The sequence below is a fragment of the Rutidosis leptorrhynchoides genome, chromosome 2 (assembly GCF_046630445.1).
Source record: "Rutidosis leptorrhynchoides isolate AG116_Rl617_1_P2 chromosome 2, CSIRO_AGI_Rlap_v1, whole genome shotgun sequence".
Lineage (NCBI taxonomy): Eukaryota > Viridiplantae > Streptophyta > Magnoliopsida > Asterales > Asteraceae > Rutidosis > Rutidosis leptorrhynchoides.
Genome location: NC_092334.1, coordinates 564692755 through 564764843, shown reverse-complemented (window position 1 = coordinate 564764843; position 72089 = coordinate 564692755). Strand labels below are relative to the sequence as shown.

At 32.7% G+C, this 72089-nt stretch overlaps 6 protein-coding genes and 1 long non-coding RNA gene across 7 annotated transcripts; 2 read left to right on the top strand and 5 right to left on the bottom strand.

The window, feature by feature from the left end:
- Window positions 1-13282: 13282 nt before the first annotated feature.
- On the bottom strand, window positions 13283-18827 carry LOC139893140 (protein ENHANCED DISEASE RESISTANCE 2-like). Its single transcript, XM_071876286.1, has 19 exons — window positions 18636-18827; window positions 18065-18139; window positions 17908-17961; window positions 17719-17822; window positions 17499-17629; window positions 17375-17421; window positions 17174-17274; window positions 16990-17085; window positions 16830-16894; window positions 16665-16736; window positions 16409-16555; window positions 15959-16233; window positions 15399-15638; window positions 15225-15326; window positions 15091-15141; window positions 14190-14333; window positions 13964-14059; window positions 13632-13733; window positions 13283-13542 (listed from the first exon to the last, which is right to left on the bottom strand). The coding sequence occupies exons 1-19, from the start codon at window positions 18789-18791 to the stop codon at window positions 13441-13443; spliced, it is 2160 nt and encodes a 719-aa protein (XP_071732387.1). The 5' UTR covers window positions 18792-18827; the 3' UTR covers window positions 13283-13440.
- Window positions 18828-24790: 5963 nt separating this feature from the next.
- On the top strand, window positions 24791-25320 carry LOC139889760 (uncharacterized). Its single transcript, XM_071872694.1, has 2 exons — window positions 24791-25158; window positions 25257-25320. Exons 1-2 carry the CDS (start codon window positions 24791-24793, stop codon window positions 25318-25320), a joined length of 432 nt encoding a protein of 143 aa, XP_071728795.1.
- Window positions 25321-25339: 19 nt separating this feature from the next.
- LOC139889759 (uncharacterized) lies at window positions 25340-25768 on the top strand. The gene is made up of 2 exons (XM_071872693.1): window positions 25340-25626; window positions 25744-25768. Exons 1-2 carry the CDS (start codon window positions 25340-25342, stop codon window positions 25766-25768), a joined length of 312 nt encoding a protein of 103 aa, XP_071728794.1.
- Window positions 25769-26808: 1040 nt separating this feature from the next.
- On the bottom strand, window positions 26809-31225 carry LOC139893139 (probable protein S-acyltransferase 15). Its single transcript, XM_071876285.1, has 7 exons — window positions 30796-31225; window positions 29472-29564; window positions 29166-29267; window positions 29020-29091; window positions 28487-28585; window positions 27230-27325; window positions 26809-27130 (listed from the first exon to the last, which is right to left on the bottom strand). Exons 1-7 carry the CDS (start codon window positions 31066-31068, stop codon window positions 27035-27037), a joined length of 831 nt encoding a protein of 276 aa, XP_071732386.1. The 5' UTR covers window positions 31069-31225; the 3' UTR covers window positions 26809-27034.
- A 6947-nt stretch (window positions 31226-38172) lies between these two features.
- Window positions 38173-42130, bottom strand: LOC139894575 (aspartyl protease family protein At5g10770-like). Its single transcript, XM_071877932.1, has 2 exons — window positions 41949-42130; window positions 38173-39602 (listed from the first exon to the last, which is right to left on the bottom strand). The coding sequence occupies exons 1-2, from the start codon at window positions 42121-42123 to the stop codon at window positions 38350-38352; spliced, it is 1428 nt and encodes a 475-aa protein (XP_071734033.1). The 5' UTR covers window positions 42124-42130; the 3' UTR covers window positions 38173-38349.
- Window positions 42131-42937: 807 nt separating this feature from the next.
- On the bottom strand, window positions 42938-48860 carry LOC139894574 (serine carboxypeptidase-like). Its single transcript, XM_071877931.1, has 8 exons — window positions 48507-48860; window positions 48001-48169; window positions 47480-47599; window positions 46118-46261; window positions 45785-46024; window positions 45452-45710; window positions 43410-43543; window positions 42938-43239 (listed from the first exon to the last, which is right to left on the bottom strand). The coding sequence occupies exons 1-8, from the start codon at window positions 48821-48823 to the stop codon at window positions 43111-43113; spliced, it is 1512 nt and encodes a 503-aa protein (XP_071734032.1). The 5' UTR covers window positions 48824-48860; the 3' UTR covers window positions 42938-43110.
- A 7791-nt stretch (window positions 48861-56651) lies between these two features.
- On the bottom strand, window positions 56652-58647 carry LOC139893138 (uncharacterized). Its single transcript, XR_011774362.1, has 2 exons — window positions 58522-58647; window positions 56652-57803 (listed from the first exon to the last, which is right to left on the bottom strand). It is a non-coding gene; the product is annotated as an uncharacterized lncRNA (long non-coding RNA).
- Window positions 58648-72089: the final 13442 nt, after the last annotated feature.

Sequence of the window (72089 nt, the reverse complement as noted above, 5' to 3'; positions counted from 1 at the left end):
TAAATTATGTATTAAAGAGTACCAATCTAAATTCTATAATTTATTTCATATCAAAAATTATCTCTCTAATTATACAAGATGGATCCCGTATCTAGTTCAAATTCCTTAAACTCCGACAGCTATTCCGATATGGATATTCTCCTGAATTCTGAAGACAGTGTAACCAGAATGGATCAACCAATCAGCCATCACCTATTCTGGATGAATTGGGGATGGGTTCGTAGCCTACTTAATTTTTGGAGACAAGAAGAAGGCAATCCCTTCCATCCACTACATTGCCCTCTTGGCGAAGAACCTGAAGCACTTACCGGCGAACCAGTTCGAGACACCATTTTCTCTCTCATCTCCAGAGTATCTCGTCACGATAATATACTATCTCAAATTCTGGATCTTATTCATCAGCTCGTCCGAACCGCCAATCATCCCGGTGTAGTAGAAGAAGTCAACGAGCTTCGTGAAATGTCCCGTTCATATTGATTATAAACGTTCCATATTAATTGATTTCGTTGCGAGGTTTTGACCTCTATATGAGACGTTTTTCAAAGACTGCATTCAATTTTAAAACAACCATAACCTTTATTTTATCAATAAAGGTTTCAAAAGCATTATGTAGATTATCAAATAATGATATTCTAAAATATACTGTTTACACACGACCATTACATAATGGTTTACAATAGAAATATATTACATCGACATATGTTTCTTGAATGCAGTTTTTACATAATATCATACAAACATGGACTCCAAATCTTGTCCTTATTTTAGTATGCAACAGCGGAAGCTCTTAATATTCACCTGAGAATAAACATGCTTTAAACGTCAACAAAAATGTTGGTGAGTTATAGGTTTAACCTATATATATCAAATCGTAACAATAGACCACAAGATTTCATATTTCAATACACATCCCATACATAGAGATAAAAATCATTCATATGGTGAACATCTGGTAACCGACATTAACAAGATGCATATATAAGAATATCCCCATCATTCCGGGACACCCTTCGGATATGATATAAATTTCGAAGTACTAAAGCATCCGGTACTTTGGATGGGGTTTGTTAGGCCCAATAGATCTATCTTTAGGATTCGCGTCAATTAGGGTGTCTGTTCCCTAATTCTTAGATTACTAGACTTAATAAAAAGGGGCATATTCGATTTCGATAATTCAACCATAGAATGTAGTTTCACGTACTTGTGTCTATTTTGTAAATCAATTATAAAACCTGCATGTATTCTCATCCCAAAAATATTAGATTTTAAAAGTGGGACTATAACTCACTTTCACAGATTTTTACTTCATCGGGAAGTAAGACTTGGCCACTGGTTGATTCACGAACCTATAACAATATATACATATATATCAAAGTATGTTCAAAATATATTTACAATACTTTTAATACATTTTGATATTTTAAGTTTATTAAGTCAGCTGTCCTCGTTAGTAACCTACAACTAGTTGTCCACAGTTAGATGTACAGAAATAAATCGATAAATATTATCTTGAATCAATCTATGACCCAGTGTATACGTATCTCAGTATTGATCACAACTCAAACTATATATATATATTTTGGAATCAACCTCAACCCTGTATAGCTAACTCCAACATTCACATATAGAGTGTCTATGGTTGTTCCGCAATATATATATAGATGGGTCGACATGATAGGTCGAAACATTGTATACGTGTCTATGGTATCTCAAGATTACATAATATACAATATAAGTTGATTAGGTTATGGTTGGAATAGATTTATTACTAACTTTCACGTAGGTAAAATGAGTAGTTTTTATCAATCTTGTTTTACTCGCCATTTCTTCGTTTCTAATCCGTTTTGAGTGATTCCAGTGGCCACGGTTTCGTATTGAACTTAACTTTATGAATCTAAATAGAAAAAGTATAATTTTATAGTCGGAAATACAAGTTACAAGTAGTTTTTGAAAGAGGTAGTCATTTTCGTCGAAAGAACGACATCTTGATGACCATTTTGAAAAACATACTTTCACTTTGAGTTTAACCATGATTTTTGGATATAGTTTCATGTTCATAAGAAAAATCATTTTCCCAGAAGTATAGCTTTTAAATCAAAGTTCTTCTTAGCTTTTAATTATCCCAACCAAAACAGCCCCCGGTTTTACTACGACGGCGTATATCCAGTTTTATGGTGTTTATCGTGTTTCCGAGTTTTAAATCATTAAGTTAGCATATAATATAGATATAGAACATGTGTTTAGTTGATTTTAAAAGTCTAGTTAGAAGGATTAACTTTATTTGCGAACAAGTTTAGAATTAACTAAACTATGTTCTAGTGATTACAAGTTTATAACGTTGAATAAGACAGCTTTTTATGTATGAATTGAATGATGTTATGAACATCATTACTACCTCAAGTTCCTTGGATAAACCTACTAGAAATGAGAAAAATGGATCTAGCTTCAAAGGATTCTTGGATGGCTTGAAAGTTCTTGAAGCAGAATCATGACACAAAAACAATTTCAAGTAAGATTTCCACTCGAAATAAGATTGTTATAGTTATAGAAATTGAATTAAAGTTTGAATATGATTATTACCTTGTATTAGAAAGATAACCTACTGTAAGTAACAAAGGTTTCTTGATCTTGGATGATTACTTGGAATGGATTTAGAAAACTTGGAAGTAAACTTGCAATCTTGGAAGTATTCTTGATTTTATGAAACTAGAACTTTTGGAATTTATGAAGAACACTTAGAACTTGAAGATAGAACTTGAGAGAGATCAATTAGATGAAGAAAATTGAAGAATGAAAGTGTTTGTAGGTGTTTTTGGTCGTTGTTGTATGGATTAGATATAAAGGATATGTAATTTTGTTTTCATGTAAATTAGTCATGAATGATTACTCATATTTTTGTAATTTTATGAGATATTTCATGCTAGTTGCTAAATGATGGTTCCCACATGTGTTAGGTGACTCACATGGTCTGCTAAGAGCTGATCATTGGAGTGTATATACCAATAGTACATACATCTAAAAGCTGTGTATTGTACGAGTACGAATACGGGTGCATACGAGTAGATTTGTTGATGAAACTGAACGAGGATGTAATTGTAAGCATTTTTGTTAAGTAGAAGTATTTTGATAAGTGTCTTGAAGTCTTTCAAAAGTGTATGAATACATATTAAAACACTACATGTATATACATTTTAACTGAGTCGTTAAGTCATCGTTAGTCGTTACATGTAAATGTTGTTTTGAAACTTTTAGGTTAACGATCTTGTTAAATGTTGTTAACCCAATGTTTATAATATCAAATTAGATTTTAAATTATTATATTATCATGATATTATGATGTACGAATATCTCTTAATATGATCTATATACATTAAATGTCGTTACAACGATAATCGTTACATATATGTCTCGTTTCAAAATCATTAAGTTAGTAGTCTTATTTTTACATATGTAGTTCATTGTTAATACACTTAATGATATATTTACTTATCATTTAACATAATTAACCAAGTGTATCAATATCTTAATATGATTCATATGTACCTAGTAAGACGTTATAACGATAATCGTTATATATATCGTTTTCGAGTTTCTTAATTTAATAGTCTCATTTTTTTGTATATAACTCATTGTTAAAATACCTAATGAGATACATACTTATAATAAAATCATGTTAACTATATATATAACCATATATATGTCATCTTATAGTTTTTACAAGTTTTAACGTTCGTGAATCACCGGTCAACTTGGGTGGTCATTTGTCTATATGAAACCTATTCCAATTAATCAAGTCTTAATAAGTTTGATTGCTTAACATGTTGGAAACACTTAATCATGTAAATATCAATTTCATTTAATATATATAAACATGGAAAAGTTCGGGTCACTACACTTCGCGCTCTGGTACTGGCTTTGGAGAATATGGTGCAAAGGTTACAAGCACCAGCAGTATCACCGGCATCAACAATACCACCATCAGCAACACCAACAGTACCATCACCACCACCAACAACAACATTCGCATCCCACACCTCAACATCACAATCTGTACCTCGAACATCAATGTCATACGCCCCATAGATACCAAGGAATACCAACAACAACAAACGATGAAGTATTGATTCATAACTTCACCGAAGAAATATTCTGCAGAGAATATGTAGTGTCAAAAAGTTTTAGAGATTACTTATTCTAGTTCTATTTGTAAACCAGATGAATGAGCGAATAGAAATGATGAAATAAAACCCTGATCGGAATGGTGCACGATTTACAAGCTAGATCTATTAGCAGCAGCACCGTCAGTACCATCAGCATCGTCAGCATCAGCAGCATCTACAACAACCACAAGCTCCGCCAGATCCATAATCACCGCAAACATCATCACTAATCAACAACGCATATATCGTATCAAAGAGTTATGAAGTATTAACTCATTCCCTCTAAAGAAATTATATGTATATTTTATATGAATTCTGAGATCAAAATAAATCTTTTCGTACTAAGCTATTACGTGTGAATCTTAACTAGTAGGTACTACTCGGTTAATTCATATTACTAATATGCTATGATGTACATCCTTCGTTAACAACTTAACCATTGTTAACTACAATCTCTGTTTCAACTTAATGAAATCCATTTCATAATAAACCAAGTGTATTATTCAATTACATAATTGATTTTACATTTTCATTTTTGATATACTCGAAACTTTCCAGAAAACATCATATGTGCCTTGTAAGGTTCACAAAAATTCCACGAGCATCAACATCCTTCACCGAGGAATAAGAATGAATAATGAAGTATTGATTACATTAGTGAAATACTCTGCGAAGATTATGAAATCTTTAATATTTTAGAGATTATTCATTTCTAATCCAGCCAAAAATCAAATGAGCTTAATATGATATTAATTCATTAAATATGTATTACATCTGAAGAAAATATACATACATATATTTTCATAAAGACTGTAATAAAATTCTCTGGTACAAAATATTACTTGTGAAACTTTTAACGGGTAGGTAATACCCGAAAGATATATAAATTCACAAGTAATATGTTACATTATTCAATTCTGATTCAACAAATCATCAACTATACTCACTACTTTCACAACGATATACATTCTTTTCGAGAAATCAAAACAACCATCCACATCCAAATTTGATTACATATTCTGATTTTGAAAAATCATAATCCAAGCCAAGATTTAACAGAAAACATCACTCTTAGATTCTTACATCTTTCAAAGCTATACTTTGACTTCAAAACTGTGCTAGAACATCACTTCTATTCATAAACCCTAAAAAAAAAAAAAATTTGTATCATTCAAAAATTCTAGAACATCATATGTATCTTGACAATTACAATCTTCATGGAAACCCTTCAAACTTTTGAAAACACCTCGGATTGATAACCGACGATTCGGTTATGATAACTTTGAATGTTGATGAAGCAGCAAAAACTGTAAACGATCTTAACAGCCAAAAGTTTGATGATAAAGAATAGTGTGTTGGCAAAACTCAGAAAAAGAGAAGGTTTAGAACTGGAAAACGGATTGAGAAAAGTATGAAGGAGGCTGTGGATAAATCACAAGGACGAAACCTGCCTTCCAAGAGTCCAAATGATTCAGTATTTGCTGAAGCCATTAACGAATACCTTGCTTCCGAATCTAAACCCTTGCGGACAATATTCTTCATCATCCTCTGATATTAGAAATTCTAAGATATCATCGTATCTTTCATTATAAATATCCTCCATATTTCTGGAGATAATTCCATAATCATTCTTATCGGAAATCAGTTTTCTCCTTATGATATCTGTGTTACATCATAAAAGAAACTATTTTAGTTTCTAAATTCTGAAACCTTCGAGTTTAAAATATGAATATTTTGGAAGTGGTGTTGGGAGCAGAAGCATGAGTTAGTATAATATAATGACACTTGATCAATGTGATTATATTACAGTAAGTCATGCTGAGTTTCTAATGGAACGTGATAAAGGTTCACAGATCATACCCTCATCATGAATCATGTTACATAACTCTTTCATTCTATATAATCTCTAAAAATATCAAGAAAATATTTTCTTAATGATTCGATCTTTTTTGAGGTATTCTGGTAATTTAACAAGTCAGATTGTGCTATTACCATTTCTTTCTTAGAACATTAGTTATGTTCATCTGAAACTTCATACCTACGAATTCTGGACCATTATCCGATTGACTTAAGGTCGGGAAGAGATAATGAAAACATGAAGCTTCAAAATATAATGGAGAATATAAAGCCCGAAAACAGCCCCGAAATTACAAACCGTGTATATCAATGCGTATAGCAATATAAAGACACGGGAGAATGAAAAACACTATAACCCCAAGGTAATAGTAGAAGAAAATAAATTCCTCTGGTGGCAGATGAAAAAGAAGAATGAATGATACGATAGCCAGGAAAATATCAAGAATTAGAACTGGATTAAGCATTTTCACAATCTATTGGGATGTATGAAATAAGAAAGAAGATTATAGGAGTGGTGAAAATAAATGAAAGGAATAGGTCAATTTATAGCGAAATATCAGACATAGCAATCGAGGCAGATTACGCATTTAATCAAAGAAAATCTTAATTTCCGCAATTTTTGAAAAATCAAATCTTATATAGATTATGAAAATTTTCTATTCCTTAAATTCCAGAAATCATTCGTTAATACGTCAAAAGTTAAGATGAATCTCTATTCCCTCATTTCACTTTATTACGATAACTTCTCTCATACGCTTCGAGTAATCGGATTGTTTTATCCGTGTTATTCAATGGTGATAAAACTCTATTTATCGACTCATATTCGTTATGAAAACAATTTTATTGTTAGCCATGACGACCTCACTCAAATTTCGGGACGAAATTTCTTTAACGGGGAGGTATTGTGATAACTCGGAAATTTCTGACCAAATTTAAACTTAATCTTTAACGTTTCCGACACGATAAGCAAAGTCTATGAAGTTGAATCTCAAAATTTTAGAACTGTTTCATGTATTCAATTACATTTGACTGCTCTCGACGATTCATGAACAATTATATGTATGTATATATATATATATATATGTACAAGTAAAAACGACTTTCCTACAGTAAAACACTATTTGCTACAGTAAAAATGACTTTGCGAAAGTAAAATACTATGTGCTACAGTAAAACACTATTTGCTACAGTGAAACCGTACTTTGCTACAATGCTACAGTAAACACTATTTGCTACGGTGCCACTATTTGCTACAGTAAACACTATTTGATGTCGATGAACTAGCAAAAAAAACGGATAAGGCGGCCATGCGATCGCATGGCAAAAACACTGAAAACTCATGCGATCGCATGAGGTACTGTAGCAGGCCACATACTATAAAAGCTCGATCTGGTCTCCACATACTATTATTATTTATTATATTATTATTATTATTATTATTATTATTATTATTATTATTATTATTATTATTAAGATTAATATTATTATTATTAATCTTATTATAATATTATTATTAGTAGTATATATACATAAAATACTACGACGAGGTTATGAGCGTGTCACCTTCAAAATGGGTTTTTGAGCGGGATAGAGCTAAGGAAATTATGGGTTATTGCCAAGGAGGTTATGGTTAATGTTCGAGGGTATATTTGTGAATCAAATCTAGTGTTTATCATCTCTGTTGCATCTACGTACTTTCCTACAATATTGAATCTCAATATTGATACGTAAGCATTCATATCTTATCTTTTATATATTAATTGTGTATCCATGTCTAGTGCTCGAGTATATATGTTTATGCATGCTTGTATGCTAAATTTTGTCGTTAAAAAGTTTATGATGAATCACGAATTTAATATATATATTAATGATAAAAGGTATATGATATGCATGTTTTTGGAAAGCTGACGAAAAATCAATAACTTTTCATTTAGAAATCGCGAAATTTCGATGAACGAATTAAAAGATATGGGCAACTGAATTATGATCAACGTTAATTGAAATTGCTTTTGAATCTGCAATTAAGATTTAAACAACTTGTTTACGAGATTGATAAAATGGATTTTTAAATATTACCAGCCGAGTAAATGAATCCTTATTTAAGGCACGTCTCGTTTTGTTGAACAATTATCAAAATTGACTGTTTTATCATGTTTTAAAGCCTTATAAAAACTATAGACTAATTTTACAAGAATTGGGAAACTATGTGAAATGTTAAAATACGGTATTCAACTATAGTATTAAGTCAGAATGACTCTTTGAAATGACTTTTGATAAACTTTTGTATGTCGATCTCGAGCATTAGGATTGTGATACACTATGACCTGACCTAGCTTGATAGACATTTATTGACCAACATATGTTCTCTAGGTTGAGATATACAGTTATTTGGTAATCCGAGTTTCAGTTACATTTTGGTGAACGACTTTATATGCTGCTAAGGTGAGTTTCATTTGCTCCCTTTTTAATTGCTTTTGCAATATATATTTTTGGGCTGAGAATACATGCACTTTATTTTAAACACAATGGATACAAGTACATACTTAATTCTACACTGAGTTTGAACCGAAAATCCCTTAGCTTTGGTAACTAGTAACTGCCGGTTATAAGAACTGGTGGGCGCGAGTAGTTATATATGGATCCATAGGGCTTGATATCCCCGTCCGAGCTAGAGCACTAGCCTTTTAACGAACGTATACTATTTGAGAAGCGTACACGTTGGTTTGCGTATATTATTAAGATGATTATACAAAGGGTACAAATTATATATACGTTAAGTTTAGTTACCAGGGTGCTCAATTTCGTAGAATATTTTGATAAACATTTCTGGATGAAACAACTGAAATCTTGTGATCCACCTTTATGTACAGATTATGCTAAACATTAAAACTATGAACTCACCAACCTTTGTGTTGACACTTGTTAGCATGTTTATTCTCAGGTTCCCTAGAAGTCTTCCGCTGTTTGCTTATATGTTAGACAAGCTATGTGCATGGAGTCTTACATGGCATATGTTTCAAGGAAACGTTGCATTCACCAAATCATCACCATGTATCTTATTTTGACTGCATTGTCAACGAAAGTACTATTGTAAACTATTATTTACGGTGATTGTCTTTATGTAGAAATCATCAGATGTCGAAAACCTTTGATTTAAATATTCATTTATGGTGTGCCTTTTCAAAAGAATGCAATGTTTACAAAACGTATCATATAGAGGTCAAATACCTCGCAATGAAATCGATGAATGACGTGTTCGTCCATATGGATTTGGAGCGATCGTCACAGTATATAATGACAAAATCCCGTAAATTACGAAGAAATTTTCGGAAGATGGCAGTCAAAGTTTACTGTAATAGATATGCCAAGATATGAATTTTGTCGATACACTATCTGTGCAGTAAATCCAGGAAAACGTGTCTAGATAAGCATGTAATTTCTGACAAGAAATGATAAGCAAAACTCCGTAAAAATAGATACGGTCATAGTCCAGACTCACTAATGCATTCTAACAATTACCAGTTAAACACACTAATGCAAATTCTGGTTACCTATGACCTCAAGCTCTGATACCAACTGTGACGATCGCTCCAAATCCATATGGACGAACACGTCATTCACCGATTTCATTGCGAGGTATTTAACCTCTATATGATACGTTTTGTAAACATTGCATTCTTTTGAAAAGGCACACCATAAATGAATATTTAAATCAAAGGTTTTTGACATCTGATGATTTCTACATATAGACAATCACCGTAAATAATAGTTTACAATAGTACTTCCATTGACAATGCAGTCAAAATAAGATACATGGTGATGATTTGGTGAATGCAACGTTTCCTTGATAAATATGCCAAGTAAGACTCCATGCACATAGCTTGTCTAACATATAAGCAAACAGCGGAAGACTTCTAGGAACCTGATAATAAACATGCTAACAAGTGTCAACACAAAGGTTGGTGAGTTCATAGTTTTAGTGTTTCGCATAATCTGTATATAAAAGTGGATCACAAAATTTCAGTTGTTTCATCCAGAAACGTTTATCAAATATTCTACAAGATTGAGCACCCTGGTAACTAAACTTTAACGTTATAATAAGTACCCCTGTTTTAACATACATGCAACCAACATGTACAATACACGAAAACTAACGTGTACTAAACTCAAATAGTATACGTCTGTTTTATAGTTCAGGCTATGGTTTCTATACCTGGAACAGACGGGGATGTCAAGCCCTATGGATCCATATACAACTACTCGCGTCCACCAGTTCTTATAACTGGCAGTTACTAGTTACCAAAGCTAAGGAATTTTCGGTTCAAACTCAGTGTAGAATTTAGTATGTACTTGTATCTATTGCGTTTAAAATAAAGTGCATGTATTCCCAGCCCAAAAATATAGATTGCAAAAGCAATTAAAAAGGGAGCAAATGAAACTCACGCATATAAATCTAGTATTTTCAGTATTTATAAACAGTCGCATGTATTCTCAGCCCAAAAATATATTGAGTAAATGGGATCATATGAAACTCACCTTAGCAGCATATAAAGTCGTTCACCAAAATGTGATCGAAACTCGAATTACCAAATAACCGTAGATCTCAACCTAGAGAACATATGTTGGTCAATAAATGTCTATCAAGCTAGGTCAGGTCATAGTGTATCACAATTCTAATGCTCGAGATCGACATACAAAAGTTATCCAAAGTCGTTTCAAAAAGTCAATTTTGACAATAGTTTAACAAAACGAGACGTGCCTTATATAAGGATTCATTTGCTCGGTTGATAATATTCAAAAATCCATTATCAATCTTACAAACAAGTTGTTTAAATATTAATTGCATATTCAAAAGCAAATCCAATTAACGTCAATCATAATTCAATTGATCATATCTTTTGATTCGTTCACCGAAATTACGCGATTTCTAAATGAAAAGTTATTGATTTTTCGCCAGCTTTCCAAAAACATGCATATCATATACCTTTTATCAGTAATATATGTATTTAATTTGTGATTCATTATAAACTGTTTAACGACAAAAATTTAGCATACAAGCCTGTATAAATATATATACTCGAGCACTAGATATGGATACACAATTAATATATAAAAGATAAAATATGAGTGCTTACGTATCAATATTGAGATTCAATATTGTAGGAAAGTACGTAGATGTAACGGAGATGATAAACACTAGTTTGACTCACGAGCAAAACCCTCAAATCTTACCCATAATCTCCTTAGTAATAACCCATAATTTCCTTAGCTCTAGCTTGCTCGAAAACTCATTTTGAAAGTGACACGTTCATAATCTCGTCGTAGTATTTTATGTATAATACTAATAATAACGATATCTAAAAATACTTATAATAATAATAAGATTAATAATAATAATATTAATCTTAATAATAATAATAATAATAATAATAATAATAATAATAATAATAATAATAATAATAATAATAATAATAATAATAAATAATAAATATTATATGGAGTAATATAGGTAAATGTGTGTGTGAGAATTAAGCCAGAACTCGATCAATTTATAGAACCTTTTCTGAAAAAGCACCCCATGCGATCGCATGGGATTTGTGCTTCAAGGCCATACGATCGCATGGCACCCTGGGACAGCTCACAATTGTTTAACTTCTAGTTTGTCGACATATTTTTATATTATATATGATATATTTAATTTATATAATTAATTATATATTATATTAAATTCACGTGCATAGTTGACTTGTAATTTTTGTTCCGATAAGTCGTACGTCGTCACTCGACTTATGTCCCGGTTCTGGTTTTTCGAGTGTCCCTTCGTACGCTGAGAAAACTTGTAATTTACATTTTGGGACACGTACCTTTGTCAAAATATAGCCTTAAATTATCCCTAAATTATATCACTCAAAGTGTATCTTAAACTTTCGAGTGTTTTGGTCATTTACTTCTATAAATCATTGTCTCGCTATTTGTTGATATATATATATAATAACAAATCGTTTTATGACCAAGTTAATATATATTTTCAACATTCATAAACACGTTTTAAATATACGTCGCAAGTTATTCATACAATTAATATTTCAACTTATCATATATATTCAAATAAATATTTAAACCAATAAGTTTAATGTACGGTATTAAACAATTAATACATTGTTACGTTTTCAAGTTATAGTATGTATATATGTATCTATATACATATAATTGTTCGCGAATCGTCGAGAACAACCGAAAGGTATTTGAATAGTTCAAAAATTTTGAGATTCAGTTTTACAGACTTTGCTTACCGTGTCGGAAATGTTAATCATACAAAGATTAAGTTTAAATTTGGTCAGAAATTTCCGGATCATCACACAAGTGAACCTCAAACAAAAGGAATTCTATGATGAATTATAATTATAATTATATTATATATTATATTATATTATATACGGAGTATTATATTATATATTATATTATATTATATTATATATTATATAATAAATAAATAAAATAAAATAATATAATATAATATAATATAATATATATATATATATATATATATATATATATATATATATATATATATATATATATATATATATATATATATATATATATATACTAAAAGAGGTGAATTATTTGGTCGTTTCAACATGAAAAAACGACAATAAAATACAAATTTACAAAAACACCCCCTCGAACAGTGTTAAACACGACGAATTTGCAGGGGCTAAACATGTAAAATTATTATCCTTTTTAAAAAACACCACCCACATTTTTAACGGGCCGTATCTTTCCGCTCGCCGCGAGTTAAATTCTTCCGACATCACCGTTTAACTCGAAAAACAATTACGAACACAACGAAACTAAGTACGCGCAAAACGTACGCTTTTTAGAAAACGTTAAATATTTCGGGCTATTTTCCATACATATACACAGACGCAGAATAAACGAGCCAAACTAACTACATCACACCCATGGTTCCGTCTTCCTTTTTTACACGAATTCTCTGGTTCTAAAAACGCGCACGCCTACGCGATTTTCCAGATTCTAAAAACGCGTAGGCCATTAGGAATACAAGGTACTAACCACGTGGATCCAACCACACCCTCATCATCGCGTTTTTGGTTCTGTAAGTATATAACGCTACGTTAAATGTGAATACGCAGCCGGAAAAACCCCGCCGCATCGCGCGGGCCGATCCGAATCTAATTGAACTAAAACAAGGAAACAAAGTTATTTGGTAACAAATAACATGTAATTAAGTTAAACGCTATAGAACTCTAAATAATTCTTGTGTATATTTTTGCAAATGCTTCATTAAATTAATAAATAAATAAATATTACACATTATATACCTTCTACCTGTAATATCATGCATCAATTTAAATTTGGATTAAATCAAAATTCTGCTAATATGTTAGTCAAAATCAAGCTAGATGTTCATGGAGTCAACCGAAATCGATTTGGAGACATCCATGTGGTTCAATCTGCAAGTTCCCAAGAGGGTTTCGGGTAGCTCTTCTTCTGTGTTAGCCTGCAAATGATAGAATAACATTACTCATTATTTTCATTTCAAGTAGTAGTTTATGCATAAATTGTGGTTACAGGTTGTACGATATGCACCTGTATCAAGAATGCCATTTCTATAACCAAATTCTTGAGGTAACCAAGAACAAGACCGACTACACCTCGCGCCACTGTTGATGATCCCACATCAACGCCAAGCTGCAAAAATGCAAACGTTGACTTAGATAGTCAAGTCAAACATAGTACTTGGTATTCCAAATTTCATATTTGTTCATAGTGTATCTTTTGGCGTGTAATATTGTTACTCGAGGCCAATACAAACTCTTTTCGAATTTGAATTGAGTTCACTTTAACACTGAATGTGATAAGAAGGTTGTTTGATTTTTAAAAGTCAACTATTTTTCTTGGACCAAATCAAACTACATTACCTCTATGTAATTCTTCCCACGAAAATAATTCATTTCAAGTGCTTGACCTATTAAACAAGCCTTTTTACCAACACTTTGCTTTACCAACCATGATCCCTATAAGTCAAAGCAACATCAACATGTAAAGTCAACATTTTTGTTTCGATAAATCTAACATTTAAAAAATGAAATAAAAGAAGTTGCACAATTCCATGTTATGATCATGTCGAGTATACTAAGTGCTAACCTCGGATATATATGGTATGAGCTTAAATCTTGAATTTCTGAACGAATCATCACCGTTGACAAAACGTTCTAGTAATGGGCAAGATCCTAAAGGAGTTCTCATCATATAATATAGAGCAAGATTATATGTGGTCTTGCCTGGAACCTGAGTGAGAAAACAATATGAATATTAAAAAAAGAAACAAACAAACATTTAAAGGCCTTCCAAATAAAAGTGGTGAGCTTCATTATCCCGATTTCTTATAATACTCCCTCCGTCTCAATTTAATAGTCCTGGGTTGACTTTTTTTCTTTACTTTGACCGTAATAACTTTTTTTTTGTGTTGTATAATACTTTGATACTTTGATGAAAGTTATACCAAATGAAAGTACATATAAAACTTAATTCATTCATATAAATTTCATCATGCTCTATTGAGTAAACAGCAATCGTCGATTTATTGGCGATTTGACTGACTCTTAGAGCTTAAATTAAATTCCAGACAGTATTTAAAACCCATGAAAATTTGATTCTACCATTTTCATGGCGTCTATTATTATTTTTATATTAGTATTTTTATTTTTTTTTTAACTTTTTCCTTACTTAAAGGCCGGAGGTCCTCTCGGAAGCAATCTCTTTATCCGTCGAATAAAGTGAGGGATGACTTTCTCTACTTTTGAGAGTGTTTCACTCTGGGTGGAGAAATGACTTGTTTTTTATTTTCGGATAAGGAAAGGATTGTCTACATCTCACCTCCCCATACACCACTCATGTGGTATTGGGTTTTGTTGTTGTTGTTGTTGTTAATATAAAAAGTCAACTCCGAACTATTTTATTGATAAGGAGGGAGTACTATTTTTGTAGTTTCTGTAATTACCCGTTATCCTACCCACCCATCTTGACACCTCTAAACAGTATGCACCTGTATGTTGATGACAAAGAAGAATTCAGGGCTACCATGTGCAGCATATTTCTGCAAAATTCCAAATAGATAAAATTATGTTAACTAATTTAATCATTCAGTGAACTTCAAATAATTAATTAAACAAAAAACACCTGAACGATTCCACCAAAACGGCCTGCAAGATCATCTTCACGCTTATCAGATTTTAGCCAATCTGCAGCAACCAACTGCATTAAGGTGCCTTTTGCCTTGTGCTGCATGTCAATCAGTATATAATGATTGGTTCAGTTTCAAATGAAAAAAGAAATATATGGAAAAAATGATACCTTTCGTTGGTCGGTTAGATAACTTTTACTACGAACAAGAAAAGAAGTAGGATCAGAAGATGCCCAACTGCAAGGCATATTACAGTTTGAGTCCTTTGGAAACGTTGACCCGTAGTTATATAATGTATTTATTTCGCACGACACCTGTTGCAAATCGATATAACCCTTCTTTTGAACTGCAAGATCATGCAATTTTCGGATGAATCCGGAAGTCGATGACATTTTAGGATCGCAGTTTTCCTGTTAAAAGAATTTCATAAAAAGTTTAGTTTAATTTCACTAATAATGGAATGGGTCGAAAGGTTTGATCACTTCAAAAGTTGTCTAAAGTGTATTAAGTGCATAAAACCTCCTAAAGAATAAAACAAATAAAATATTGTTAAAATTATATGACAGTAAACGTCTAAACATCTATAAGTTGTTTCAGTTTAACATAGCCTATACAAAATGAGCCTTTTTTACGCATTACTCAACCCACTCATTTTGCCATCACTACAAACCAAAGCTTAAAGTTACTATACTTTGCAATGAAAAATTGAGAAACGAAACTGAACGAGTACCACATAGCAATGTTGCGAGCTTTCGGAAGGCCAATCATGTTCATCGTCTGAAAGTTGAGGGAAGTCGAAAAACTCATCAGAGGCATCATTTAATCCGGTTAGGTTTGATGAGCTTGAAAATGGCGTTTCTTCCACGCTGTCATCAGTTGATTTTATATGACCAGTTTCTTGTATGGCTTGTTGATAATTATCCAAATGAACTGAACCCATTTCTCTAGACAATAGTTCATGACTGCTTAGCTCCCCTGCCCTGGCTCTAAATAGTTCTCTTAATGCTAAACAACGACAAAAAAGTAGAGTTTCAGTCAATTTTACAAATATTTAATGTTTTTTATATGTAACTTAGTAATGTAAAATTATTAGTGTCGTCTCGTTAATTTATAAGTCACGGTTTGAGATATAAAAATGGGCCCTTATAAACGTTAAATTTTTCAATATATATAACTGTACCTGAAACTCTACCAAGCATACGAATGGTCAAAGATTTTGAAGATGTTTTCGGAAGATACGATTTCCATAATTTCCAATCTACAGAAAGCATGTGTTTAACAACCGATTCATTTCCTTGATTCACAGGGCTAACCACAAATCCTCCGCCTGAGTGTTCATAACCATAAAATATTCAGCAACTTTATTAATTTTATTAATTATTATTATACCATAAATAAATAATATCCCCGAAATTGTAAAATATAGATGTATTTACTTTGTAAGTAAGCGCGAACGTATCCCTCTTGTGGTGGACACTTGCTATGGATCACCGAATGATATAGTATAACTATGGCACAAATTGAAATACTTCATTAATCTATATACCTCATAATATCAGATGAAAACTAACATAAGCTTTTGTATTGATATTTATGAATACCATATGTCCCGTCATCTTCTCGTCTCCAGTAACGTCTCAAGAGTAAATCTCTTCGTTTCATTCCCCTAAAACGTATGATTTATCAAAAATCTCATATCGATGCTGACAACTTGCCTTTAAAAAAAAAAAAAAAAAAAAGCTAATGAAAGAGGAGTTAAACCATGGTAGCCAATGTCTATACAATCGCATGTGTATAATGTCGGTATGACCATCAAGATGCTCAACCACAGTGCCACTATCGAAACAGAAGTCCCATCTGCATTATTAGGAGATTTAAAAAAAAAAAAAAAAAAAAAATATTACATAGATTCCAAAATGTGCATAAAAAAGTTAATAAATCTTACTCGGATCTTGATGGACCAAGAGACATTAAGATCCTGAAAATGGCCTCAGATGTTCCCTCAACCACACCAACCGCCATTATAGCCGGGTGACCACCTCGTTGCTGCAAATAACAACACGTCTAAATCAAAACAAGGCTTTCGGGTCATTTGGTATTTTTTAAAACTGCAAAAAAAAAAAAAAAAAAAAAAAAAAAAACATACCCTTTTACTTGATTTGTTATCAACTGCTTCTTTAAATAGCCTAAGCCCTGCAAAATGTAACATCACCTTGAACCGAAGTTTTAAAAATTTGCACGAAATTTTCTGTAGTAATTTGTGTTCGTACCATTTTGACAACCGAAAATTTTCCATGGGGACGGAGCTATCACATCAGGCATCATAGCATTATGCATCGATGCAGACGAGGTCCAGTCCACGGACTGAGTAATACGGTTAGTCCTTTTAGAAACACTTAATCTGTTTCACACAAAACTTGATATCATAACGTGTGCGAATTAATACTACTTTTTTATTTTTTTTTTAAAAACTTATTCATTATGTGTTACCTAAAAGGCTGCCATCTTCTGATTGAGTTCGTCTCTGGTTCCATTGCAGCATCTTGTAACGAACGTATCCACATAGCGGCTTCTTCTGGACTGTTTGCTCCTAACTATCAAATCAAAGTCATACAATATAAAAATCGAATAACACATGTAAATAGTTATTCCAGAAGAAAAAAGACATTGCACGCGTACCTTAAGTCGATCATTGTGATTTGATGTATTATAAACAGTGAAAATGAAAAAGACCTATGAATTGTAAACAAACAAACAAACAAACAACAGAGTAAACGTTAAATATCATATGCGAAATAAAAGTTAAAATCGATGAAATTAGAGATGATACACATACTTTTCTATTAAAACTTTCTCTTCCATTATCTGTGACTCGTATACACGAATCCACAATTGCACTTCTTAAAGGCTCCTAAATTAGAAAAAAAACAAAATTTTCATTACTTTTCATTTTCTATCTGATACAAAAGTTGATGTAATGCCAATGGGGCTTTGCCTCATTGGTCACCATGTTAACATGGTGTTCGAGGAGACCAGGGTTCGAGTCTCGGGGGGGGGGGGATTTTCGTGAATTAACTTCGTGTGCTAACCACTAACATTGCCTTTCAAAAAAAAAAAAAAAAAAAAAAAAAAAAAAAACAAAAGTTGATGTAATTCGAGATTATAAACAATTACACTGCTTTTTATTACATTCAAATTTGCAGATATCCTTTATGAATATTTTTTTAGTTTCTTTTTTAATGCCACTAATGAGCAACAAAAAAGGGTTGATTCAAATTTACTAAAATCCACATGATCATATTTAATATCACAAGAGAATAATGAAAACAAAAAATCAAAAATTAATGATCATAATGAACTAATAAGTTATTAAACAGAACACAAAAGTGATTAAACAAAATTTATACCTGAGTTGGAGATGATGGTATTGATTTAAAGCTCTTGAGACAATGATCATGAAGAACAAAATATCTTCTTCTTGCATATTGTAATCCGAATGGATTAAATCTAATTAAATACAACCATCCCTTCATTTTTTCATCTAACTTTTGTTCTTCTTCCATTATTTATTTATTTTTGTTTCTTCCAAAATTGTATTGATTAAATATGGAAAGATTGTTTAAGAAGCAATTATAAGAAAACTTGAATAAGTATTACTTTGCGTGTACTAAACTTATTATTGAATGCAACACAGAGACTCAAGGGTTGAAACAAACAAATAGGTGTGGTTGTTTTTGGGTTTAAGTGGCAGGGTGAACCTGTTTTTATATATATTTAATTTAATTTTTGTGATTAAATATATATAATTTGCGAGTTTTGTTTCCCTGAATAACAACTGGAATTTAAATGCTTGCTGTTCTGACCTCTGACAGACAGAGACCGTTGTGTTTTAGGAAAATTAAAAAACCAAAAAACTGCTTTTTACTCCGTATCTTTTTATTTAATTAACTCAACTGGCTTTTTAGATGATGATTACAAAAAGGCTTTGTTTATGTTGTTTATGTATATATGTATAAGTTATAACGTGTGACTCCGTGCAATATGATAAAGCGTATTTTACATTTGCATTCAATAATTATTAATCCGATATACAGTAATATTTTTGTTTTTATACACATTATCAATAGATTAATCACAAATTTTGATATATAAAAAATTTGGGTTCATTAGCAAATTATTATGGTAAAATTGATTAATAGTAAAATTTATAATAGGCTATGTCACTGATCATATATTAGCAAATTATTATGGTAAAATTGATTAATATTAAAATTTATAGTTTATGATAATCAATACGCAGTAATATTAAATATTAAATATTAAATTTAAATTTAAATAATTAATTATAGCAACGCAAAGTGCATTGTTGGAATCAGTTTTTCTTGTTTGGAGATGTAAACTCCTAAACAACTAAACTTCTATACATATATAGTTTTTTGTTTCAAAACATGTGTATCGGCAGGGACATGTTAGTCCTGTGTTGACTTTTGTCAACCCATCCAGCGGTCCCCGGTAGCCCACTGGAGCCTGGCGAAACACCATCACCAATTACCCCACTGCATGCCAGGCCCGAGATTCGAACCTGCATTGTCATTGTTTCAATCTTCGCATGCGTGGGACCAATGGATCATTTGGGCCCGGTAAGAATGGTTTTTGATCCAATTAATTGGAAAATCCCCACCTAATGAGAATCGAACCCTCACCTCCCTTAAGGGAGAGTGAGTCATTCACCTACTAGGCTATTGGCCCTTCTTTTCTATACATATATAGTTGCAAGTTAAATTATCAAAATATTAATTACTATGCATCATTGCATTAAAATCTACTTTTTAACGACATTAAAAAAGGCAAATTACATCTATTCTATATAGTTTTTATTAAAATCCCATAATGATTATGTTATTATTAGAGTAATTCATTTATTAAGAAAAAATCAAAAAGAAAAAAATCTAAGCCATCTTGATAATTTCATTAACATTAATTAAATAATTTTTTTATTTATTTAATTTAAGTTAATTGAAATTCACTTAGCTATACTTAATGATTCCGTATATGTAACAATTAATAATATAAATTTATTGTTATCCATAATTTAATTTGATGTTATATTGTTAGTTGACGATTCACGCCTATAAATTTGACAACACTCTAAATATTATAATAAAACGATAGCTTTAAAAAGTATAAAGTGATTCTTACTATAATCAGTTTATGGAATTCACGAGGGCATGAATAATACTAATGATTTTAAAGACATATTTTGTTAAGGTTTCATTTACATATAAATTGATTTTAATAATTATTTAAAGAATCATTATATTTAACTCTTATTCAATTTCTTATTCAATTGTACGTATAAAATCTATTTTATAGTATAATATAAATCTCTAAAATAAAAAATAATAATGCCATAAATAAGGATTATCTAAGTTTAAAAAAAATCAAAAAGAAATAAAAAGTTTCTAAGCCCTTCATGATGATGTCATTAAAATAATTAATTATTTTTAATAAAAATATTAACATGTTAATTGTATAATATATGAAGCGTTATGTAACCTTATGATAAAATAACCTATGACCATATGTACAATATTTGAAGCATTATGTACAACCTTATGGTAAAACACTCTCATGACTATATGTACAAACTTTTAAATAAATTGTACTATCTTTTACAAAACACATAATGAACGCATGTAAAAACTTTGAAGCATATTCTACAACCTTCATATAATAATCGTATTTTAGTTTTTTTTTTTTTTAAAAAAATTAAAGAGACATTTGTTATTACTAATAATAATTATTACGTAGTAAAATATAAAAATACTCACTTTTAGAGCAAACCTTATTACTACCTCCGTCCCAGCTTAAGTATCCACCTTTCTATTTTGGGCTGTCACATTTCAAGTATCCACTTGATGTTTCAACCAATCAGAAGAGGTTATTCTTGAGAGAGAAGATTTCTGATTGGTGGAGAATGAAGTTGGTGAAATTTCCTAAAACTTTGTGCAAAAAGTAACTGGACACTTGTAGTGGGACGGAGGGAGTATTATTATATTATTATTAGTATTATTCAAATATAGGTTTTCTTTACGGGATTAATTAAGTTACATATGTATGTAAAATACATGTCTCAAAAAAATATTGTAATGTAACTTTTATGATAAGAAAGATAATAATCGTGATCAAAATTGGAAGAAAGTGGTGGGAGAATAAATGTAGTTCATTTATTCTGAATAAGTTAAGCATATCAATATGTTTGTAAAAACAATTACAAGTTTCTTAGTCGAAATATGTGGTTCCACGGGTCATTAAATTAAATGACTTTAGCATTTACGTTCAATTAATACTTAAAATATATTATTAAACTGTTTCGTTTAAACAAACCCGTGATTTCACGGGTCATTTCACTAGTTCCAAGATAACCTTTTTGGTTCGATTTCTTATTTTAGGTAACTTATGCTTATTTTAGTGTTTAAATGATTGTTTTATCGAATGTTAATTTAAAGAGGACTATTATTATTATTATTATTTTAAATTAGAACTCCGTTAAAAAGTTGACGATACTTCATTTTTCTAAGTAAATCATATACAAACTTCACATACCTGAGAAAATGTAACATTTGAAAGATTCAATCAATTAAACACATATATCATATTTCATATTGAATAATATAATGCAAATAAAAAGTGAGATGACGTATATAAATTAAAAAACCCTAATTAAAACATAGTGAAATTGAATAACAATCAAACCTTTTTTGATAAATCAAACTTGTCGGAATTGATTTTAACTACATGGACATAAAGGATGGTTGAAGATGGCAAATTTTACAAAGAAAAAAAAGATCCCATTATTAATCGCCATTTGATCATCATGCAGAGGATCGATTTACACACATTTCTAGTTTTGAACCCTAAGTTTGACGAGTTTTTTTATTTTTAAATTAGGGTTTAGTGAGAAGCTGTTTTTGTGATAAAGGCGAGTTACTTATATTTTCCTTTGAAGTTTCTTTAGGGTATTTGTGTAAATAAACTACTCCCTTGTCCCAGATTAATTGTCACCAGACAAAAAATACACAGTTTAAAAATGTCATTATCACACTGTACTTTTTCCTAACTTTACAGTTTTACCCTCAATCATTTAATTAGAAAGCCCACTAACTTTTGTAATTTAATTGATTCATTAAGGACAATATTGTAAACTTCGTTAAATTTAGTTTACATTTTTGAAAGTGAACAATTAAAATTAATTTACGACAGTTCGAAAAAGAATACTGAACAATTAATCTGAGACGGAGGGAGTATTGAAATGAAGGAATGAGACAAATAAATGTTAAGTGATCAATAGAATTAATGGTCCTTTCTTCAAAGCAATATCTTTCACACCCAGATATATAATCGGAATCGATTGTTTGAATATGGTGTTTGTAATTTGTAGATCTAGATTTACACAAATCATATCCACCATCACCAACAAGTTTTTACCATCAGATTTGGGAACAAAACACCACCACCACTTGGTCTCCAGTCATTCGCCGGACTTGCACCAGAGAAGAGGATGGATTTCGACAGTATACTGCGACAACGATGGATTTCGGTGTTGTATTGTGACAACGATGGTGGTGGGTAGTGTTATAGAATGAAACCTGTGAATATGACTTTATTATTGATACGATATATATAGGGATTACAAACCCTAACCCTAGAATACTTAGAACCCTAACAGACCCAAATCCACATATCGGACTTGGGCCTAACCTATTATCTAACACTCCCCGCAGTCCGAACGTCAAAATCGCGAAAGTTCAGACTGGCGCAAAACAATAAACATTAAAGAGGACATAAAATAAACTTTTTTTCTCATTTGTTGCACCGCATAGACTGATTTAGCTGATATCGTTGCGTCTTGCTTGACTGCGTTTCCTTTTCCTTAACGTTTTTTTTATACGTCGTGGCGTGCGTTGCCTAAGGATTGAGCAGGATTTGGGCAGATAACTTTGTCGACGATAACAATCTTCATCAACGCTGCAAATATTTTTTTTTATTATATCTTTTTTCGGGGTTTGGAACCTAGTCAAATTAGGCGGCTCAGCCCCACGACGATCAAGTTTACATGTCAACATAAATCAAGAATAATAAAATAGCGAGAAAAATAAAAAATTAAGAATTAAAAGTGATAGTTAGGTGGCCGCATATGATTGTAATCAACTTGATGGTCTTGTGATTTTAGATTTCAGAACACGTATTGTGCTCATGTATTTGTGATGTCTTGTGAAAGAAGATCTAGGTTATAGGCCTACGGCTAATAGTAAAACGGCAGCATACAAGTTCGCAAAATTAAAAGAGGAAAAAAAAAAATTATAAACGGCGGCGAAGGATTTTTTTTTCATTTTAAAGATAGTTGTAGATGTAGATGCAAGATAAGAATTTTGACGGGGTTAAAATTGAATGGAGGTGGTGATGGATGTGGTTTAACCAACATCATACCCTTCTGATACCATGTTATAGAATGAAACTTGTTAATATGACTTTATTATTGATATGATATATATACGGATTACAAACCCTAACCCTAGAATGCTTAACGCCCTAACGAGCCCAAGTCAACATATCGGACTTGAGCCTAACCTATAATGTTTTCCAGTTACATATTTAAATGATTTGGGTGTTAAAGTATTGAGATGTTTTTGGAAAAGGATGATGATACAACTTCAGATGACAAGTTGTGTTTGAATGGTTTTTTTTCTTTATATGGTAAAGGCTTTCACAAACATAAAATTAGATGGCAATTAACGTTTAACAGATGGGAATGGTTGTAATTTTTTAGGTTGCTTGATTTAAATTTGGTTGGGGTTTGTAAAGTAGAGATTAGAGAAGATGGAGTTTAGTTTTGAACTTGGAAAATGATGAGGTTTTGTACAAATAATCAAGCATATAGTACAAGCATTTAAAGTCATTTGTTACTTAGCAAGCACAATATTTGATGTGAATGGACGAAATACCCGCACATGCCTGGCACATGACTATGACTAGAGTTAACAAACAAAATTAACGGTCATAAGATAATTGAACTACTCACGAAATAAATGTAAACTAATGGACTATCCATGAAATTTAACAAACTACAAGGATTATCCGTGTAATTTTATCAAAAATAAATAAAGGCCGGACCTATTAAATTTGACACTCACTATAATTTACATTCATAATTCATAATTTAACATTGTCACGTCATAGTCAAAATCTTCCATCTATTCCCCAAAACACCAAATTTCCATCCACGTCAGTCACGGTAACTTGCGGCCTTAGTACACACGTTCAAGTTATGATCAATCTTTTCGATACTGTATGCTAAAGAACTGAGTTAGTATACGATGATATATGAAGCTGGAATCATTTTCATATGATGAACAATTTATAGAGTCTAAACAGTATGGTAAACATAAAATACACATGACACATTTAATGATTTGAACATATTTTGACAAGATTATACTCTCGTTTACATGACTTTGTCTTACTTCTAAACAAAATTTTTACTTAGTGTTATTCAAACACTATGGGAGTAAAGTATTCGGTAACGTGTTACTGCAACACGTTACAAGAGTGCATCCCTTGGTGCTTGATTTTTGCCCATGATATCGTGCTTGTTTCAGAATCCAAGGAGGAGCTTAATAGAAGATTAGAGCAATGGAGGGTGGCCTTAGAAAGTAATGGCCTACAAATTAGTAGACAAAAGACGGAATATCTTAGATGTGATTTCGATAGGAACGACGATGTTCAAGATGATGGAGTGAACATCTGCATTGGAGACCAGATCTTGCATCCACAAACCTCGTTCAGATACCTAGGCTCGGTGCTCCACAAATCGGGGAGGATTGACGAAGACGTTTCTCACCGTATTAAGGTAGGGTGGCTGAAGTGGAGGTCAGCGACTGGGGTCTTATGCGACAAGAAGATCCCCCTTAAGCTGAAAGGGAAATTCTTCAAGGTGGCAATTAGACCGGCCATGTTATATGGTTCAGAGTGTTGGCCTATGACGAAGGCGCAAGAGAGAAGGATGGAGGTCGCAGAGATGAGAATGCTTAGGTGGACTTGCGGTAAAACCATGCTGGATATGATTTCAAATAGTGTTTTCAGGGAGAACCTAGAAGTTAGAAGCATCTCTGATAAGCTAAGAGAAGGACGGCTTCGCTGGTTTGGGCATGTGAGGAGGCGACCTCTTACTGCCCCTGTTAGGAGAGTCGAGGCACTTACGGTTGACGGTGTAAGAAGAAGGGGTAGACCTACTCGTAGGTGGGAGGATAGAATAAAGCTGGACTTAAAGGAGCTTTTATTGTCCGAGGACATGACTTCTGATAGGATTACGTGGAGGACTAGAATTAGATTAGACGAGTAGATTTTTGGTGTTTGTGTTTGTTTTTGATTATGTTTGTTTTGTTTGTTTGCTTGCGTTGGTTTGGTTGTTGGCATGGGTGTTTTTTTGGTTTTTTTTTTATTTTTATTTTTTAGGTTTGTGTTTGGTAAGTTTGTGTAGGTTTGTGTTTGACTTGAGTTGTTTTTCGTTGGTTTGTCAATGAGTGTGTTTTTTTTTTTTTTTATGTTGTATGTGTATGTTGTTTGTTCTTTCTATGACTTGCTTTGTTCCGTTGGTTTGTTTGTTTTGGATTTAGGTATCTTTGTTTTGTTTATATGTATGCATGTTTGTTTAGGTATGTTTTGTTTTTATGTATGTATGTGTGTGTTGGTTTGTTAGTTTGTATGTATGTATGTTCCTAGGTATGTCCCTTGTTAGTTTGTTTTGTATGTTTAGGTACGATTTTATGTATGTATTTTTGTATGTATGTTTATTCGTAGGTATGTCCCTAGTTGGTTTGTTTCTATGTATGTATGCTTTTTTGTATGTATGTCATGTATGTATGTCATGTTTGTATATCATGTTTGTTTGGTTGCTTGTTTGTGGGTTTTTTATGTTCTTTGACTTTTTAGCTATCATTTGCCTTGCGCTCCGCACTACACTCTAAAGTACGTTTTTATTTCCATTTTATTTTATTTTATTTATTTATTTATTTTTTTTTTTTTTTCATATGCATCCGGCTCTATTAAGTGAGTTATCAGCAAGCGTCAATTTATTGGCGATTTGACTTCTCTTTAGAGCCTAGATTGAATACCAGACATTATTTAAAACCCATGAAAATTTGATCCTACCATTTTCATGGCGTTTTTTTTTTTTTTACCTATTGGCCGGAGGTCCTCTTCAAAGCAATCTCTCAATTCGTCGAACATTGAGAGGGATGACTTTCTCTACTCTTGGAGTGTTTCACTCGGGGTGGAGAAATGACTTCTCTTTATTCTAGGGTAGAGGAAGGATTGTCTACGTCCCACCTCCCCATACCCCCACAAAATGGGATTGGGTTTGTTGTTGTTGTTGTGTTACTGCAACATTCTTCAAAAACTACCTTCTCGTATCAGTAATACTTTGTAATACTTTCTTCTGCTAACTACAGAACAAAAACACACAAGATATTACCAGATAACACGATCTTAAAATAGAACTTAAAAAACTCTGTTCTTTTTAAAATCGTTCTCCCGCTTTTCAGGTATACGACTTTATATGATTTCAGAATAACAATTCGTGATATAACCCAAGTAATATGAACCCAAAACAACAGTAACAAATTAGACCCATTTCCTCACAATTACATGTACAGGTTGCAGAAACATAATCATCTTATCTCACAGATTTCCTATTTACCTCCTTGATCATATATAAAAACTTGAAAAATATGATACCAAGATAACATTATAAGCTATCCCGAACAGTAGGAAAGCTCGTTCCATCTTTGACATGGCTCGATGCAGAAGGCCAAAACCATTTAAAGATGCTTGGGCCTAAAATCTGTCAGAAAGAAACATGATTCATCAGTGTGTGTACTCTATGCATAAAAGGTTGCACCTTTACGTAATAATGTATAAAAAATAAATAAAAAGACAGTACCACAGTGAAGTTTCTGTATACACCAACATCGTAGAGATGCCTATAAACCAGTCCCGATTTGTTAGCCAACCATGATGCCCTGGTTCCTTCGTAATACTGGCAATATAACATAATTTGGATCCTTTTTCAGATAATTGAAATATTAAATATTTAACCATTTACATAGTTCAAACTAGAGAGGTGTAGGCCGCGTTTCACTGGGAACAAAAAGTAAACCAAAGGGAAAAAGAAATCTATAATCTGCAAATTACTAAAATACATAAACATACTAAGGTTACTGTTCACAGGGGCAATATAGTAGTTGAACGAGCAAAACATATATATGATGTAAAATTTACACATCAGGAAAAAGGAAAATATAACATTTGTCGGTTTTTAAGTCAACTGTAACATTTTATCAATGAGAGACTTTTATACGTACCAAATTAAAATCTAAATTCTTTTTGAGCAATTGTAAAAATAAGTACCTTTTAGTGAGTAAAATTTGACTTATTTTATCTGTTAAGCTCTTTGCTTTATGTTATACAACCTATTTTATTCCTATTCTTTTTTGGAACTCTTCCATCATATCAAAAGTTTTTTAAATAGATAAAACTAGTTTAAGAGTACCGCGCGATGCGTCGGGATGTAGAAGTTTTTTTTTATAGATCTAAATTAATTGTCAGTGGTTAGAAAAGTATGTTATGAATACTAACTATTTATAGCTGTTTTGTACAGTATAATTTAACTATTATAGGCGCGATTTTTTCATCAGATAAGGGATATTTTTTTTTGTTTGTAATTTCTTTTTTCGTAATACAAAATTAATTAATCTAATTCGTAGTATGTATGCTTTTTCAAAATTTTGCTAATAAGTTAAATTAAATAAGTCGTTGGTTTACAAAAAGTAAAAAACTAAGCACATTTAAAAAAAATTAAAGAAGGCATGTGGGAAACATGTGAGTAATTTTTTTTCGTTGCTGTGTATCAAGGAAAGAAATAAGGGCCCTTAATGGTTGAAGATGTAAGTAATGGTTGGAGATGTAAGGGTATTTTAGTCATTGAGTTAGTGTTAATTAAGGTGGCTATAAGTTATTGGCTGGTCATCATATTAAAGAAAATAATAATGATGGAAAAATTGGAAAATTACATGTGAGGCCAAAACAAACAATACCACTTTTACTAATAGTATATATAGATAATAATATTCTCCACAATTAGTATAGTGAGAAACAGAAACATTTGGTTGTTAACCAAATTTCAAGATGAGAGTGTTACCTCTATTGTAGTCATATTACGAGTCACCAAATAGATATGCCAACCCAAGAGAGTTCCGAGCGTCAAACTTAGGAGAGAAATCATTAACCCTGATGTAATCTGATAAAACGTAAGCTCATAAGTCTTTTAACAGACAATGTTTTCCTGACGAAATCTTGGTATGTCAAGACAACATCAATTTCATCTTTTAACAAACTCTTTTTAACAAGAGTCTGACGGAGGGACTATCCACGCAAATATTGTAAACCACGAGGATTACCAATGCAAAACAAAGTTTAGGAACTATATCCGCAAATTAGGGTAAACCAGAGGGACTATCCACATAATTTTGTCTAAATGGGACATGAAACTATCAAGTGTTAACAAAGTTCAACGTATAGGGCCCATATAAATTTTGTTTGGAGCACATTAGCACATTTCAATTATCAACTTATCATTTATAGAATACTCCGTAAATATAAATATGGACTCACTATTTCTATGTTTAATGTATTATAACAAACGGAAGTTAAAATTAAAAATTAGAATCTTACATAAAAGGTTTTGAGGCGAATCATCCAAGCAGACTCCCAATCCTTTTGAAAGCCACAACCAACAATTATAACCTATATAAATCGACATTATTACAAAAATGCAAGCTGTAAAACAATTAAAAACCTAAACGTGGGTTAACACATACCGTAGCATAAAGGCTTGAAATAGTTGCATACAGAACAAGAAGAAAAAAGGCTTTATAGTTCATTTGACCAACACAATTGTTTATCCACGTACAATGATGATCCTAAAATTAACATTTGAGTATGAGCAAAATCATGAATAAATTATAAGTTATGTAAGCCAAACGGGAGGATTTTGATAACTACTAATGTAGAGGTGTGTTTATAACAAGTATAGTATTTGTTTTTGCATTTATAAAGTGAAGTTTGACCTTGAAAGTCACACGATACCCCATTTTCAAAGTTCGTTACTTTAAGTTTATACCCACCATTTTCAAGACACACCTTCTGCAAATACGACAATGGTGTGCTCTAGGAGGCTTGTATGAAGAACACTTGTCACATCGTTTTTTAAGAGCTTCCTGGAAAAAGCATTTAATAGTATCAACAAACAAACGTAACACATTCTAGGAAATAAAACAAGAAAAAAATAAGTATGATACTTGTCGTAACACATTCCTGAAGAATGCATCTTACATTTGACTTTTGAAGTTCAAGGGGATATTTGCTACTTATACCTTAAAGATTAACAGTATCAAGATTCAATACAAATGAATAAAATTATTCCCTATATATATAGAACACACTAGCATTCCATGATTAAGTACGTAAGTTATAGGGATTATGAGACTGTAATTATCATGTATCATTTTATTATTGACCTAAAATCAACCAAGGTTGCAAAAATTGCTACTCGAGGAGTACTCGGTTGGGAAATTTTAAGGAGTGCTCTACAACTTAGGGAGTACTCAGATGTTGACCATGTTTGACTTTGACCGATTTCGGCCGTTTTTATGAGTACTCCCGAGTTTTGGCCAAGTAATCAAGACTTTTGACCCGAGCTTGACCGAATAATCACGAGTTTTGACCGAGTTTGACCGAATAATCAGAGTAATTGGACCAACACCAAGCATCATGTACCAATGCCTAACTTCATAAAAAAAGATATATATTTACATGAATTTCCCAATACCTTTTTTATAAATAAATACAAGCACGACTTTTTGTTAAAGCAACTTATAATCCTTGCTAGTGAATAAGACTTGAAAATGATATTGGCTAACCTTTATTAGTTAAAAAAAAAACACTTAATAATTAAGCTAACTGGTGTTCGTTTTATGGTGCAAACCTGTATTTACTTAGTGTATTTATACTCCTCTCATCCCAAAACAAAGACACAAATTGTCTTTTATGTACAATTAGTTATATCAACATTCGAAAAATTCAATCCTTTGTAATTTGAAAGAAGCATCTAACAGATTATACAAATTTGATAGTATTATTGTATATGCATTCAATCATCAACCTAAGATCCACAAAATAGTTTAGTATCTAGATATCTGGATATTAAGTAATAATAAATCACTTATCGTGTTGATAATATACAAACCCTAACAAGTTTCATATACTTAAGAGTAGTTCTCATTTTGACTTTTTAGGTCAAATATAATCACAATAACCACCAAACTCAATAAATTCAACAACTTTAAGTACTAAACTGAAATGGGTATCATCAAAAATTATGTAAAAAACTAAACTTGACAAAAAAAAAAAAAAAAAAAAAAAAAAAAAAAAAAAAGAGATAAATCTTACAGCTTTTCTGGATTCTTGATCTGACCCATCATTATTTTCAATATCAGGGAAATACCCAGATGGAACACCACCAGGATCAGTAAGAACACAAACTAAAAATGAAAAAAGAGTAAAAGATGCCAACAAAGTGAAGATCACAGCATTTGTACACCCAATTGAGCTCTGTAAACCAATCCAATCATCAAGAAATATAAAAACGGTGCCGTAATAGACTATTTCCATTAATAAGAAAACTCCTAGAATTGGTAATGATACAAATCTTTGCCATTTCATCTCTTGGTTTCTTGGTTTTGGGGAAGGTTGATGAGAGAAATCGAATGAGGTTTTACACTTTCGCTTGTCGTTTCGAAGAGAGAGAAATTAAATATTCCAATTGGTCAATTTTGCATTCAATAGTCAATAGCGAAATCTAAAAATTGTTATAATCGCCAAACTTACTTATTCGTTTACCATTCGTAATAGTTGGGTGTGTTGTCGGGTGGTGTTGTGGATTTTTTTGATGATTAGGATGTGTTGTGGGAGAGAGTGGAGTAGTGGTGGTGTTGAAAGTTGGTGTTGTGAGTTTGTATTGTAGTAGTGGAATGCTGATATGTCATTTTAATTTTTTTTTTATGTTTTTATTTTAATTTTTTTATTGGTTTTATTCATTTTATTGTAGCACTCAAATAAAAAAAGATGGAATAACGAAAATAATTTAAAAGTCCTAAACATACCATTACTTGAAAAAAAATTACATACTTAAAAGTCCTAGAAACATAAATTTAATTCATAAAAAAAAATACGGAACAACATAAATAGAATCTAATCTCGGGGGTTAGGGTCGATGTTCATGTCGTCTTTCATCATGTCTCGAACATATTTTTTTAGATTTTCAAGACGAATCACGTCATCCGGAACATATTTTCAAGATTTTCAAAAACTCGCTACACGATTTGTTTAAATCACGCCACTTTGAAGACATTGAATCTTCGTTTCGTACCCATCCAAATTCGTTGTTATTGAACTTTTCCATCGCCCTTCCCCAAAAACTACCCCGTTTTTGTGATCTCCCAACTATAGGATTTTTCGAGGTATCACAAAAACACTCGGCTAACCATAAAAGCTCCTTTTGTGACCATCCCCTCGCGTTCTTTGTTGTTGTTGAAAAAATGACCATTGTTGTTGTTGTTGTTCTAACGTTAGTGGTGGCAAGGGTGGTTGTTGTTGTTGATTTAACCCGAACAAATTTCGAGTTACATGAGCGTATTGTTGTGGACTTGGCGTGAGTATTGGTTGGTTTGCGATTCCAGGTTGGTTATCACGCCCGAACGCCAAAAGATTAGAAAACGGACGGGTATTGGAGAGTGGTGTTGCGGGTTCTTCGTGATCTTGGTTTCGTGGAGTGATTGGTGTGTTTGGAGTGTTAGACATTTTGATAAATTTGTAAAAAGATTAGAGTGTTTATGAGATGTTTTGTAGAATATTGTGTGTATGTATTTGAGGTATTGTAGTGTTTATATAATAAAAAAAGGTAATTTTTTTTTTTATAGCCGTTGCATTCAACGGTTGGATTGACCAACGAATCACAAAACGACACGTGGCTTCAACACCCGTTTCCTCAACCGTTGGAAGTCCCCCAACGCCGCGAAAACGCCGCCCGGAAACGCCTTGTTACGGCGGTTTCCGGTGTCCAACTCAGCCGGCAACGCCGTTGCCGAGGTCTGTTACGAGTGGTCTTACTAATTACTAATTAAATTAAACTAGTAGGCAAAACCTATTGATTCTATGATTTGTCACATTTGAGATATTTTAATATTCATATTTTGAATTTTGAATCTTTGAATAATCGGATTAGATTTTTTTTTTTTTTTTTTGAAAAAGCAAATAATCGGATTAGATTAGATGATTGATGAGGCTGAGAATGTTGTTAATATATCAGACAAATTTTTTCCATCATTTTCAAAGTTGCATCGCGTATACTTTCAAGGTGAGATTTCATCCTCAATTCGCCATTGTGTTGAGTGTCCTAAATCTGCCATTCTGGATGAGGGAAAGATTATTTCCTAGAGTTGTTAAAGGTATTAGATAATAATTGAGCAGAACCATTCCCCCACTAAATCACTCCCACATATCCAAATTTCTCTCTTTTGAACATCGAAATTAGAACGTCACCACTCTCGTCCTCTTATAACCACGCTCATATTGAAACGGGTGATAATCCGTACACATTAGTTTAGTCATACACTGCTAAAATTGTTTTAAAGTGTTATATTGTAAAATACTCCAATGCACATTTCGTCATGTATAGATAACAAAAATATAAAATTGGCTGTTGAAATACACACATACAATATCTAGAAACAACTTGAGAATCAGGGAACAATCAAGTGTTGGTTTATTTTGGCTAGTAGAAGATATGTTTATCCCACATTGGTGGGAGGAAGATGTGAGGGGTGAGTGACTTGGTTATATAAGAGGGGCTAAGTCTTCATTCCAAATTGCACCAATCAATACACTTTAAGTATTTGATTATTTCTTTCTTTCTTACCCTTGTTTGAGAGTTGTATTAGTTAAATATTTTGGAGAGTGTAGTTGGCTTAAGAGAGTCGTCTATATCATTGTAACAATTTGTGATATAGTGTATTTTCTCTCTTTGGGGGCCGGTGGTTTTTCTCCTGTTTTGGAGTTTCCACGTTAAATCTTGTGTTGTGTATTGTTCTTATTTCTTTACTATTATTGTTGGGCTGGGTGGTGGGAATTAGTGAGACCGTAATTTTCCAACAACTGGTATCAGAGCGTCAGGTTTGACGGGGGTCTCGGTTATAGGAGTCGGAGTATGCTCTGTGGTTGCCACGTGAGTGGATCGTCCACATCAGAAACGAGTTCTATTGATCGTATAGGGTATCTGGTTAGACAATATTTTTTCTGATTCGTAGTAATAGTTGGATTTGTTAGTGGCCTAGTTGTGGATTTCCGATTTAAAGGGTCCTGGCTACCTGCTACATCTTTTGGCTATTCGAAACGTGAGCAAAATCAGAGAAAGTTGTTGTCTATAGGATACGGATACGATGTCGAAGTTCAGTCCAATGAGGTTTGATGTAGAGAAATTTGATGGGATGATCAATTTTGGCTTATGGCAGGTTCAAGTCAAGGATGTGTTGATTCAGTCCGGTTTACACAAGGCTTTGAAGGGTAAACCCACCCTTGTTCCTGGCAGTGATTCTAGCAGTAAGTTCGATGAAGAAGAATGGGATGATATGGATTTGAGGGCAGCAAGTGCGATTCGTTTGTGTCTTGCAAAGAACGTGCTTGCAAATGTGCACGGGTTTTCAACGGCAAAGGAGCTTTGGGTTAAACTAGAGCAGTTGTACCAGGGCAAGGGCATCTCAAATCGGTTGTGTCTTAAAGAACAATTTCATACTCTGCGTATGGATGGGGGTTCAAAGATTTCAGATCATCTAAGTATTCTTAACGGTATTGTTTCAGAACTGGAGGCTATTGGAGTTAAAACGGATGATGAAGATAAAGCTTTGAGGTTGATATTATCTTTATCATCGTCTTATGAACACATGAAACCTATTTTGATGTATGGGAAGAAAACTCTGAAGTTTGAAGACGTTACTAGCAAGCTCCTATCCGAGGAGAAAAGACTGGAAGGTAACGGGGTCTCGTCATCAGGAGATACGATAGTGTTGTGTTCGGATAGGCAGAAGAGAAACTCTAGAAAGAATCTGACATGCTGGAAGTGCGGGAAGACTGGACATGTAAGGGTTAATTGTCCCGGTGGAGCTATGTGATGACCCAGAAATTTCGACTAAATTTAAACTTAATCTTTGTATGATTAACATTTCCGACACGATAAGCAAAGTCTGTAAAACTGAATCTCAAAATTTTTGAATTACTTTTATATATTTAAATACCCTTCGGTTGTTTTCGACGATTCGCGAACAATTATATGTAAATAGATACATATATACTATAACATGAAAAGGTAACAATGTATTAATTGTTTGATACCGTACATTAAACTTATTGGTTTAAATATCTATTTGAATGTATATGATAAGTTGAAATATTTATTATTAAAATTTATTTATAAATAACTTCCAATGTGTATTTAAAAACTGATTTATGTATATTAAAAAGATATATACATATATATAATAAACGATAGTAACATTCGTTTATTGATTCAATTGATATTTAGATAAGTTAACTAAAGCGTTTAAGATGAACCAGTTAAACACTAATTTGTTACAGTGTTTTCAAATTGCCACATTACTCAAAATGCTACAGTGTTTTCGAAAATCACTATTTGCTACAGTGAAATTGACTTTGCTACAGTGAATTGCTACAGTAAAATTTGACTTTGCTACAGTAACTTTGCTACAGTAAAACGCTATTATAAAAATGTATTTTAACAAATAGCGAGACGATGATTTATAGAAGTAAATGACCAAAACACTCGAAAGTTTAAGATGCACTTTGAGTGATATAATTAAGGGATAATTTAAGGCTATTGATAAGGCTAAAAAGGAACATATATTTCATAGCATTATCCCCCAAGAAAGACAGGATTTTAGTTGTAATTGTTCCATATTGAAGTAATATTCGTTTATATTTAATAAGTGCGAAGACAAAAGGCGAAAACGAAGAATTGAAGACGGAAAGGTCCAAAATGCTCAAATGTACAAGATACAATTAAAAAGGTTCAAATTATTGATGAAGAACGTCTAAAAATGACAAGAGTACAAGTTGCGGAACGCAAAGTACACGATATAAAATAGTACGCAAGGACGTCTGAAAATCCGGAACCGGGACCCGAGTCAAGAAGAAACGCCCGACGCAACGGACCAAAAATATCTAGTCTACTATGCACAAGAATAAAATATAATATATATAAATAATTATATTAATTATTTATATATTTATATTTATTTTATATTATGTCGACAAGCTAGGAGCCAAAACAATGTGAGCTGTCCCTGGTCCTCATGCGAGTCGCATGGCCAGAAGGCCATTTCCATGCGAGTCGCATGACTCCAGATTTCAGGCCACATCTATAAATTTCAGTGTTTTCGCTCGATTTAAATCACACACATACACAAATATATATATATACTCCGTAATATTATTTATTATTTATTATTATTATTATTATTATTATTATTAATAAGATTATTATTAATCTTATTATTTTATTATTATTAGTGTTATTATTTTTGCGATACAAAAATAATAATGTACAAAAAATATTACGACGGAGTGCTGTCCAAGTAATTTTCAAAACGAGTTTCCGAGCGAGCTAGAGCTAAGGAAAATATGGGTTATTGCCAAGGAAATTATGGGTAATGTTCGGGGGTATTTTTGTGAATCAAACCTCGTGTTTATCATCTCCGATGCGTCTACGTGCTTTCCTGCAATATTGTATATCAATATTAAACTGTGAGTTTCATTTGCCTTTTTACCCTTTACATTTTTGGGCTGAGAATACATGCGCAGTTTTATAAACTGTTTTACTAAATGGATACAAATACTAAAACTGATTTTGTGTGAGTTTCATATGATCCCTTTTTAATTGCTTTTGCAATACATTTTTGGGCTGAGAATACATGCAATTTATTCTAAACGCAATGGATACAAGTACATACTTAATTCTACACTGAGTTTAAACCAAAAATCCCTTAGCTTTGGTAACTAGTAACTGCCAGTTATAAGAACTGGTGGGCGCGAGTAGTAGTATATGGATCCATAGGGTTTGACATCCCCGTCCGAGCTAGAGCGCTAGCCTTTTAACGGACGTATGCTATTTGAGAAGCGTACACGTTGGTTTGCGTGTATTATTAAGATGATTATACAAAGGGTACAAATTATATATACGTTAAAGTTTAGTTACCAGGGTGCTCAATTTCGTAGAATATTTTGATAAACGTTTCTAGATGAAACAACTGAAATCTTGTGATCCACTTTTATATAATTTTGATAAACGTTTCTGGATGAAACAACTGAAATCTTGTGATCCACTTTTATATACAGATTATGCGAAACACTAAAACTATGAACTCACCAACCTTTGTGTTGACACTTGTTAGCATGTTTATTCTCAGGTTCCTTAGAAGTCTTCCGCTGTTTGCTTATATGTTAGACAAGCTATGTGCATGGAGTCTTACATGACATGTTTATCAAGGAAACGTTGCATTCACCAAATTATCACCGTGTATCTTATTTTGACTGCATTGTCAATGGAAGTACTATTGTAAACTATTATTTACGGTGATTGTCTATATGTAGAAATCATCAAATGTCGAAAACCTTTGATTTAAATATTCATTTATGGTGTGCCTTTTCAAAAGAATGCAATGTTTACAAAACATCTCATATAGAGGTCAAATATCTCGCAATGAAATCGATGAATGACGTGTTCGTCCATATGGATTTGGAGCGATCGTCACAAGCTAATCCGGAAAATGGCTCCAAAGACGCTAACATTGTCTCCGTTGTTACGGAGAGTGACGAATTCCTCTGAAGTCACGTCATCCTCATGGTGTGTCCGCGCCACCGTGGAAAGGGATGTTCGTTAGCGGTTCCACAATTACACATGGGCATTGGTTTGGCGTTGATGCAGGTTGTGTGGTGGAAACTGATGTTGTAGCTGATGAAACTTCCAGGGAAAGCCAAACAGGAAGTTGCACCATAAAGTTTCAGCTGGTTGTTCAACAACATGTGCTGAGGTGAAATGCTTGGAATGTGATATTCTAAGTGCTATACTCTTAATGGTGGAGTATGATAATTCTTGTTAAGAGTTATGATTGTCTGTGATGACAATGATTGTCGGTTTAGACAATGTTCGATGAAGATGCAAGTTTTGTCTCTTGGGAGATAATGTCAACGGCATGAAGATGAGGATCTTGAAGTTGTCGTCGAGGAAGCGTCTACATCGGTTATCCTTGCAATGTGGAAGCATGGTTATCTTCTTCTATCCAAAAGGTGGAGATTTGTTGGTTTATTTTGGCTAGTAGAAGATATGTTTATCCCACATTGGTGGGAGGAAGATGTGAGGGGTGAGTGACTTGGTTATATAAGAGGGGCTAAGTCTTCATTCCAAATTGCACCAATCAATACACTTTAAGTATTTGATTATTTCTTTCTTTCTTACCCTTGTTTGAGAGTTGTATTAGTTAAATATTTTGGAGAGTGTAGTTGACTTAAGAAAGTCGTCTATATCATTGTAACAATTTGTGATATAGTGTATTTTCTCTCTTTGGGGGCCGGTGGTTTTTCTCCTATTTTGGAGTTTCCACGTTAAATCTTGTGTTGTGTATTGTTCTTATTTCTTTACTATTATTGTTGGGCTGGGTGGTGGGAATTAGTGAGACCGTAATTTACCAACATCAAGGCCTTAGATAACAATTAAAATACAGACGATTTGGATATTTCGTAATCGTAATTTGTATTGACTACGTCTCCCCTATTAAAGTTTATTCAGAAGACTACCGTTGGAATTTTGAATACATAACGTGGCAAGAAATGTGTCTGCACTTAATACCGTTTAACATTGAAATCGTACTTGTTCATTCAAGCACATCCTCCTGGTGCAAATCCTATCTTTCCTGCTTTCACATCATAAACAATTTCCATTGTCTTCTGCTGAGTATTACCATATATACCTAGATCAGAATCATGTTTATTTGCAGCATAAGCTAAGCACACTTGACTAACACTGTTTACAAACAATATCCCTTGAGCTGGAGTGTCCACCTTTGTGTTCCCACCCCAAAGCATGCTTATTGTTGGTATTAAAATTGTGGTATAATTGCTTAAATCATAACATGTATCTAATAAAGATAATGCTTTTGTTAACGGGTATTTTGTCATTTTCGCTCTAAAAGCCTTACTTAGAGCCGAATAGGCTGCAGGTGGGAGCCTTGTGATGGTCGTTCCGGAGTCTATAATCATACCCGACGTCTTGAAAACCGTTGGACTTATTGCTAGTTTTGTTCCTCCCACAAATATTGCTATAAGATTAAGACCATAAAACGTCGGCTGTTTTAAGTTCACAATCGGCGTGTACTTAACTTTGCTTGAAGCTGCACTACCGAATGTCAAGTAACCAGTAGCCGTTGGTGTTGGAAGACAATACGAAAAAACTTTACCATATTTTGCAGCCGTTTGTGACACAATCGATAGCTTACTACCTTTACCAAGTCCTAATAGCCCAGCCACACCAAAGAATAGTCCTTGGTTGTTTTGACCACATCCGAAATAAAAATTTTCAACCACATCTTTCGAAGTAATGGTGAGTTTTTCTTTTGCAAAGAAACCACTCGAGAACGATTGATCGCCATATAGAATACCATATACACACGTCGATGAGATGCAACTAGGTGGATTCCCGGTTGCGGTAATAAGTGCTGAGCATTCGGATGAGGTGCATGAAATGTTGGTGTATGTGGTTGATTTAGATGGTGCAAATATAGGTTCTATTTGGCTATAACACGATCCAACACACGGTTGGCATTGTGTCCAAGTTAGGTCACTTCCTGTGTCGAAAACGAGTGAAAGGTCTCTTTTAGGGGTACCTAATCCGACTGTTATGTAGTAGTTTCCTATTCCAAAGGTGTAACCTGAGTTTGCAGGGAGTGTTGTCTTTTTGCCTAGTGTGTCTTTTTTAGCTTTTGTGAAGGTTGACTTAGCCCTGATAAAGTCAACTCTAGCCTGATCACGAGTGAAAATTTCTTCAATTGTCAAAGGTTTAACATTATCTTCACTAAACTTAGAACATGGTCCATGTTTGTGAACCACTTCCAATGTTCCCTTTTTCTTGTCACCTAGTCAAAATATTTAATTCTGAATTAGCGATTCTTTAGAAATAAATAAAATCACATTGCAGTTTGCATAATGCTCAAACAGGGTAAATCCAGAAATTGCATATTATGTTCTAGACGTTGTAATGTTGGAAAATTTGTTGAAAATGTGTGTATTCAATGATTTTGAACACCAAGTATTATATGATCAAGCGACTTATAATGTAATAATGACAACCATTAAGTGGGTTTTGTAGCCTTTTTACCCAACATATATATAGTACTCAAGAGGCAGCTTAGTGGTTGAAATATGAGAATCTTTAGTAATAACTCAAATTCATTCTCCAATGTGTTTACCCATCCACTACAAAACAAACATATACGTACGTACGTACAAACATACATATGTAGGTACATACATACATACACACATGCATACCCATACATACTACATACAGACATATATACATACACACATATGCATGCATACATACATACATACATACGTACACATACGTAAACACATACGTATATGTGCGTGTATATATATATATATGTATGTACGAACCTACTACGTAGGTACATACATAGATACACACACATGCATATCCAGGGGCGGATCTAGGATTGGTAGTCACTGGTGCCACCCGTTAAAATCCTCAAAAAATTTCTACTAGATGTCTTATTTCAATGGTGTCACTCCAAAAAATATACACTATCCAGTGGTGTCACTAATTAAAAACTCCAAAAAATTTTCACTACATCGCGTATTTCAGTGGTGTTCTGTGCCACCACTGGGCACTATATACATCCGCCCCTGTGCATACCCATACATACATACATATTATACATACACACATATGCATGCATGCATACATACATACGTACGTACACATATGTACATACATACGTATATATGCGTATATATATGTACGTACGAACCACGCATGTGTGCGTACATAAGTACAGACACACACATACACATATACTCCGTATATAGTTATATCATACATATTAATAACGTCAGAGGTATATAGGTGGTTGAAATATGATAATCTAGTGGAGACTTAAAAGAGCTAAAAAAGACATATATACATACATGCAAAACAAAATACATACATACATATAATACGCAAGGGCTACAAAACGTACATGACACATATATATGGTTATATCATACAAAATAGATAGTAATACCTATGGTTGATAGTTAATCTAAAAATCTCTAATGGAATCTCATATACAATTATGTATTTTGGACCTTCCTTTCAAAAAACATACATAGTAACATGTTTACATGCCTAATATACACAAACGTCGCTTTTAGAAGATAAGCTTTCTAAACTATATTTGTCTTTACTTTTATCGTATTTATATTTATTTATTTATTATTTATGTGTATTGACACAACCATTAACGACAAACAAATACTTTTTTCTTGAGTTCGCAGAGGAAACCTCCCTAGTGACAATCACATTGGGTCCTCACTAGAGAGTAAAACCCTGGATGACAAGCCCCCGAGCAACGAGACCCGTAACCGGGTGAATTACGTACATTGGCGCCCCCTCTAGTCAGAAGCCTAATTAATTCGATCTTGGAAGTTGCCAAGATTCGAACCTGATCTCATGCTTCATTGGGACCTCGGTGGTCACTTGGGCTATGCTCAAGTGATTAAAAATATGGCACACAAATACATACACAAGTGTGTGTATACATTATGTTGCTGATTTTAGTGTCATCGGTTATTTTGTGTGATAAGTTGATTTACTTGAGACAAATGAATTTCTAGTTAAGCTTTATAACAAGTTAGGAGAGTGTGAAGTGCATGCTTGTTTAAGTTAACTAGAGTCATTTAATTGAAAGGTTATGTTTATAGTTAGTGTCCTTTAGGTCAAAAGAAACAACTATTCATGAAATGGTGACCATTATTAATAAAATGGTGTAACTTGTAATGAAATGGTGTCTTACCTTTTAATCAAAATGTATGAGTTTTCATGGAAACTTTTATACTAAAAGATGCATCTTTTCATAGTAATCTTTCATGCTCTATAAATAGAGATTATTTGTCTCATTTCAAGATGATGAAAAATTGAACATTCACAACATACATAAAACTCTCCGTTCTTGACTTTCAATTTTAATTGCCTATATTGGAGTTGTGCTTTGTCTTATCCCGAATAAAGATTTCGTGTAACCCTAAGGCAATATATGTATATGGTCGAAATAATTTATCGCGAAAGTGACTACACGATTCAAAGCTAAGTTTATCCGGACATTCGAACCCTATTAACCAATACATTCCCATATAATACATATATACACACACATATGTGGATATATAGTTAAATAAAAAGCAAAATACTAATTAACCTGTAGTGGAGGAGTTACAAACTGATGATGGTAAGAAAGAGCTTTGATGAAGAGTATGATAATGGTGTGTTTCTTCTTGTTTTGTATCCAAACTTAAATCTTTGGTTGCAACAACCACAAAAAGGAAGAAAGTATAAGAGGAAAGAAGCAAGATAAAAGAGTTAAATGGTGCCATTTGTGTTTTCTCAATAATGATTTTCTCACAACCTCATTATCCAGTATTTATAGCCAATATCACCTCATATTTTCAAACTTCCTACACCATTCGAATTAATTTACAATTTACATCTATATCCAAATATTCAGAAAACGATAATAACTACCGTGGATGTTTCGAAGAGGACCAAATAGTTTTTACTTACATAATGGGTCAAACTGAATTATCTCCGTCTGTGACCTTTTCCGACTCGTTTCTTGACCTCCCTAAGATGATATGTTGCTAATGAGGTTTGAATATGAGACCTATTGTGAGGATATAATACCATCACTCTTCAATGGTTTAATTAGGGGTGTGAAGGAGCCAAGATGCGAGCTATTCGAACACGACTCGTTAAGAGCTCGAATTCGAGCCGACCCGAGCTTAAACGAGCTGAAGCTTTAGCCGGAGCTTAAATATATTTTGGAACTATTTTAATAATCGAGCTTGAGCTTCTGACTTCGAGCCCGAACGAGCTCGCGAGCCAAAATATGCATTTCATTTGTAAACATTAATTATTATTTTAAAATCAGATTTTTGAATTGGTACTTTGTACCAGCCAGTTGAACATGATAAAAGTTATATAATATTAATTATAGAGAAGATAGGGATTACATGTTATATAATATTAATTATAGAGATAGGGATTACATATCTGGAGGTCATTCAAATTTATCAACATGTTTTTGTTGACCATTTAAATTTAAAAATAACTTTTAAGCCACTCAAATTTATATTAAGTCAGTTTGGTCTGGTGGAAACTAACAGGATTACCTAAAAGGCAATAAGACCTTTTTGATACCATAGATTATTATTTAAATATAGCAATACAACATGATATCAAACCAAAGGATACGTAACCACCATTGATCGACGTACTAATAGCATTCGAAATCCACATAATAAGAAAGTACTAAGTAACTATTATATTTACATAGCATGGATATTGCAGATGGCGATTGGATATTATATGGACGAAACCAGGGACCGAGGGTCCCTTGCAGTTTCAGAAAGTGAGCCATTCATCCACCTCTTTAACATCTCCAAAGCAGCCCTTGGTTGATCCATAGGAACCATATGACCAGCATCATATACCTATTTCCCAATTATAATGTCAATAGTTTTAAAATTTTGAACCGCTGGTTAGAAGGCGTTTCAGGTCAACCCAACCCATTTCAAATCCAAACCCAATCAGCTCAACCCACCCATTTTGCATGAAAAATATGAAATTATTCCAATTAATAACCGAGTGAGGTGAGCATTACCTTAAGGAAACTGAGTGGACCGTAAGTTTTAAGTAAGCCTGAATCTGATCCAGCTACTACAAAAGGAACTTGAGACGATGTGTTGAACCCTTCCTTACCACTCCACTCCATATCATGAACCCATCTCCAATTACCTACCATTTTTACAAAATATAAAATAAAAAATAAAGAAAAAATTTCATGGTTGGTCCACAAACTTTGTATCAAAAATCAAGATAGGACCTAAAATTTAAAATGATCATGGTTGGTCCCAATTTTTAAACATTGTACGCTAATGGTCTCAGAGTTAACTGATCGTTAAACACTACCAGTTAAGTGAAATACATGATGTACACTTGATGGGTATTATTGTCTTTTTATCTTTAAAACTCAACAACATAAATATCTACGATGAAATAAACTTTTAACATAAATAAACTTTCCCTTCTTTGATTTAAGAATCCTAAAAAATCCCTTTACGTAGTATTTTATTTTATTTACTTTCTCTTTCTTTCACCTGTTCATGATTAAGAACTAAAAAAATCAACCTTTCATATTCATCCCAACAATCTAAAATTAATTAAAATCAAACCTACAAAATCAAAATTTCAAATATAAAATCAAAATCCATAACATTATAATAGGCAGCATGAAGTCTCACCATATCTTTCTCATTGACCGAACTCATTAATCAATCTCTGAAAATTATAAAACAGCTTGCACTATGTATTTTGCAAAACTGGCCATCGATTTCATTCAATTTTCCGGACACCATCTTTGTTGTACAAAACCGACAATCATCACTTTTTTCGTTTGGATCTGCAACTCTGAACCACCACCGTCACCACTCTAACTACCGACGAACGTGGGTTTTCATGATTTCCTTACCCACCCTCTTCTCAAATGAAAATCTTACTACTAAAAATCCACCCATTCTCAGTCAAATGCATCTCTTGTGTCTCGATGTTCTTATGGTTAAAATCGATTCAAATAAAAATCGCTAGAGATGTTAGATCTGAACTTTTTATTTTTCTGGGTTTTAATTCTTATGTGTGCATATATGGATATAGGCATTGTGTATTTGGGATTTGGAGATAATGTTTGATAGTGTAATTTTGTCTTTAAAGGATGGTTTCAAGTTTAACTGAAATCAGTTTTGGTTTGTGTTGCCTGATAACCACCACCACCACCACCACCTGGGAAAACTTGTGTTAATTTAGAATCTGCATTTTTTGGTTGAATATATTTTCCAGGGCACCATATATAATGGATTTTTATAGTTAAAGTTTGTTTCTTGAGTTTTTAAATTTTTTTTTTGTTCCGACCCGTTGAATTTGGGTATCAAGTTGGATTTGATTTTGAAATAAAGAAATGAGTTGAATGATGTGAAGGGAAAGAAGAAACGGTGATAATGGATAATTGTTGTGTATAAATAAATATCTTTATGTTTAGTTATTCGTTGGATAAGAAAAAAAAATTAGGGTTCTTGATCAAAGAAGAGGGGAAGAAAGGAAAAGGGTATTAAATGACAAAGGAGAGTTAAAAGACGTTAATACCCTCACACATGGATGGCACATGAATTTATTTAACGGACTTTTTCGACGACCAGTCAACTCTGGGATCATTTGTGTACAATATGTAAAACTTGGGACCAACTATGATTGATTTAAACTTTATGTCCTATTTTGATTTCTAGTACAGAGTTCAGGGACCAACCATGATTTTTTTTCAAAAATAAATAAATAAATAAAAATTATAACAAGACATAGAAGCTTTTAAACAAGGTTGTAAAAATTCCTACTCGGGGAGTACTCGGTCGTGACTTATTATGCAGCACTCGGCAACTCGGGGAGTACTTGGACATTGACCAAGTTTAACTTTGACCGAGTTGTGACCAATTTTGACTGTTTTTTCGAGTAATCCCGACTTTTGACCGATTAATTCCGAGTTTTGGCCAATTTTGACCGAGTACTCGCCGAGTAATTCTGAGTTATGCAACACTGTTTTTAACGGGGGAATTGACTCAAATATAACTTGAGAAACGGAGCACAACAAAAACTAACCGAGCCAATTGCAAATGAGGTCATATTCACCGGCATAAATAAGCATCTTAATCCCGTCTTCAAGGAGACCAGGAATACCAACTTCACTATTTCTCATCCAGTCAACAAGCATAGCCAGGTACACAGTCGTACTACACGAAACAAACTTTATGTCTCCGACTCCAAGAGCTTCTCTAACCGACTTCTCGTTAAGAAACGTCTCCATGTTTGAAAAGTCATAGCAAAGCGAGCCAATACACTCTTTTCTAATATCATAGTACTGAATCAAATAAAAAGTTATTGTCATCGTTGCAAGATGGGTAGCTTATGTAACGGGTCAAAACTCGTCCTTACATTGATATTTCCTGCAATAGCAGTGATTGAAATGAAAATGCTGTTGCATGCCACATAAGCCGCCGTACAAGATACCGTTCCATCAGTACCACAAAGCTTAATTGCAGCTTCACAAACAGGAACTATTAAATTAATAAGTTTATACTGAGACTCCTTAATTATCCCCATGTCTAATGCGTAATCTGTATACGCCTTGTACTGAATTGCTGGATCAGTTAGCCCGTTTCCAATCGCAAATCCCTGTTTATCAACAACTCATACAGTAAGGATAACAATTTTAACCGAGAAAAGTAATTAATCATAATTAATCTTGTTTAAAACAAAAGAAGATACCTTAAGGTTTATGTGTATTCCTTCTTTGGCTTTGTTTCCTTGGTGGACTCGAGCAGCAAAAGCAGGAATGTAATGGCCAGCGTATGATTCTCCGGTAATATAAAAGTCATTGTCTACAAGTTCAGGATGCTCTGCAAAGAATGCCTGAAACGTAACATACATACATACATACATATATATATATATATATATATATATATATATATATATATATATATATATATATATATATATATATATATATATAGTGGTAGGATCAAGAGGGAAGTAACCAATCGGGCGGAAGCGGGGGAAAGCAAAAACTTTTTTTTTTTTCTGAAATATATATACATACATATATATATATATATATATATATATATATATATATATATATATATATATATATATATATATATATATATATATATATAGGGGCATGATCAATGGGGAAGTAACCAATCGGGGGGAAGCAAAATTTTTTTTTTTTTTGTTTTTTTTTTAAATTTTTTTTTTCCGGCATCGAGATCACACAAAAATATGAACATTTAGAAGAGACACTTCGTGATGAATGTTATTATTTAGGCGGGAAAACGATCGACAAAAATAACATTCAAGATAATATTGTTCGTGAAGAATATGAACGTTTTTTTTCTTCATGTTTTGTGAAGTAAAATTTAGCCCGATTTAGAGTTTAGGGTTTAGGGTTTGGTGTTTTGGGTTTATTCCATAAACCCAAAACACCAAACCCTAAACCCTAAACCCTAAACTCTAAACCGTTCGTGTTAAAAACTCAATCTAAATCCTAAATCTAAACCCTAAACCCTAAATTTCTAAACCCTAATATCAAAACCCTATAAACCCTAATATCTAAACCCCAATAGCTAAAACCTCAAAATACGCTCGAAAAACACGATAATTGTTATATATTACTTCTTCGAGCGTTTTCCCGCCAAAATAAAAACATTTATCACAAAGTGTCTCTACTAAATGTTCATATTTTCATCTCATCTATAATGTTCGTGAACAAAGTTTTTTCAAAAAACGAAAAAAAAAAAAAAAGTTTTTGCTTCCCCCGAATGGTTACTTCCCTCTTGATCCTACCACTATATATATATATATATATATATATATATATATATATATATAGACACAAAATCAAATTCTAAAAAATTTTAAAATTTTGACCAACACCTTCCCCGACTCAGCCCTACTCAGAGCCTCAGACCGATTATGACAAGACTTTTAAGCATTGACCGACTTTTTAGGTGTTTTTGGGTGAAACGAGATGGGTTAGTCACCAAATTGACGCGTTGACCGACACGGCCTAGTTTTACAATAATGCATAATTACATAAATAAGGCAGAGATGAAAGTAACAGACCTGTAAGAAGTCATAAAGGTCATTACTCACGCCCTGTTCATCATGACGAATGTCTTTTATCGTAGAGCTATAACTAAAGCCGGTCCCAGTAGGCTGGTCAACGTACAATAAGTTTGATGCCTGAGTTTGCACAAACATATTAACATCCAGTGAGTCATACACCACACAAGAAAACAAAACATTCAGATAAACCATGAGTTTCAACTACATTATTATAACAAGAAACATACACAGGGACCAAATAACTAACAACTCAGACATCCATAGAATACTAAAATCAAACATTGCTCATACTAATGAACTGTTGCAAATTGTAATATCACTTTGAATACAGTAAGGCATCTCATATAGTTCACAATAACAATTATAGTTTACACATATATCTTTATACGGTGAATGCATAACCAATTAGTTTAATATAATCGAAAAAGAAAAAAAGAAAAAAAGCAGTTGATTAAGTGATACAAATGATATCATAAATTTCTAACTAAGATGAATAAATTTGAGCCAAGAAAGTGTACCTGGTCCCACCCATATTCGTTCCAAACAAGAGTTAGATCGTCTCTGATTTTGAAAGGACCATTTTCATAGAAAAGAGCAAGCTCACTGCTACACCCTGGTCCTCCAGTCAGCCAGATAACAACAGGGTCATGTGCACTGTTTCGTGACTCGAAGAAAAAGTAAAACATCCTACACAAAATTGCAACATTAGAAAAATATTATAAGTGAAAATAATAATCCTAAATTGAATGTACCGAAAGCGCAACCACACAATTGACAAACTAATTGGTAACTACAGATGGAACAAACTGCACTATAGCAATGTGGTGTATCCGTGTATGTAGTGAAAGCTAACTACCAGTGTAACAGAATCTGTAAGCTAATGTAGTGATCACTAATTCATAAATGATTATTTTGATAGCAGTGAGCTATATATAATAAGGAAATCATTTTAATTAATTACAGTATTATATTAAAATTAAACATAAGAGTAAGTAATTAGTATCAAGGAGTTTAAGGAATATACTGAGCATCATGAGAGTGTTGAATCTGGTAATAACCAGCATGATGACCTAATTCTTCAACTGATACGTTATCAGCTCCAACAAAATTAGGAAATTTGAAAGGCTTTTCGACAATCAACTTCGAACGGTTGGAAACAGCGACGTCAACGGCGATGTTGACGGAGTGTTTGGGGAACAAATTGAGGTCTGTGATGAGTTGTTTAGCTTGAATTGACGGTAACCTAGATTCCGTCAGGCTGATAACGGTTGCCGGAGAAAGTGAGGCCAGAAGAAGACCAAGGCAGACGATTAGTAGCTTCCTCACACTCAAATTACTCATTTTTTTTTTTTTTTTTTTTCAAAAAGAACAAGAATAAAAAGTTTAGACTTTGTATTCAATTTATAGATTGGAGTACTGGCTAACTTAAATGGTAAATACTCCGTAATAATAAGTTAATATACGGAGTATAAGTTAACAAAAAAATTATAGATTGGTAGTTTAGCATCTGTTTTTCTTTCTTTTCTCGGTTTTACCTTTGTACATTCGATTATAATATATAAATAAAACTACTTGCTTTAAAAAAAAAAAATATATATATATAATATAGTTTAAGAATAATGATATTTCTAAATACACCCATCATTTCATATACAGTTACTCATTGCATGATAAAAGTGATTTTATCAATGAGTGAGTGAAAATATTATTACACTCATAATTCAAAGAGAATTGATAGCATTGCTTCAACGGTAGCATTGCTTCAACGGTACCGGTGCTTGGACCGAGCCTCAGTAGGAGGTCTCAGGTTCGAGCCTCACCAGGGGGTTTTCTGTGGAATTCCTGGCTGCCTGCCAATTGATGCCAGTTAAGGGTCCGCGGTTTCCTCCTGTGTGATTGTGTGATTGTGTCTAACAACTAACGAGCCGATCTAAAAAAAAAAAAAAAAAAGAATTGATAGATTCATACAAAATTTACACAAAAATTTAAGACTGGGAACTTTTCTATTTGATTATATATATAACTAGTCCGGATCCGGCCCACGCGATGCGGCGGGGACTTTAGGCCCGTGTATTCATATTTAACGTAGCGTTGTGTATTTACAGAGGGGAAAACGATCCATGTCTTAAGCGCCGTTTTAGATATCGTTGTCTTAAGCGTTTTTTAAAAAGTGTCCGTTTCAAACGTAGTTAGTTTCGTTTTGTTCATAAAAAAATTTCGAGTGTAACGGTGTTGTCGGAAAAATTTAACTTTGCGGCGAACAGAAAGATACGGGTTGTCATTGTGTTAAGCGTTTTTTAAAAAGTGTCCGTTTCGCGTATAGTTAGTCCTGTTGGGTTCGTGAGACTTTTTCGAGTTGAATGCTGGTCTTAGAAAAATTTAACTCGCACCGAGCGAGAAGATATGACCCGTTATAAATTCGAGGGAATTAATTTATTTTATTTTAATAAAATTATATGTTTACACTTTCTACCCTTAAAAAAATGTAAACTTGAAGGGCTGTTATGTAAATTGAATCGAATTTGAGGGACCGATTGTAGTGTGAACGCAAACTCAAAACTACAATCCGAATTAATTAAAACTACACATTTAGCCGTGGCTTCACTCAAAACTACAATCCGAATTAATTAAAACTACACATTTAGCCGTGGCTTTTAGTATATAAGGGTTAATAATTAAGTGTGTTTTTTCGAACGTTATCTTTCTTTTAGTATATATTTATTCGACTCATTTGAAGTTCAACTAATTTCATGATGACTATTTGTTTTGAGGTCAGTACAGAGTCATCACGAGTAAAAACCGTCATAGCTCTAAGGAGATTAATTTTCTAATGTTCAAATTCATATCTTCTTCTATACATATAGATATATTTGGGGTACTTTAACATAATGAAATGTCCCGTTCATATTGATTATAAACGTTCCATATTAATTGATTTCGTTGCGAGGTTTTGACCTCTATATGAGACGTTTTTCAAAGACTGCATTCATTTTTAAAACAACCATAACCTTTATTTTATCAATAAAGGTTTTAAAAATATTACGTAGATTATCAAATAATGATAATCTAAAATATATTGTTTACACACGACCATTACATAATGGTTTACAATAGAAATATATTACATCGACATATATTTCTTGAATGCAGTTTTTACACAATATCATACAAACATGGACTCCAAATCTTGTCCTTATTTTAGTATACAACAGCGGAAGCTCTTAATATTCACCTGAGAATAAACATGCTTTAAACGTCAACAAAAATGTTGGTGAGTTATAGGTTTAACCTATATATATATCAAATCGTAACAATAGACCACAAGTTTCCATATTTCAATACACATCCCATACATAGAGATAAAAATCATTCATATGGTGAACACCTGGTAACCGACATTAACAAGATGCATATATAAGAGTATCCCCATCATTCCGGGACACCCTTCGGATATGATATAAATTTCGAAGTACTAAAGCATCCGGTACTTTGGATGGGGTTTGTTAGGCCCAATAGATCTATCTTTAGGATTCGCGTCAATTAGGGTGTCTGTTCCCTAATTCTTAGATTACCAGACTTAATAAAAAGGGGCATATTCGATTTCGATAATTCAACCATAGAATGTAGTTTCACGTACTTGTGTCTATTTTGTAAATCATTTATAAAACCTGCATGTATTCTCATCCCAAAAATATTAGATTTTAAAATTGGGACTATAACTCACTTTCACAGATATTTCCTTCCTCGGAAATAAGACTTGGCCACGGATCGATTCACGAACCTATACAAATATGTACATATATAGCAAAGTATGATCAAAATATAATTACAACCATTTTTATTATGTTTTAAAGATTTGAGTGTATTAAGTCAGCTGTCCTCGTTAGTAACCTACAACTAGTTGTCCACAGTTAGATGTACATAAATAAATCGATATATATTATTTTGAATCAATCCACGACCCAGTGTATACACGTCTCAGGCTAGATCACAACTCAAAGTATATATATTTTTGAAATCAACATCAACCCTGTATAGCTAACTCCAACATTACTGCATATAGAGTGTCTATGGTTGTTCCAAATAATATATATACATGGGTCGATATGATATGTCAAAACATTTGCATACGTGTCTATGGTATCCCAAGATTACATAATATATTAGAATACATGTATAATACAATATAAGTTAGCTAGGATATGATTTGTATAGATTTGTTAAACATTTCCCGTAGCTAAAAAGATCAAAAATATCCAATCTTGTTTTACCCATAACTTCTTCATTTTAAATCCGTTTTGAGTGAATCAAATTGCTATGGTTTCATATTGAACTCTAATTTAAGAATCCAAACAGAAAAAGTATAGGTTTATAGTCGGAAATTTAAGTTACATGTCAATTACTAAAGAGGTAGTCATTTCCGTCGAAAGAACGACATCTTGATGACCATTTTGAAAAACATACTTTCACTTTGAGTTTAACCAAGATTTTTGGATATAGTTTCATGTTCATATGAAAAATAATTTTCTCAGAAGAACAACTTTTAAATCAAAGTTTATCATAGTTTTTAATTATCCAAACCAAAACAGCCCCCGGTTTCACTACGGCGGCGTATATCCGATTTTATGGTGTTCATCGTGTTTCCAGGTTTTAAATCATTAACTTAGCATATCATATAGATATAGAACATGTGTTTAGTTGATTTTAAAAGTCAAGTTAGAAGGATTAACTTTTGTTTGCGAACAAGTTTAGAATTAACTAAACTATGTTCTAGTGATTACAAGTTTAAACCTTCGAATAAGATAGCTTTATATGTATGAATCGAATGATGTTATGAACATCATTACTATCTCAAGTTTTCTGGATAAAACTATTGGAAATGAAAAAAATGGATCTAGCTTCAAAGGATCCTTGGATGGCTTGAAAGTTCTTGAAGCAGAATCATGATACGAAAACAGTTCAAGTAAGATTTTCACTCGAAATAAGATTGTCATAGTTGTAGAAATTGAATCAAAGTTTGAATATGAATATTACCTTGAATTAGAAAGATAACCTACTGTAAATAACAAAGGTTCCTTGATGTTAGATGATTACTTGGAATGGATTAGAAAGCTTGGAAGTAAACTTGCAAACTTGGTAGTATTCTTGATTTTTATGAAACTATACTTATGGAATTTATGAAGAACAATTAGAACTTGAAGATGGAACTTGAGAGAGATCAATTAGATGAAGAAAATTGAAGAATGAAAGTGTTTGTAGGTGTTTTTGGTCGTTGGTATATGGATTAGATATAAAAGATATGTAATTTTGTTTTCATGTAAATAAGTCATGAATGATTACTAATATTTTTATAATTTTATGAGATATTTCATGCTAGTTGCCAAATGATGGTTCCCACATGTGTTAGGTGACTCACATGGGCTGCTAAGAGCTGATCATTGGAGTGTATATACCAATAGTACATACATCTAAAAGCTATGTATTGTACGAGTACGAATACGGGTGCATACGAGTAGAATTGTTGATGAAACTGAACGAGGATGTAATTGTAAGCATTTTTGTTAAGTAGAAGTACTTTGATATGTGTCTTGAAGTCTTTCAAAAGTGTAAGAATACATATCAAAACACGACATGTATATACATTCTAATGGAGTCGTTAAGTCTTCATTAGTCGTTACATGTAAGTGTTGTTTTGAAACCTTTAAGTTAACGATCTCAATTAATGTTGTTAAACCAATGTTTATTATATCAAATGAGATGTTAAATTATTATATTATCATGATATTATGATGTATGAATATCTTTTAATATGATATATACATTAAAATATCGTTACAACGATAATCGTTACATATAAGTCTCGTTTCGTAATTCTTGAGTTAGTAGTCTTGTTTTTACATATGTAGTTCATTGTTAACACACTTAATGATATATTTAAATATCATTTTATCATGTTAAATATAGTGTATCAATATCTTAATATGATACATATGTATTTAGTAGACATTATCATAACGATAATCGTTATATATATCATTTCGAATTTCTTAACTTAGTAATCTCATTTCTTTTGTATATCACACATTGTTAATATATTTAGTGAGATACTTACTCATCATAATCTTATGTCAACCATATATATATGTCTATATATACCACAACATGTAGTTTTTACAATTTTGTAACGTTCACTGTCTATATGAAACTTATTGCATTTAATCAAGTCTTAACAAGTTTGATTACTTAACACGTTGGAAACATTTAGTCATGTAAATATCAATCTCAATTAATATATATAAATATGGAAAAGTTCGGGTCACTACACATAACACGATTCGTATGGGCTAAATTTGAGTATATAGTTATGAACATCGTGTTCATGACCAAGTCAGCCTTGATCTTAATCGTCTGCCATATTTAGCTGACAGTTATTTTTACAAATAGTCAAAAAATTTGACAAAATTGCTCTTGGAACAAAGTAGAATGTACATATGGTCAAAATTCAAGTGTTGGGTTCTCAAGGCCCAAAAGTGTCAATACCTTCGATTCTGATCATTAACATGATAGCATCTTCAAAAAAATTAAATCTATTGTAATAATTCATTGAAATAAGTTAGTCGAAATGAGTAGTTTACTTGAAATAGCTGGCCGTATGGTCACCTTTTAGAGTTTTAGTAGCTTCCATGTTGATGAAATTCCTTGCACGGTATATAATAGGCGTCAACTGATCAAATGATAACTTGCAATACTGTAAATGCAGATCTGGATTATACAAAGGGAAAACTTCACATATAGGTACTCTAATTATACACAGTTTCTTTCTGCTTATGCTATAAAAACTGAAAAAACTGTTTTTACGCTTAAGTTACTTATACAACCAGATCCAAATCCTACTTAAAACTACAGAGTTAGTCTAAAGCCTCAAAATTTGTACTTTCAGCCAGGTTTAATAGTGTCCTAGCTACTCGAGTCTCACGAGTATGCCCCCCAAAACTACCCTAAATTTGCAAAACTGGATGAAACTCCAAAAGTAGCACCTACCGCCAAAGCTTTCGCGTATTACAGTACTTAATACACCGATGCAAAAGGCTGTGTATACTACTGTTGTGTAATAAATATATTTGTTAGTAACATAACCTACTCCAAAAGTAGCACCTACCACCAAAGCTTTCGCGTATTACAGTACTTGATACACCGATGCAAAAGGCTGTATACTACTGTTGTGTAATAAATATATTTGTTAGTAACATAACCTAACTGTTTAACTGTAAGGATACTCGAGGATTACAACCGTCGCTAGTTTTTTAATAAAAATTTTATTGTTCAAAAAAGAAAAAGAAAGGATTACATCTGTTGATGATTAAGATATAAAACATTTGCAAACTAATATATATAAAACATCAACAACCATTAGGGTTTCTTTGATAGTTCAAAAGGAAACACGGTGATAACATGACAAACATAAAACACACAACATAAAGTTTAAGTTTACAAACAAGAATAGAAAATCCTAAGACACAAGATGTGACCATCATGAAAGACCTTGAAGACCAACCAGATGGCTGACATCTTTATTTTCAAACACTTAGCGACAAACACAAACAAAACTTGAACATTCTCGATGAGTGAAAGACCATGATCGCCTGAAGAGTTTCCATGCGTGAAATTTTCATGGCTGCAATTCCATCATATGTACAACCAGTTGGCGTCTTGAATACTGGGGCATTTTGTTAGGATCACCAGACTGCAACAGAACAAATATTTGTCAGTAATTATGCACATAAATAATAAATATGATACATAACAACCATGAATCTATTATGTATGTAACTATTGTACACACATACTGATTTAATAAATATAATACATATTAAAACTCACAGCTGCTGACAAGTGATTAAAACGTTGTTAGTTTTGTGTAGGTGCAAGTACTATATGTGTAAGTGACTTTGTATGTGTAAGTATGTTACACACATACTCATTAAATGTACCAATTACTCACAACTGATTAAAATGTACCTGTATTGTTAAGTTTAAGTAATTATAGTTTGTATAAGTGTGTGTGTATGCAACTATTTTACACACATGCTAGAAAAACTCACAGTTCTTGAAAACTCATTAAAAAGTACAATTTTTTGTGTTAGTTTAAGTAAAAAATTCTTATGTGTAAGAAACCAATCTGATTCTCTTTGACAAGTAAATGATGAATTAAAATCATAGATTAGTAAAAGCTGATAGTATACAATCGAAGAATCCCAACACAAATATAAACAGTCTAACCTTGAGGCAACAACTTTAACTAGACAACAGTTGTCACATTCAAATTCAAGAGAAGCCAAATCATTACCATATTTTGGACCCGCCTTCTTATTGCATTTGTAACACCTAAATGACAACCATCCTTCGTCGTCTTCATCGATTACAACAAATTTTCCTTTAACGACGCACTTGGTAAGCTGTTAGAAAGTGTGTACAATCAGCATTTTTGTTTAATGCCATTCAAAAGTAATAATAATAACAAGGTTGCATACTGTTTAATACTCGGAACATGTACCTCACAAATGTTTTGCAACTCCTTTCAAGAAACAACACAACGTTTGGTCTAGCTTTTGATTTCAGCATCCAATGGATTGGGAGAATCACTTGCTGGAGCCTTTGCTAAGACACTTTTCACCTCATTCACATGCTAAAATAACAGAAATATCTCGATATATAAGTATACATATCTAAACTAAATGTATTAGGTAGCCTTTGCTAAGACAATATTACTTGTTCAGCTTTTTCCCTTAACCAAGCTACACTTTCCTTGACCGTTTTTGAAAGATGTGAGCCAAACAACACCAAAATGCACTCAGCAACTCTGATCGTCGTCATAGTTCTCAACAAATATTAATAATTAAATTATGAGCATACCAACTATAATAAACCTGTTTTAGACAGATTGAAATATGAAAACCCTGTGACACCAGTCCGGCCACAAGCAGAAACAAACCGCAAGAAAGAAAAATTAGGAGCTGACAACGAGCAGAAAATCTAAGAACGACCACGAACATTGACCAAATCGTTATCTAAGAACAAGCTAGCCTACCAAAATTAAACAAACAAAAGAACCTAATTTAAAATTATACTGCAAATCAATTATATAGGTGAGTCAAACGTATTACTCATATGATGACAAAACTAGACGTATTTATTAATAATAATACTCGATATTCCATTCATCCACAAACAACAGTAAGTAATCAAGCTAGCATCTTGGATACTACGTACAATATTACTACTGTATTTGACAACAAATGTGTTGAGCAAAACAACTTCTTCTTAACAAACATTAATTCTCACAACAACAACAACAACAACAACAACAACAACAAAACGATAGTAACAATATCACTTAAGCTTACTAAATCTTCTCCGTAACGTAATTTTTTTGGAACCGAGGGAATTCATCGATGCCAGATAATGCATTGCGCTTGGTATATCGTTGCAACTCACAAATCTTTGAAGAGGTTCAGAAATATTTCATCCATGACGACACCATGAGACTTCAACTCGTGAAGCAATTGTTTTGAGGCTTCAAGTTTGCCGTCTTTGAAAAGTCCACCTATCATAACGTTGTATGTTCTGATATTAGGTGATACGAACTTGTTGGAGAGTTGACGACAGAGTTTCAGGGCATCGTCAACTCTTCCCGCCTTGCAAAAACCATCAATAATGGTAGTATAATTGACGATATCAGAACTACCCATCTCGTTAATGTGAGCAAGTGTCGTTTTTATCTTTTGATTCCTTTGTATGTTCTGATATTAGGTGATACGAACTTGTTAGAGAGTTGACTACAGAGTTTCAGGGCATCGTTAACTCTTCCCACCTTACAAAAACCATCAATAATGGTAGTATAATTGACGATATCAGGACTACCAATCTCGTTAATGTGAGCAAGTGTCGTTTCTATCTTTTGATTCCTAATGTATCCCTGAATTATCAAGTTGTAAAAAGCCCTACCCATCACCAAACCTTTATCAGCCTTCACGAGTTCTATCAAATTGCCAACAAGCTTAAGATCCCCGATCTTAGAAAAACCAAAGAGCATTGAGTAATACGTCTTGACAGTGAGAGCCAAACCTTTATCAGTCAGTTTATAAAATAATTTCTAGGCTTCCTCAACATTACCAATCTTACAATGGTTGTAAATAAGACAGTTATACACTTGGATTGGTGGAGAGAAGCCAAATGCTTCCATGATTTCAAAGACTTTCATTTTCGAATCCAACTAGATCTTGATTAGATTCTGGATATAGGGGAAACTTCAAAGTCCGACCTAGAAACTAAAAGGAGCCCATGGCCCAACATGTTTATGAGTCCAAGTTATAGCACAAATAAGTGAATGAATATTGGAATATGCATGTGGCATATAAGAGTATGTGGGTCAGTAAGTCGACTTGTTACCTAAATACTATTAGGAGTATGTATTTAGTACTATTATTATATTGTTTAGGTAGATTTCGTCTTGATAAGGTCAATGGGCTAAGTGTTGGGTTAAGTGATTTGGTCTTGAAAAGGTCACTGGGCTATAAGTTATTTAGGCCTAATTCTAGAATTGTTTTGGGATAATAAATTTCAAAAGATATGGGCCTGTTTTGGTTAACTGATGTGGATATCAAAGAGAAATGGGCCTGCGTTTTGGAAATAAGCCGTATTGAAGATTGTGGATTTATCCAATAAACTGCCCGATCCAAACGCAATCGGGTTAATTGGGTATGGGTTATTCGGTTTCTTGATTTCATCAAAACAATCAATCAATAATTTAATACTAGTTTTGTTCATCACTTTGATGCTACAGATAACTAGTGATATTAAGTTTCAAAGATAAAGCTCTCAACTCTATGTGATACAGAGTACTAAACTTCCATTATTTGTATGTTTAAATGTGAAGGTTACTTAATTATTACAATAACTGCATCCATGGGTTTTATAGTTTTGAGAATAATAATCTATAAACAATCAGGTAAATAAGATAATGTTAGCTTAATAATTACCATGTATACGATGATTTCGGGAGTCTTTTAGCACTAACGATATTCTTATCCTCCAAAGCAAGCCATGTGTAAGCTTCCATTGGTGTTAGAACACGCAGCCTTTTCCCGTTTCCTACACAAACTTCGGAAGCAGATCTATAACTACAATAACAAGTAGCCTCGTAGAAAACATTGATAAAAACAGAGTAATATTTTTTGGATAGATAGCAAATATTAAAAGAAAACAGAAACACAATTAGATAACAGTATCAAGAAAAATTGCAAAAATTGAAGGGGAAAAAAAAAAAAAAAAAAAAAAAACAACAACAACTAACCTAAAAAGAAGAGAACTGAAGATTAGGCAGTGAATGAAAATACGTGAAATGTAAAATGGCTAGGGTTTATACTACATTCATTGAGCAACAGGCTTGACGGACTGAAGTGAGATGGATCAGCCCTGTTTTAGGCCCATATTAATTTTAACAATGGGCCGTGAGACTGTTTAGAGAGATCATGTAATACTCGTGTCATTATAAACCATGTCGTATCATTATCATCTATTGTTATTGTTACTTTTGGTATCATTATCATCATCATCATCACCCCTTATAAACCATGTAGTGCCTTGCTCACACGTGGCACCCTGTTAATGATCCTGCTTAATATTTTTCACGCGTTAATCCGTCAATTAATCATGATTATTGCTGTTAATTACAAAAAAAATAACACGTGGCCCTGTTAAAATCATCTCCGCATCAATTCCCAACTGATGTTTTTAGGGTTTTCTTTGCTTTCCATAAAATAAAAACAACCGCTTCTTCTGCACATCAATTTCGATCTGTTACGATTAGTCTAAGTAATGAACTGGAACTAATCAAGATTCAACCTGAAAGCTTACTCAATTTAAGCTATGAAATTGAATCACACAACTACGATCACGATTACAATTGTAATTGAACTGTTACAGAAATTGAGATGAGAAATGAACTGATTACAATCAGATATTAACAAAAACTAACTTCTAACAGCTGAATTGAGCTATTTAAATCAACTCTTCAACCGCCAATTGATGCCCTAACAGAATCTGTTGAGATTCTGTTATTCCTTCACAGCACCGTTAACTAGTTAAAACGCCACATGCTTGGCATGTGACTCCTTAACCAGCTCCCCTCTTTATTATTTGACTTGATATTGTTGACTTTTCTTGACCAATTAAAACATATAACAATCGCCTCCTCTTCAATTGATTCTTGACCTCAAGAATTGTGACGACCCGGGAATTTCCGACCAAATTTAAACTTAATCTTTATATTATTTCGATACGATAAGCAACGTTTGTTAAACTGAATTTCAAAAATTTTGAACTGTGTTCATATATTCAATTACCTTTGACTGTTTCCGACGATTCACAAACCTATAAACGCAAATAGAAATGTACATATACATTATACATATACATAATTAGATATTATAAAATAAATATAGTTGAAAACTGATATGTGATTTAGTTATTGAGAAAGATAAATTAAAATAACTAAAACTTGTTATTAATTGATTTTGAACATAATTTGTCAATGATTAACAAAGTATAAATTGTATAATGTTATACTTTGAATTTAAATTGTTTTGATATATATAATTGATATATCTACCTAAGTAATGAATCTGGATATGTAAAATATAATTATATATAGTAATTTGAATATGATAAACATAGTTATTATTATATGTATATTAATAAAATATACAAATTAAATGTTATTATATAAGTATTAAATAATACATAATATGTAATGCATATATATTAAATTTAATTGGAAGTAAAATATAAATGTTATATTAATATTACTTTCTTTATTATCAGTAAATCTTAACATTAATGTCTGTATTATTATTATATATTATATATAAAAATCTAAAACATGTAAATTGTTATATCCTTATTATTACTAGCGTTATTATTAGATATCATGATTATCACTATTTTTCTTACTATTAATATCAATATCAATATCTATAATATTAATATCATTATATAAAATGGGAATATGTAGCTTGTTGTATCTTAATTGTAAATTGTATTATTATTAGACATTATTAATACATTAACATTAACAATTATTATTATTATTGTAACTATCCTTATTATTATTATTATTATTATTATTATTATTATTATTATTATTATTATTATTATTATTATTATTATTATTATTATTATTATTATTATTATATTAAGAGTATTATTATAATTATAATTACTAATTAATAAGATTAATTAATATATAGATAAATAAATATATAAGGTACATAAAAATCAGATTTATTTATAAAAACAGTAAAAACCTCAACATAATTATTAGTGTCATTCGTTTTTTTTAGATAATTATAAATAACAGCTGTATTATTATTAATAATAAATCAGTATTATTATTAAAGTATTTATATTTAGTAATTATCAAACATTATATATAAAAATCAAACTAATTAGATAAATAGATCTGTTATCTATCATAATCGGTTGGACAAAAAATTCCTTGGTTCCTGCTCACGAATTTGTTTCTGTCTGTTAATTATTGATTCCAATCCATGATCCCAGCTAATTCATATGTCGATCACGTTCAACTTGTAATTTTTTATTTATTTATTTCGGTACTCCTTGTCTGATTGAGAAAAATGATACCACATTCAATATATAATCGACCAACCTATGTTATAATTCAATTATCCCAATTTCGTTTCACTTTCTCTATCAAATCACAACTGCATAAAATCATTTTATTTATTGAATTACTGATATATATATATATATATATATATATTTTGTTTTGTATAGCTCGTTTTACCCTGTTTGTAAATTCAAAAATCCAATAGCACAAATCTGAATCATATTTCAAAAACTAACATTGCAATTGGGTTGGGAATAATCTATTTAAACTTCCTGTGCAGTTTCAGCCTCCAATTTCAATTATCCACATCAAATTTTACGAGTCAAACGTTCAAATTTAAAAGTCAAACGAAGTGTTCATCTTGAAATCCAGAATCATTTTGATGTTTCAGATGTAATTGACGGTTCACAAAGTTTCTATGAGTGAATTGCTACCTCTTTCATATAGGAGTCTTAGCCTAAAAACGTCTCTAAATTTTAATCATTGTTTGAGTTGATCATCGATATAATATTTCTGATACAGCTCGACAATCTTTTATTTTCCTGTTGTAAATTAATGAAATCACACTCTGAGGAACGTTTCTAGTTAAAATTCACTAGGTAATGTGTCTGTTATAATTTTCGTTGAATCAATGGTCGACTGAAAATCTTGATTTAGAAGAAGAAGGAGTTAGACAGAAAAATACGGGGTTAATATAAATAGGTTTGAGATTAAATCAGAAAGACACGAATGGTTCCATGGTTAAGAGAGGATTCGGGTGAGCGGGAGGTCACGGGTTCGAGTCTGGGCAGCGATGTTTAATTTTTTTAAAAAGCCTGAATGCTTTGAGGTAGCCTTTTTATTTTAGTTTTATTATAATTATTATTATTATTATTATTATTATTATTATTATTATTATTATTATTATTATTATTATTATTATTATTATTATTATTATTATTATTATTATTATTATTATTATTATTATTATTATTATGTGTATTATTAATTATTGTTATGATTATGATTATCATTATGATTGTTAGAATTATAAGTATTATTACTAATGTCATATTTATATTTATAAGAATTAAAGATGTTATTATCATTAGTATATATATATTTTTATAAGTATTATTAACATTATCATTTAGGTATTGTTATTATTATTATTATGATGATTATGCTCATTAATATTATCATTATTGTTGTTACTAGTATTATCATTAGGAATTATAGTTAATATTATTTTTTAATAATACAAAAATTATTAGTTATTATTTATTATTAATATCATGATTATGATTATAATTACAATTACGATTATGATTATTATTATTGTTATTACTAATATTATTATCAAAAAAACTACCACCAGCAGTAAAATTATTATTTATTATTATTATCAGTAGTATTATTAATAGTATTATTATTAGTATTATCATTAAGATTAAAATTTAGTACAATTATGGTTAAATTAATATTTTAGTATTATTATCATTAACTTAACAAACAAATGATATTATATAAAAATATATTTAATACATATAACTTAACTATAATAATAATTATATATATATATATATATATATATATATATATATATATATATATATATATATATATATATATATATATATATAATGAAAATAAATAAATAATTATTAAAACTTACAAATTATTAAAAATAACAAGTACATCATTAATAATAATATATAAACTTATTCGGTTACAAATATGTGTATTAATAAATATACAAATGATATAGGTTCGTGAATCCAAGACCAACCCTACACTTGTTCAATGTCGTAATATGTATTTTTACTACAAAATACAGTATGGTGAGTTTCATTTGCTCCCTTTTTAAATGCTTTTGCTATATATATATATTTTTGGGACTGAGAATACATGCGCTGCTTTTATAAATGTTTTACAAAATAGACACAAGTACTTAAAATTACATTCTATGGTTGGATTATTAAACCGAATATCGCCCTTCAAGTCTGGTAACCTAAGAATTTAGGGAAATGGCCCCTGATTGACGCGAATCCTAAAGATAGATCTATGGACCTTGAAAAGTCCCATTCGGGGGTACGAATGCTTTAGTACTTCGAGATTATTATTATACAGACGAGAGGTTCTATTTGGGGATATTCTATGCATTTAAGTTAACGTCGGTTACCATGTGTTCAATCCATATGAATGATATTTTTGTCTCTATGCATGTGACGTATTTTTATGAGAACTGAAAATGAAAATCTTGTGGTCTATTAAAATGATGGAAATGATTATTTATGTTAAACTAATGAACTCACCAACCTTTTGGTTGACACTTGAAAGCATGTTTATTCTCAGGTATGAAAGAAATCTTCCGCTGTGCATTTGCTCATTTTAGAGATATTACTTGGAGTCATTCATGACATATTTCAAAAGACGTTACATTCGAGTCGTTGAGTTCATCAAGATTATTATTAAGTCAATTATAGTTGGATATATTATGAAATGGTATGCATGCCGTCAACTTTCGATGTAATGAAAGATTGTCTTTTCAAAAACGAATGCAATGTTTGTAAAATGTATCATATAGAGGTCAAATACCTCGCGATGTAATCAACTTTTGTGAATCATTTATAATCAATATGGACTTAGTCCGGATGGATTAGGACGGGTCATGAAAAGAATCTAGTTCAAGCAACAGAAAAATCTGGAAATCGATGCATAATGTCTTCAATTGGTTCCCACGTAGCATCTTCTTCTGAACCATTCTTCCACTGGATCAATAGGGCAACAGACGCAGCATTATTTCTTTTTGCTAATCTTCGATCCAAAATCTTTAATGGCTCCACCAACAACAACCCATCTTGATTAATAGCTGGAATTGACCCCATTCGAGTAGGTGGGTTACCCTTATGAACTTTGAGCTGGGAAACGTGGAACACTGGGTGAATTCGGGTTGAAGATGGTAATGCTAGCTCGTATGCAACCACTCCCACTTTATGTATCACCTCAAATGGGCCATAAAACTTGGGTGCTAGCTTGCTATAGGGAATACCCCTTATTGTAACTTGTCTGTACGGCTGAAGCTTTACATAAACCCAGTTTCCAACACCGAACTCCCTTTCTGTTCTTCTTTTATCTGCATAGTGTTTCATCCTGTCCTATGCACATTTTAAATGATATTTCAACATTGATAACACCTCTTCTCTTGCATCCAGTGATCTATCCACCAAATCCACCCTACTTTCCCCTTTGTTATAATGAAATGTATCTTTTGGGCTTTGACCATAAACCACCTCAAATGGTGTGGTACCAATTGCAGTGTGAAAATTGGTATTATACCAATATTCAGCATGTGGTAACCACTTGACCCACTCTTTTGGTCTTTCATGAGTCATACAACGCAAGTAACACTCCAACTTTTATTCACAAATTCTGTTTGCCCATCAGTTTGAGGGTGGTAAGCTGTTGATAAATGGAGCTGCACCTTTAACATTTTGAACATTTCTTGCCAAAATGTACTAATGAATATCTTGTCTCTATCACTCACAATGATTTTTGGAAGTCCATGCAACCTGTAAATATGATCAATGAACACATTTGCAACCTGACTTGCAGTGAATGGATGTGTCAGTACAATAAAATGTCTATATTTACTTAATCAATCTACCACCACTAGAATGACATTCTTTCCCCCTGAAGTTGGCAATCCCTCAACAAAATCCATTGAAATTTCTGCCCAAACTCTTTGTGGAATGGGTAAGGGTTATAATAACCCTGGTGACATGGCGAAATCAGGTTTGCAGGTTTGACAAGTATGGCAAACCCTAACATACCTTTTAACATCTCTTCTCATACCCTTCCAATAAAATCCTAGTGCCAGCCTTTGAATGGTTCCATTAATGCCTGCATGCCCTCCAGTAGGATCACAATGGAAATGATGCATCAATTTACCCCTTAAATCTGGGTCACACCCAACCACTAGCTTGTTCTTTCTCCATAAATTGCCATTTTTCCACTCATAGTGTTTAGAAACTTGTGTACCATCCCTTAAATTCTTAATGAATTGCTGTAAGTTGTCATCTTTTTCCACACTCTCTGCTACTAGCTGTTCAATATTGCTGAAAACAGTAGTCACATGGATTTGAAATAGCTGGCCCCCACCCTCCATCCTTGATAAATCATCAGCTGCAGCATTTTCATTTCCCTTTTTGTAGCTTATTTCATAGTCAAACCCCATTAACTTTGGAAGCCATTTCATTTGTGTGGGAGTGGAAATTCTTTGATCCAATAGGTATTTCAAACTTACATGGTCTGTCTTGATTTTGAAATGCCTATCTAATAGGTATCCACGCCATTTATCTAAGGCTATGACCAAAGCTAGGAATTCCTTTTCATAGGTAGAGAGAGTTTGGTGTCTATTAGACAATGTCTTGCTTAAGTATGCAATAGGGTGTCCCTCTTGCTGCAAAACTGCACCCACCCCTGCACCTGAGGCATCTGTTTCTATGATAAATTATTTATCAAAGTTGGGCAAACTTAGGACCGGAGATGTTTGCATAGCTATTTTCAGTTTTTCAAAAGCTATTGTAGCCTCATCATCCCATGTGAAGGCATTCTTTTTCAACAACCTAGTTAATGGGTGAGTAATTGATGCAAAATTCTTGATAAATCTTCTGTAATATCCAGTAAGACCCAAAAACCCTCTCAGTTGTTTCAAATTTTGTGGTATGGGCCACTTGACTATTGCTTCAATCTTAGTGGGTTCTGTGCTCACCCCATTTTCAGTTATGATGTGCCCTAGGTATTCCACACTTTTAGTAGCAAAAACACATTTACTCTTCTTAGCATACAGCTCATGAGCACGCATAGTATCCAATATCATAGTTAAATGTTGCACATTGTCTTCTAAATTTGCACTATACACCAGGATATCATCAAAAAAGACAAGAGTAAATTTTCTCAAGAATGGCTTGAATACCTTATTCATAAGAGCCTGGAAAGTTGAAGGTGCATTTGTAAGCCCAAATGGCATTACCAGAAACTCATAGTGACCTTCATGAGTTTTGAAAGCAGTCTTGGCTATATCATCTTCATACATACGGATTTGATGGTAGCCAGACCTCAAGTCCAGTTTTGAGAAGACTTTCGATCCCACTAATTCATCTATTAACTCTTCTATGATGGGTATTGGGAACTTGTCTTTAATGGTATGCTTGTTTAGTTCCCTATAGTCAATACACATCCTCCATGACCCATCTTTTTTCTTAACCATAACAATGGGAGCTGCATATGGGCTCTGACTTGCTCTAATGATTCCAGATTCCAAGAGTTCAGTTACCATAACTTCTATTGCATCTTTCTGAGTAGGTGGATGCCTATAAGGCCTAATGTTAATAGGTTGGGTGCCCTCCTTCAAAGGTATTTTATGATCCTTTTGTCTCCTGGGAGGCAATTTTGTTGGCATGGCAAAGACATCTTCATAACTCTTCAACACTTCATTCACTTCTGTAGGTAACTTAGTTTCTGGTATTGTTGTGATGTTACTCAATTGGCAGATATCTTATAGATACACACACAAGATCATAGATGATAACTGAGCTTGTGCACATTGGTTCTCCTCTGGTACTCTTTTTGCTTCCATCTATTGTAACTTTGTCCTTCTTGTGCCCCTTAATTCAACTCTGCTGCGTTATAATTGAAAGACATGGTCAACTCTTCAAAATTCCATTTGATATCTCCTAATGTCTTAAGTCATTGGATTCCCAACACCATTTCACTTCCACCTAAAGGTATCAACACCATATCACTTGAAAATATAGTACCATTGATAGACCATACCACTTTGTCACATCTACTGGTTGACAACAACTTATTGCCACTAGGAATAATAACTTGCATTGGCATAGTAGTGCTTAGCTTACACCCTAACCTCTTTGCAGTCTCATAATCCAAGAAGTTATGAGTGCTCCCTGAATCAATAAGGATATGCACTTTGTAGGTGTTCACACTACCAGTGACCCTCATGGTTTGATAAGTGTTGGCTCCAGTAAGGGCATTCAAAGATATGTGTGGCTGACTGAATTCATATACCTCAGTTGATGCTTCATTGGATTCTTTAGTACTATCCTCCAATTCATCCACATCTACTTCTTGAAGGAATTTATTAGCCACAACTTCCAACGTATACAATTGCCCACTACACTTGTGGTTTGGTGTATATTTTTCATCACAATAAAAACACAAGTGTTTGGCCTTTTTCTCTTCAATCTCTTTTTGAGTTAACCGTCTACTATTGACTTTTGGAGTAGCATTGTAAGGAGTTATAGGCAGTGCTAGATGATTATTTGCAGAAGGTAGACTTACAGTGTTGGTGGTTGCAGGTGTGTATGATTGGTTTCTAGCAGTGAATGTTGCCCTGGGAGTTGGTAACAAAGGAGAGTTTCGTCTTCTTGACACAGCAATGGTATCTTCTTGTAATTTTGCCAAGCTGTAAGCATCTTCAAGCATTCTTGGCTTGAACATTCTTACTGGCAACTCTATCTCCTTCATTAACCCTGCTAAAAACAGACTAATGGCATGCTTCTCACTTACTTCAATCTTATTCAACAATCTTTCAAATTCATCAAAGTAAACATCTACAGATCCAGTTTGCCTTAAATTTTTGAGCTCAGACAATGGATCTTCCACTGTAGTACCAAACCTTTTTAAGACTGCTTCTTCATAAACTGTCCAATCAACTTCTTCTCCATTGATTCTCACAAATTGCTGATGCCAAATTAACGCCTTATTGTACATATGAATCGATGAAATTCTCACTTTTTCTATTTCTTCAACTTTATCTACTTCGAAGAATTGCTTACATCTATAGATCCAACCTCTGACGTCATCTCCCTCAGACTTAGGGAATTCAAGCTTAGTCAAACGTGTAAACTGTAATTGACCTCTATTATTGACACCTTCACCATTAAGAATCCTTTGCATATCATCAGACAAATACTGTTGCTGCATTATGACTCGATCAATTCTTCCACTGATTTAAGTAACGGCTTGAGTCAAATCAGCAATTGAAGCTCGTATGGCCTCCATTCCGTTATCTTCTCTGGCTACACAGGCGGTGTTCCTTGTTGATGTCACCATTCCTTAAAAAAGAATCAAAAGAATTGATTAATTTATCAGGAAATCGCTCTGATACCACTGTTATGATTAGTCTAAGTAATGAACTGGAACTAATCAAGATTCAACCTGAAAGCTTACTCAATTTAAGCTATGAAATTGAATCACACAATTACGATCACGATTACAATTGTAATTGAACTGTTACAGAAATTGAGATGAGAAATGAACTGATTAAAATCAGATATTAACAAAAACTAACTTCTAACAGCTGAATTGAGCTATTTAAATCAACTCTTCAACCGTCAGTTGATGTCCTAACAGAATCTGTTGAGATTCTGTTATTCCTTCACAGCACCGTTAACTAGTTAATATGCCACATGCTTGGCACGTGACTCCTTAACCAGCTCCCCTCTTTATTGTTTGACTTGATATTGTTGACTTTTCTTGACCAATTAAAACATATAACACGATCATCTTCTTCATCGCTACCAAATACCAATTCGGTTTGCATCGTATATGTGATCAAACAGAGGTATTAGGGTTCGATTTAGGGTTTGCAACTTTGTTGACATCGATTGCATCCAATCCGGTAATATCATCTCCTTATATCGATACTTTTCACGTTTGGTTCTCACGTTTGATTATCCAATCCACTGAGCGTAACAGATCGAAATTAAGGTTCTTGATTTCGTTTTCATATATTGAGACTCTAACATATTTAAAACGATGATGTATCGTTTTTGATACTGCTGGATAGTATATATCATAATCCCTCGATTCAAAGAGATTTAAAAATGTTTGAAATAAGGTATGCCAATTACATACACTCCTGGTTCGATTCAATTCGCTGATGCACTTTCAGGTGGAGAACTTTCTTCTAATGACTACAACAAGCAGAGCATTCGCAAGATTATTTCTGCAAAAGCTGAATTTTTTTGGTTAAGAATGGAATTGCATTGCCATGGAAAGGTAATGAATGGAAAAGAAGTTGCTTTAGTTCAAAAATAAATTCTGTTATTCCTGCAGAAGTGGAAAGTCAACCATGAGTCATTACCAAAACGATGTTAGGTCTAGTGTCTTCCACACTTGACAGACTATATAAAATCAAATGGGAGGACTTGCAGATCAGAGAACGTATGGGGAGAGGTATAAGATGTGGCATCACACGACATCACACGACATTATTAGGTTCGCGTGGGACTGTATATCATAAAAACCATAGATTATTCAATTGGTGCATCATCAAGGAGTTCCTTAGTAGTCGATTTGGTCATAATTTTCTTCAAAAGATGACAACAGCCTTGTCACATAAAGCAAAGATTTATATGAGGTATATTTAAATATAAATGCATCTTATTTCACATACTTAATATTTTTGTATCTAGACGTGGCAATTATAACCCATTTTAATCTTTTGGGAACTTCCAAAATGGGTTTAATACATACAAAGTGACTTGAACATTTGTATCGCACTGTGAAATAAGTTTAGAGTTGTATTTGTTATTAGATGTAGTATATCTGTATATGCAATCATTGTTGGTAAAGATTCAAATGTATACCAGGTTAAGACAAACAACTTTTTACATGATCTGATTATTGATATATATATATATATATATATATATATATATATATATATATATATATATATATATATATATATATATATTGTGTAACGACCCAACTTTTTCGACTTGCTTTTGTGCCTTGTGTTTTTGCGAAACTGCGTATTTGTGCGTACTGTGCTATCTTATACTCTGAAATCTTAATACACGTGATTTACTTTCATTTATATGATAAAACGTGCCTTTGAGTACGTGGGTTACTTAACTTGATCACCGGATGCCTTTATGACCGTTAGTGTCAGTTGACGTTACGAACAAACTGCGTACTGCGTACACGTTTAACTTTTGCCGTAATCGGAATATTATGACTACGAAATCTTAATTATTATTTAATAATAATAATTACTTGGGTTTTTGGATGCTTAATTATGCTTAGTAATTTACTTATGCTTACTAGTTAGTCTTGTTGGACTTTCTACCTTGTTGGGCCTTAGCCCACCCTACACTAGTTAGTGGACTATTTAATTAGCCTAATTATTAATAGCTAGTGACCTATTAATATGTAAGACAAATACCCATTTATTAGAGGGAACATGCTAGCATTTATGTCAAGTATTATCCTTAATGTTGCATGGGATCCTAACATAAGCACCAACTTTTGACAACCATTAACCAAAAAGCAAAAGTTGGTCTCCCTTGTCCCCCTCCAAAAATCACGGCCAAACCCCCTCCCCTCACCCCATTCACCTATAAATACAAGCCTCATTCCATCCATTTTACACTTGCTTTCATTTGTAATTCACACACACTCACTCTCTAATTCTTTCTCTAGTCCTTCTCTCTCTAAAAAGTGTAAGTATTGATTTTTCTTCTTCTTCTTCCTCTCTCTCTCTCACAAATTCATCATCATCATCATCATCATGGGTCTAGCTTTTTAGCTTTGATCTTGATTACATCTTGTAGATTCAAACTTAGATTTGAATCCTTCAAGAACATGGAAGATTCAAGCTTTCTAGCTTTGAATCTTCACCCACTTTGTAGATCTATATCTTTTAACTTTAAATCTTGTTATTTTGTTATAAAGATTCAAACTTGTGTTTGTAATCTTCATGTAACTTAAAGATCCAAGCTTTATGCTTCAAGATCTTCAAGAACAACCAAGATGCAAGCTTTCTAGCTTGAATCTTCATATCTTTTGATGGATCTAAGTTTTCTAACTTATGATCTCATTATTTTGTTATAAAGATCAAAACTTGTGTTTATGGTCTTCATGTAACTTAAAGATCCAAGCTTTATGCTTCAAGATCTTCAAGAACACTAAAGGTTCAAGCTTTCTAGCTTTGTGACCTTATAACTTGTGTGAAAGGGATCCAAGCTCTCTAGCTTAGGGTTCCATCACTTCATTTGACTTAGATTATGTTCATACTTGCTTGATTGAAGTAAAGTTTGTAGCTTTAGTTGTAAATGTAACTGGTAATTGTGTTAAGACTAAGGATATGATGTAACCTTGGTTCATCATCCATCTAAGACTCTTAAATGAGTTGTGTTCTTACTTGGTCTTAACATATTGTGTGTTGATGGTAGAATCTTGGTTAAGGTGATGCTAACCCATCAACAAGTTGTACACTTGAAGCTACAAGCATCAAGGATGAGAACCGTGATGATCATCAAGCACTAAGAACCCCAGCGGAGCACCTTGCTTACTATTTTTGGGATCTGATCAGACCACCTGGGCTACTAGAAAGTTAATTTTCAGCTAGTTCGGTTCGATTATATGATTTTCCGTTTAGACCTCGTCTTAATCCAAGTTACGGTTTAGGATTTATGGCCTTCCGAAAGTCACTACACCCTATTAACGTTGTGCTGAAATTTCTGACCTACTCGCACTTAAACTATCACCACGGTCAAACGAAGTCGAGTTTGGTTCTGGAAATTGGTCAGCAACTAGAGGACTCATATACGGAGCTATAGCCACTGATTACACGTCTTTTTGATTTACTTAGTGGTCGTAGAAGCTGACCGAAGTCAGCCTATTGTTTCGATCTCTATTCTTGTCAAACTTACTTAGTTTTTATGATGATGAACGATGATGATGATGACACTTAAACTTATTTTATACACTATTAGAACTTATGAGGATATCATACTGACCTAGTAACCTTTGACTTAGGTTGACGACCTTTCGGACCGACTTACTACTTGCATACTTTCATTATCGACTTTACCGCTCTTATCACTATGAGTTATAGCATCCCTTTTT

What these genes read in the sequence shown, in the direction of transcription:
- LOC139894575 (XM_071877932.1), bottom strand. Translation starts at nt 42,123, where the DNA reads ATGGCACCATTTAACTCTTTTATCTTGCTTCTTTCCTCTTATACTTTC. An exon ending in TTGTAACTCCTCCACTACAG is followed by an intron (nt 39,603 to 41,948) that starts GTTAATTAGTAT and finishes TATTTTGACTAG; the next exon opens with GTGACAAGAAAAAGGGAACA.
- LOC139889759 (XM_071872693.1), top strand. Translation starts at nt 25,340, where the DNA reads ATGCTGGATATGATTTCAAATAGTGTTTTCAGGGAGAACCTAGAAGTT. An exon ending in ACTAGAATTAGATTAGACGA is followed by an intron (nt 25,627 to 25,743) that starts GTAGATTTTTGG and finishes TTTATTTTTTAG; the next exon opens with GTTTGTGTTTGGTAAGTTTG.
- LOC139893140 (XM_071876286.1), bottom strand. Translation starts at nt 18,791, where the DNA reads ATGGAAGAAGAACAAAAGTTAGATGAAAAAATGAAGGGATGGTTGTAT. An exon ending in TACCATCATCTCCAACTCAG is followed by an intron (nt 18,140 to 18,635) that starts GTATAAATTTTG and finishes TTTCTAATTTAG; the next exon opens with GAGCCTTTAAGAAGTGCAAT. An exon ending in TATGCTTGGTAGAGTTTCAG is followed by an intron (nt 16,234 to 16,408) that starts GTACAGTTATAT and finishes GTCGTTGTTTAG; the next exon opens with CATTAAGAGAACTATTTAGA.
- LOC139893139 (XM_071876285.1), bottom strand. Translation starts at nt 31,068, where the DNA reads ATGAAATGGCAAAGATTTGTATCATTACCAATTCTAGGAGTTTTCTTA. An exon ending in GAAGGTGTGTCTTGAAAATG is followed by an intron (nt 29,268 to 29,471) that starts GTGGGTATAAAC and finishes TGTTAATTTTAG; the next exon opens with GATCATCATTGTACGTGGAT. An exon ending in GTAATATGACTACAATAGAG is followed by an intron (nt 27,326 to 28,486) that starts GTAACACTCTCA and finishes TTATATTGCCAG; the next exon opens with TATTACGAAGGAACCAGGGC.
- LOC139889760 (XM_071872694.1), top strand. Translation starts at nt 24,791, where the DNA reads ATGGGAGTAAAGTATTCGGTAACGTGTTACTGCAACACGTTACAAGAG. An exon ending in GTAGGGTGGCTGAAGTGGAG is followed by an intron (nt 25,159 to 25,256) that starts GTCAGCGACTGG and finishes TATATGGTTCAG; the next exon opens with AGTGTTGGCCTATGACGAAG.
- LOC139894574 (XM_071877931.1), bottom strand. Translation starts at nt 48,823, where the DNA reads ATGAGTAATTTGAGTGTGAGGAAGCTACTAATCGTCTGCCTTGGTCTT. An exon ending in CAACACTCTCATGATGCTCA is followed by an intron (nt 48,170 to 48,506) that starts GTATATTCCTTA and finishes AATTTTGTGTAG; the next exon opens with GATGTTTTACTTTTTCTTCG. An exon ending in ACGAATATGGGTGGGACCAG is followed by an intron (nt 47,600 to 48,000) that starts GTACACTTTCTT and finishes GTGCAAACTCAG; the next exon opens with GCATCAAACTTATTGTACGT.